This window comes from Mercurialis annua, linkage group LG2 (genome assembly GCF_937616625.2).
Source record: "Mercurialis annua linkage group LG2, ddMerAnnu1.2, whole genome shotgun sequence".
In the NCBI taxonomy this organism is placed as follows: domain Eukaryota; kingdom Viridiplantae; phylum Streptophyta; class Magnoliopsida; order Malpighiales; family Euphorbiaceae; genus Mercurialis; species Mercurialis annua.
Genome location: NC_065571.1, coordinates 14378227 through 14449902, shown reverse-complemented (window position 1 = coordinate 14449902; position 71676 = coordinate 14378227). Strand labels below are relative to the sequence as shown.

The 71676-nt window shown below is 34.9% G+C and overlaps 8 protein-coding genes and 2 non-coding genes across 11 annotated transcripts; 4 read left to right on the top strand and 6 right to left on the bottom strand.

Moving 5' to 3' along the window:
* Window positions 1-917: 917 nt before the first annotated feature.
* On the bottom strand, window positions 918-1901 carry LOC126668247 (uncharacterized). Its single transcript, XM_050361453.1, has 2 exons — window positions 1882-1901; window positions 918-1698 (listed from the first exon to the last, which is right to left on the bottom strand). Exons 1-2 carry the CDS (start codon window positions 1899-1901, stop codon window positions 918-920), a joined length of 801 nt encoding a protein of 266 aa, XP_050217410.1.
* Window positions 1902-1987: 86 nt separating this feature from the next.
* Window positions 1988-4995, bottom strand: LOC126668246 (uncharacterized). Its single transcript, XM_050361452.1, has 3 exons — window positions 3630-4995; window positions 2222-3420; window positions 1988-2173 (listed from the first exon to the last, which is right to left on the bottom strand). Exons 1-3 carry the CDS (start codon window positions 4993-4995, stop codon window positions 1988-1990), a joined length of 2751 nt encoding a protein of 916 aa, XP_050217409.1.
* A 2244-nt stretch (window positions 4996-7239) lies between these two features.
* On the bottom strand, window positions 7240-8247 carry LOC126667973 (uncharacterized). 2 transcript variants are annotated; one of them, XM_050361129.2, is made up of 2 exons: window positions 8046-8247; window positions 7240-7776 (listed from the first exon to the last, which is right to left on the bottom strand). In XM_050361129.2, exons 1-2 carry the CDS (start codon window positions 8166-8168, stop codon window positions 7417-7419), a joined length of 483 nt encoding a protein of 160 aa, XP_050217086.1. In that variant the 5' UTR covers window positions 8169-8247; the 3' UTR covers window positions 7240-7416. The 2 variants fall into 2 exon arrangements, with proteins under 2 accessions (XP_050217086.1, XP_050217087.1); XM_050361130.2 differs by having other exon boundaries at window positions 7240-7761; window positions 8046-8246.
* A 9468-nt stretch (window positions 8248-17715) lies between these two features.
* Window positions 17716-18261, bottom strand: LOC126668245 (uncharacterized). Its single transcript, XM_050361451.1, has one exon. It carries the CDS (start codon window positions 18259-18261, stop codon window positions 17716-17718), a length of 546 nt encoding a protein of 181 aa, XP_050217408.1.
* A 13771-nt stretch (window positions 18262-32032) lies between these two features.
* Window positions 32033-33387, top strand: LOC126668244 (uncharacterized). Its single transcript, XM_050361450.1, has 4 exons — window positions 32033-32216; window positions 32364-32535; window positions 32583-32926; window positions 32978-33387. The coding sequence occupies exons 1-4, from the start codon at window positions 32033-32035 to the stop codon at window positions 33385-33387; spliced, it is 1110 nt and encodes a 369-aa protein (XP_050217407.1).
* Window positions 33388-38020: 4633 nt separating this feature from the next.
* LOC126667968 (uncharacterized) lies at window positions 38021-44594 on the bottom strand. Its single transcript, XM_050361124.2, has 2 exons — window positions 40409-44594; window positions 38021-38586 (listed from the first exon to the last, which is right to left on the bottom strand). The coding sequence occupies exon 1, from the start codon at window positions 43446-43448 to the stop codon at window positions 40473-40475; it is 2976 nt and encodes a 991-aa protein (XP_050217081.1). The 5' UTR covers window positions 43449-44594; the 3' UTR covers window positions 38021-38586; window positions 40409-40472.
* Window positions 42697-42803, top strand: LOC126670809 (small nucleolar RNA R71). Its single transcript, XR_007638805.1, has one exon. It is a non-coding gene; the product is annotated as a small nucleolar RNA R71 (small nucleolar RNA).
* Window positions 44595-45040: 446 nt separating the features above from the next.
* Window positions 45041-50721, bottom strand: LOC126667969 (uncharacterized). Its single transcript, XM_050361125.2, has 2 exons — window positions 46984-50721; window positions 45041-45161 (listed from the first exon to the last, which is right to left on the bottom strand). The coding sequence occupies exon 1, from the start codon at window positions 50021-50023 to the stop codon at window positions 47048-47050; it is 2976 nt and encodes a 991-aa protein (XP_050217082.1). The 5' UTR covers window positions 50024-50721; the 3' UTR covers window positions 45041-45161; window positions 46984-47047.
* LOC126670808 (small nucleolar RNA R71) lies at window positions 49272-49378 on the top strand. Its single transcript, XR_007638804.1, has one exon. It is a non-coding gene; the product is annotated as a small nucleolar RNA R71 (small nucleolar RNA).
* Window positions 50722-68771: 18050 nt separating the features above from the next.
* LOC126668243 (uncharacterized) lies at window positions 68772-69833 on the top strand. The gene has a single exon (XM_050361449.1). It carries the CDS (start codon window positions 68772-68774, stop codon window positions 69831-69833), a length of 1062 nt encoding a protein of 353 aa, XP_050217406.1.
* The last annotated feature ends 1843 nt before the right edge of the window (window positions 69834-71676 follow it).

The window sequence follows — 71676 nt, the reverse complement described above, 5'->3', positions numbered from 1 at the left end:
TAAATTTATTTTAATATTCATTATGTTAATAAAAAATAAAAGATATAGATAAATTAAAATATAAAAATGAAAATTATAAAATTCAAATGAAAAAAATTAAATAAACAAGATAGAATAAAAAATAAAAAAATTACTAACATATCAAAATTTAAAAATATTTATAAACAACAAAATAAATGTAATAAATAAAAATATGAATTTGACAAAAATGGCATTTAAAAATATTTGAAAAAATAAAGAGATTAGTACATAAAAAAATTTTAATATTATAATGATTACAATACTATTTAGTGGATACATAATGTAATAAAAGATATAACAATATAAATAAAGACATAGTGTCAAATATAAGCATCTAAATGATCACCTGCATAAAAAAAAAACATGATTTTGAAGGAAAAAAAAAGAGTAAAAAAAAAGAGGTACGGTTGAAGTTGTAGCTTTTGGCAAAGTAATTTTCTAGAGATTGTACAATTTTGTTTTTAATAATTAAAACAAGGGTTAAATAGATATAAAATCATCACCTATATACGAAATTGCAAAAATAACACGACTTTTAAAACGTGGCAATTCAGGGCACCACCTTTCATTTTTTTTCAAAAACAACATGGGCACATTTTTAATGGCGTTTTTGCTGACGTGACATGACACGTGGCACTCTCATTTGGTGTCCAAGTCAGCAAAATTTTGTCTAAAAACGTGCTCATGTTATTTTTGAAAAAAAATGAAAGGTGATGTCCTGAATTGACACGTTTTAAAGGTCGTGTTATTTTTAAAAATTCGTGTAAAGGTGGTGATTTTATCTGTAATTAACCCTTAAAACAAATAAATGTTTGTAAAAAAATTTAAACCTACAACTTAGCAGTTTACTAGTTTTTTTTTTTATGGAACAAAAGCAACTAGCAAAGCCAGAAAAACTAAAACAAACTAGAACTTAAAGATAAGTTAACAGCATTTCCCTTCTGCAAATCAGAATTCCAAATATCTTGGAGCTCAACTGGCAGGTCGTCAATCCAAAATTTCTCCTCTTCGATAACAGCTGCAGCGGCTAAACCATGGGCCAGCTTATTAGCATCACGAGAGACCTTCCTCCATTGCAGCTGCACAAAACAAGAAGCAATGACCCTGATATTATCCAGGACATCACCAAGCTCAGAGATGATCTGAGTTTCATTCTGCAGAGCAGAAATGAGAGTTGCATTATCACTCTCCACAATTATTTTCGAAAAGGAACAATCCTTAGCTGCTTTGAGACCCCATAAAAGGGCTTCCGCCTCAGCCATAATAATCTCTGAACCTGTCTGTTTCTTCACACAACCTGCCATCATAACTTGACCAGCACTATCACGACTAACACATCCCATGCCCCAAAAACCATCTCTGAAATTACCTGCATCTGTATTCAGTTTTATCCAACCCTCCTCAGGTCTAGACCAGGTTTTCACCGTGATGTTTGACGATTTTTGACTAGCGCTATTGATCTGCTGAAAATCAAACAACGTGTTGCGGGCAAGCCTTAACACAATATCCCAAGGCATAGCATTACTGTTGAAACATAGCTGGTTGCGGGAGAACCATATCGCCCAACAGAGACGCCAGAAATATTCAATGTTATCATTATCAAAACGATTCCGGTACAAATTCGCCCAAGCAAGGAAACCCCCCTCTTGCAATTGATTAGTGTCAAGGCCTAACGGGCTAGCAAACCAAATTCCCCGCACACAATTACAATCTTTAAAAACGTGGTCTAGCGACATCTCCCAACTTTAACCGATGATGAATTGCGCTTTTCGTAGGAAGACTATACAACAAAACACGCCACACAAAATGCTTAATTTTAGGGGGAATATTTAATTTCCAATGTTATTCCAAGAGAAAGACATTCCTGTACCTGTAGCCATAGACGATTTAGGATTGCTAGACCCACTAATCTCTAGGTGATAAGCTCTCTTAACAGAATAAAACCCATTCGGAGAAAAATGCCAAATTAATTTGTCCCTGGTTGCTGATTGCCGGCAGTATAATTTTTGATGAATTCAGCATCAACAGGACAACAAGACTCCTCAACCATCTGCACGTTCCAACCATGCCCATGCAGATTAAATAACTCACTAACAGTCATCTCCATATTGACATCGGCATTCTTCGGATTGGCATAAAACAGACCCTCCCTCTGAAGCCAAGGATCTCAAAATACTCTAATCTGAGTACCATCACCAACTTTCCAGCGAACACCGCGCTTCAGCAGCGGGATGGCTCCGTGAATACTACGCCAAGTGTAACTCGCACCTGGTTTTAGTTTTGCTTCAAGAAAAGAGTGACGCGGGTAGTATCGAGCTTTAAGAACCTGAGCAACTAATGAATTCTCCTCATGAAGAAGCCGCCAACCTTGTTTAGCAAGCATGGCTGAATTAAAAGCGGCAATATTTTGAAAACCCAGACCACCACTTGACTTCGACCGACACAACTTTTCCCAACCAACCCAATGCATACCTCTTTCACTAGAACCATTTTTCCACCAAAATTTTGCCATTAAACTTTGAAACTCACTACAAATATTGAGCGGCATTTTGAAGACACTCATCGTATATGTCGGAATAGCTTGAATCACAGACTTGAGAAGAACTTCTTTCGCCGCTTTTGATAGAGTCTTTTCTTTCCAACTACTCAATTTCTTCCAAACACGCTCAAGGAAAATATTAAAAATCTCACGCTTAGAACGACCGACAAAAGTGGGAAGGCCAAGATATCTATCATGGTGAACAACACTCCGGACCCGTAACAGATTAGAGATTCCTCTCTTAGCCCTCATCGAAATATTCCGGCTAAACGAAATTGCTGTTTTATTAAAATTAATAACTTGTCCCGATGCGTCTTCATAACATTTGATAATACTTTGAATTTCCTTTGCTTCTTTCTCCGATGCTCTAGCAAATATAATTGAATCATCCGCGAAAAATAAATGTGATACAACCGGGGCTGACCGAGCAATCCGAATCCCATGAATTTTTCCTTCCGAGACCGCATTAGTAAACAAGCCTAAAAAAGCTTCTGCGCACATAATAAAAAGAAAAGGCGATAGAGGATCACCTTGTCTGAGGCCACGATGAGGCGAAAATTTGCTCTGGGGGACGCGGTTAATCATAATGGAGAAAGACACAGATGTTATACACTTCATGATTAAAGAGACAACTTGAGTCGGGAAACCCATTTTGTTCTTGACGGTTTCCAAAAAACACCATTCTACTCTATCATAGGCCTTGCTCATATCCAGCTTCATTGCCATGTACCCCTTTTTTCCTTTGTGAAAACTTTCGAACGCAACCAGGATGTTATCAGAGATTAGCCTGCCTTTACAAAAGCGCTTTGAGTTTGGGAAATAATCTCTGGAAGAACATTTTGCAGCCTGTTTGTAATCACCTTGGACACAATTTTATACAAAACATTGCACAGGCTAATGGGTCTAAAGTCTTTCATGGTTTCCGGATTTTTGACTTTAGGAATAAGCACGATATGGGTATGATTTAAATTTTCCGGGAAAGGAGCACCATGTAATATATTTAGAACAAAACGGCACACGTCTTCACCAACTACATGCCAAAACTTTTGATAAAACAACGGAGACATACCGTCTGGTCCCGGAGCCTTATGGGAATGCATTTGATTTATGGCTCTAACTACTTCTTCTCTCGTATACTGACTGCTCAGAAGATGAATACTATCTGTCGACAAAGTTTTGCTTATCCCCGCTAGAGCACCACCCATATTCGTCGGGTTTGATGAAGTAAAAAGTTGCTGAAAATAAGCTGTAGCTGCGCCATTAATTTCATTTTCTCCCTCGCACCAAATTCCATCTGAATTGAACAACCCATCAATGTGATTTCGACGTTTGCGTTGGCTAGCTTTTTGGTGAAAATAAGCAGTATTTTTGTCGCCATCTTTTAGCCATAAAGCCTTAGATCGCTGCATCCAAAGAGTTTCTTCACATCTGAGGAGCTCGTCAAGTTCACCTTCTACGCAACGAATCTGCTGATATTGGCTCCGATTAGCTGCATTTTGTTGAAGCCCAAGGAGTTGCTTCCTCTTCCTTTGAATTTTTTCTGACAGGTTCCCAACAACATCTTTGTTCCAAACCTGTAAATCATTCATATAAGAGCTGGTTCTATCGCACATCGGAAGCAAAGCCCCATTCGTAGTATTCCAAGAAGCTTTGATGACATTTTCGCAATCGTCCCTTCTGATCCACATTGATTCAAAACGAGCAACCTTCTTTCTCCTTCTATGAACGGCTCTCCGATTAGACGACTCAAGAAGAATTGGGGCATGGTCAGAGTTTTTCCGCAACAGCGTTAGAGCATAATAATTAGGAAAGAGGGTACTCCACTCCCCATTCCCCACTATACGATCAAGTCTTTCAAAAATCAGCTCTCTATCTCCATTCCCTCTACTCCACGTAAATTGGCTGCCCTTGAACCCCAAATCGCGAAGATTGCAATTTGCTAAAACTTCTCTGAAAGCCTGCATTTTCCGCTCCTCCCTATGCCTACCGCCCACTCTTTCTTTTTGCCAAAGAATCTCATTAAAATCTCCTCCAATTAGCCAGGCACCATGACTTTCTGACCCCAACTTTGCCAGAAGATCCCACGATTTGAATTTATCAGTTTCCGAAGGGAAACCATAAAAACCCGTAAACCTCCACACGTCATCTCCACGAGACAGTTTAACATCCAAGTCTATATGATTTGCAGACATAGACCTGAGATTAGCAGAGACACCTTCCTTCCATCCAACCACTAATCCACCACCATTACCCACACTATCAACGACTACAGTATCATAACCGAAAGTTTGAAAAATACAATCTATCTTAGCTTTTACTAACTTAGTTTCAGATAGAAAAACTAAGCTAGGGGAATACCGTTGTACTAGACAACGTAGATACCTGACTGTCCGAGGATTTCCCAAACCTCTACAGTTCCAGAATAAGTGATTCATTGCGACCGGCGGACTCGGTCAGATACCGAGTCGGCCGATAATAAAACGTTTATCACGTCGTTATTCTCTTTCTGTTTTTTCTGAACAGACCCCTGATCAATTTCCATTCTTACCACCTCATCTACTCCCATGATAGCTTCCTTTCTTTTCCCCCTACTTCCTGCTATCATCGGAGTCGGACTGTACAATTACACCCATGGGGTGTAATTTCCTCTAATATAAATCATTATTAGTAAAAAAAATGACTACAACGCCTGTAAAAATAAGTATAGTAGTTCGCTTCCTATGTCATTTTATATGGTTTTTGTTGGCTATTAAAATTTAAAAAATTTGCACAAAAAACTCTCTTTTTAAACTTATTTGTTTTCAATATCTCAATTTTAAAAATTTAGATATTGAAATTTTTTAATTGGTTTTAGTTGTACTCCCAGTTAGCAAAATAATTTATTTACATTTTTACTCTTCTTCTTTTAAGCACATGTATATCTCATTTTTTTCTCTCTTCTCTATTTTTCTCTTCTTTTTCTCTTTTTTCTTTTCCTCCTTCTTCTTCGTTTTTTTCTTTTATTTTCCTTTGCAACTTTTTCTCTTTACTCCTTTTTCTTCTTCTTTTTCTTCTTCTTTCTGTAATTTTTTTTTCTTCGTCTTTTTTTTTGCTAATTGTGAATGAGTTTAAGAGATAATATGATGGCTGGTAGATGAGAAATTTCTTCTTCTTCTTCTTCTTCTTTCTGTAATTTTTTTTCGTCGTCTTTTTTTTTTTGCTAATTGTGAATGAGTTTAAGGAATAATATGATGGCTGATAGATAAAAAATTTCTTCTCCTTTTTCTTCTTCTTCTTCTTCTTCTTCTTCTTCTTTCTTTCTATGTTGTTTTAAATTATTATAGTATCGTTTTCTGGAGTTTTTTTTCAACTTTTTTCGAAAAAATCGTCATTTTTTTCATTAATGATGTTTTGACTTGATTTTCAAACATTTTTAATTAATTTTAGAAATCATTTAAAACTGTTTTTTTCGAAATTGTTTTATACTGTTCGAAACCTATGTAAAATGTTTTATACTATGTGAAACTGTTTAAAACTGTTATTTTTAAACTGTTTGAAAGTATTTGTTAGAAATTGTTTTAGACTATTTGAGACCTTTGTAAACGGTTTGAACCTGTTATTTTTTTAGACTTTTATAAAGTGTTTTTTAGAAATTGTTTTAGACTGTTTGAGATTTTTCTAAACGGTTTGAAACTTTTTGATACTGTTTGAAACTGTTATTTTTTAGACTGTTTGAAAGTGTTTTTTTTTTTTTGAAACTGTTTTAAACTGTTTGAGATCTTTGTAAACGGTTTAAAACTGTTTTATATTGTTCGAAACCTTTGTAAACGGTTTGAAACTGTATTTTGAAACTGTTTGAAACCATTGTATAATTTTTTTAAATGATAATAAATATATCTTTTAAAAACCGTTTGAAACCGTTTGAAACTGCATTTGAAACTGTGTTTCAAACTGTTTGAAACCGTTTTTAACAGGTTTTTAATGAGAACAAATAAATTAAAAATTTATAGTTTTCTTTGTTTTTGAAAAATATCAAGGTTGTTAGATCTGAATTCAAAGTAAAATTTGAAGCAATTTGATTATGAATTCAAAATTCGAGCGAATCAGAAACTAAAATTGAAATTTGTAATATATTTAAAAAAGATTATAGTAAATTGCAGAAATCAAATTATTATAAAATGAAGATTTCGATTTAATTTGTTGAATTATTAGTTATTTTTCATTAAATAAGTTGAGAAGATGAAGAAGTAGAAGAAAAAGAAGATGTTTGCTGCTTATAAAACATGTAAAGTAAATATGGAGTACAAATAAAAGTGGCAGAGTAAACAAATAAATAGTTAACACGCTTAGGTAAAGAAATCAAGTTGGAACTTTTGAATTAAGGAATGCCAATATTGTTACAATTTAAGTATTCTCCTAATTTTCCCTTAAAATTTTCTTGTTTAACTAGTTCCATCATTTTAGACTCAGTTTATTGAAACTAAATTAGATAATAGTATCACTATTTTAATGTTTTAATTTAATTTTAAATTCATAATACAACTTTTGGTTTGTGACCAGGTTCCATAGCATATTTCTGGGGAACAAAAAACGAACTAAACATATCAAATTATCAGGCCAAGACAAGCATGCCATCAACCCACATCACACAATAGGTCTAATACACTACTAAACCTAACTTCTTTAGCAAGTAAAAAAACTTACAATCGGAAAGATTTATATTTATTTATTTTTCTCCAACTTAACATTTTGATAAGAAATTTTGAATCGGAAAGATATCATTAATTAAACCACAGCGACAGACCACATAGGTTTAATAGAATATTAAACCTAACTTCTTCAGCAAGTAAAAAAAATTGAACATCCAATATCATCATTCAACTAGCTTTCTTCAATACCTCATTAACATTCGTTTCCACATTTCTATATTCTACAGTATCAACAGGCCCTTCAAACTTGTGCATCTCATCAACAACCGCGTCCTCCTCGTTATTGTTACCGTTAACCGTCTCTCTAACCTTCCGGTTCGCTTCCTTTCCCGCTTGCCAAACACCATCCATTGCCTTTTTAGCTGTATCTCCAACAGCGTCTGCAATTTCTGTAGCTGTTCTAACCCCTTCTATTGCCCTATCAGCTACAAACTGTGTTGTAGAGTTTTCGTCGTCGTTGTCGATGACGGCAACTTGTTGCTTTTTGCGTGTTTCTGATACTGCATTGCTACCCTGAAAATTGCTACCCTGAAAATTAAAAAACAACATATCTATATTCCAACAAAATGTATTTTAAGAATATAAATATAGAATTTGGACAAAATAACATATTGAAAATATAAATTATAAGGTTAGAAGGGAATTTATAAACAGATGAAATACTTGAAATATTTGAACGATATCTAAATTTTATTATATAATTTAAATTGATGTTAAGATTTTAATAAAAATTCTATCTTTTAAAGTGTTTAAATTTTCATTTTCATTTTTACTTCAACCGAAAGGATTTAATATACCTGAGCATGTTGAAAAGCAGTAGAAAAGCATGGCTTAGAAAATCTGATGGCAGAATCAAAATAAGTTGAAGAAGCTCTTGAAATATTGATGCAGGCTTTCTTTGCCAAATAAATTGCTGCCATTTTTTTCTATGTTTCTTATCTCTTAATTAATTATGTTTGTGAAAATGTTGAAGAAATGATAGAATGGGTGGGATCAAATGCCATTACAAATCGGTGTGATTGTGGATATGAGTGTACTCGTTTTGAGGGCAAATTGACACGTTTTTGTTTTTTAAAGGAATTTTTGACATCTTTTTTGGCCTTTGACACGTTTTGCATATTGTGGTAATTGAGAATTCTAACCAAGACATCATTTTTGTAGTTTCTTTTTTTTATTATTTATTCATTGAATTTATATTTATCTTTAACTTTTCTTTTATAATTAGATGATTTATAAGTAATTTATAAAAAATTTGGTAACTAACATGAGGGTCTTATTATCTCTTAAAATTAAACCTTTAATTAGTAATGTATAATTTTAATTAAATAAAAAATAAACTCATTTATAAAAAGAAGAACAGTCATAATATATTTATATTTGGATTATGGATCATCTATATTTTCATAGTTCGGAAAGGGTATATAACTCATTTTGAAGTCTTTAATATTTTTTGTTTTTTATTTATTTGTTAATTGATCTACTTTATTTGTTTAATTACTCCTTGTACTTTTCATTTTTATTTAGAGGCCAAATTTTTTTTTAAAAAAATTCACCCAAACCTTTCAATTTATCCGTATCGTCCTGAAATGCAAGTTTTCGTTTCAATAATATCCAACCATACAATTTTACTGATATGGCATATGCTACATATCAACGCCATATAAGCAAAATCGCACAATTGGAAATAATTGAAAAGAAATAATGCGTTTCAGGACAATTTGGATAAAATTGAAAGTTTTGGTCGTTTGTGAAACTTTCATCAAACGATTTGACCTTTTTTAGTTATTTGGCCTTTTCTTTATTTGGTTCATGTACTTCTGTTTTCGCCTAGATTCTTTATATATTTATTATTTACTTAGTTTTTTTAAAATACATTTTGTTTACTTTGTCCCTTTTCTACTTTTTAATAACTAATTATTGTGAAATTTGGCTAATAATCAACTGTGACCCCTTTAATTTTCCCTTTCTATCAAAAAATCCCCTCTATTTTAAAAACCATCAGTAAATCCTCTATACTAATGACGACGCTCATTCACTGTCCTTGTAGACGAAAATACTCCTGGTGCCGTCATTTATTAATTCTCATACTTCTCGAAACATATATAATTTCATATAGCATGTGAAATATCAACAATAATATACCTTAAGTTAATATACAAACATGCCATTCAACCTAAAAACACATTTAACGCACATGCATGACAATGTCACCATCCTTTTATCATTTTCCAAAATCATTAGTTTGTGGAAACCTGTAAAATTATACTCCAAATCGAAAATCATTTAAAGATTTTGAGAAAAATATTAGTATCCTCAAAATCGGAGGAAATTCCACCATAAAATTTGTTTAAAAACCTCAAATTAGACCACTTGAACACTTAGAAGAAAATATGAATTCTTCTCTTAATTCATATTACATGTCATGATTTTCTCTATATTTGATAATTAAAGTATCTTGAAGTGTTTCTAGGGTTTGGCATGTGCTCACGGGGTTATAAAGAGAGAGAGGAGGAGGATTTTAGAGAGAGGAAGCTTCAAAAAAATCGTCTAAGAACATGTTTTGAGCAAGAAATAGTCTTATTTATAGACATCGGCGATACACGATCGTTTGGGCATATAGAGAATTGTATATGCCCTCTATACGACCATCTAGGGGGTCGTCTAGCCTGGTGTTACAATTTTTGACACACATACAATCGTCAAGTCACTCTAAACTATCGTCTACACCTTGAAACACCTTAAACTCTTAATTTTCTCGACTAAAATACATAGAATTTGTTACAAACCAAATCCAAACATCAAAATATCAAGGAACCTGTTCAAAACACTCGATAACATATCACAACTCACATCGCTAAGATTGCAATTTGACACGTACTACAAACATGTCAAAAACTACACGTTTCTTGTCACAGAACTAGACGAAACGCATGTCATGTGTCTGAAACATGTGTCACTATTGTATGAGGTATTACACAAACACTCCATCAGTGTTATCAAGAAATTTATCAAATAATTTGCTATATGTTTTATTTTAGTTTCTAATCAGCAAATGAGTGTTGTTTTCTTTAATGGTTCTCCAAATCTGAAAAGAGGATATCCTGAATATTTTGGGCTTCAATAAGGGTCCTTATCTATCAAGTATTTAGGTCGCCGTTTGATCTATAAAATACTTTCGAATGACCATTATAGCCATTGTAGCATCTTGATTCAGAGAATGAAAACTCCACTGGACTTCTAAGTTTCTTTCGTATGCTTGCATATTGCAACTAATTGTAATATCCCATAGGATTGACATCGTCTATTGAACCACATGTCAGGTTTTCAATCGCTGGAGTGGTAGCAAAGAAAAGATTTCTGGAAAGATTAAAGCAGATAAGACTCGAGTAGATCGATTTTAAGAATTCTAACATGAAAATTTTGATATTATAATTTAATTGAAGAATAAGGGGACTAAAGGGAACAGTAAGAAAAGTATTAAAATAAGATTTAAGTTCCAAATTAGTAAATAATAAATTAATCTCCGGAATAGTAATTAAAGGGTTATCGACGGAAAATATTAATTTTTGGACTAGTATTATTTATAGGATATAAATAAGGGTTAATTACATATAAAATCACCACCTTTACACGAAATTGCAAAAATAACACGACCTTTAAAACGTGGCAATTCAGGGCACCACCTTTCATTTCTTTTCAAAAATAACACGGGCGCATTTTTAGTGGCATTTTTGCTGACGTGGCGTGACACGTGGCACTCTCATTGGGTGTCCAAGTCACCAAAATTTTATCAAAAAACGTGCCCGTGTTGTTTTTGAAAAGAAATGAAAGGTGATGCCCTGAATTGACACGTTTTAAAGGTGGTGTTATTTTTGAAGATTCGTGTAAAGGTGGTGATTTTATATGTAATTAACCCTATAAATAATACGTGCGAATTTGAGTTAAAAACGAATAAGTAATCGTTGATTAAAAAGAAAAGTTAAAAGGAGAAATAGTTTAAAACAAAAAAACGAGGGACTAAAGAAGCGAATTACCCTAGCTATATAAGCAAAGGCCTTATGAACTCAATTCATTTTCAGATCAACAAGAAGCATCCAGAGGGAGAAGGAAAGAAGAAAAGTGGCGATCATCTAGGGTTTCACCGTTCGACGTCCGAATCACACGTTCTTTATATTGATCTTCTCATAATTCGATTCTCTATCATCTCTGAGCTTCTAAACAAGGTAAGGATTAAGTTTTTGGTTAGGGTTTGAGGAAGTCATAAGCTATTTTTTTAGTTGCATGTGTTGTAACAGATTTATTTAACCGAAACAATGTCGTTTTTGACGTTTTTGTTAAGCTTCGAATTGGTTTTTGTATGATAAGAATGGATTAGCATGTCGGAACTGATTTGAGGTGGTTTCGAGGTCAGAACAAGGACCGACCAGGCCTTGGATCGGTCTGGTCACACCATTGCTCGAAGAGCAGGAATAGCCTGCTCAGCGAGCAGGGGTGGCTTGCTCGGCAAGCAAGGCTTGCTTGCTCAATGAGAAAGCTGTGTCTTCCTCGACGAGCAAGACCAGTCTTTCTCGGCGAGTAGACCAATATGGGCAACCGGGGGGGATTAGATTTCGACGAGTCTATCTTTTTCAAAACCTAAACGAGTATGAAAAGAGTACGATACGTAAGGAACAAAACACAATTAAAGGAATAAAAGATTTTGGTTTAAGATAAACCATTAAATGATTAATAAATCAGTGTTATAGTATAAGAATGTATATGTTAAAAGTGAGTTAGCTCAAGTCTGTAACTTAGGGTTTTTTATTATCCGAAGTTCACGTTTAATTTCTAAACGTGTAATTGATTTAAATGTGAAACAGAAATATCAACAAACTTCGATACCGATATCTTTGGATTAGCGGGGTTTGACTTCTATATCGATGGGACATTTGCAATAACCCATAAATTTTTAGAGTATTAGATCGTGCTACGTGTCCTAACTTACGAAGTTTAGGTCAAGTAGGTTGGAAATAAAAATTGAGTTGAGAAATGTAGTCGGAATAAGTTTATTAAGTTGACCGCAGAATAATAATTTTATTTGGAAATTATTATTCGTTAGAGCGGGCATTAGCGGAACTAAGGAAAAGCTAAGAAAATTAAAACTAAATAAAGTGTAGGTCCCGAGCTAATAATTTTTATGTTGTCGTCCGTAAAATATTTCAATGAATTTATCGGTAATGTTTCGTGTTGTTTGGAGATCTTTTTTAAATTGGACGCGGACGTTAATTAAGGAATTGAGTTAAAGTACGAGATTGAGCTGCTTGAGCTTAAATGTACTTTAGCCAATATATATAACCATCATCTTTATCAACTTCATTTTGAAGTTACAGACATCAAACTTCTCCATTTTCACGCTAAACTTCGGCACTACCTAGCTTTCTCGTTTCTCGTCCAAATTTGACGATTCTCGTTGCAAAATGATCATAAATTGAAGAGTTATCAAGGTGAGCTAGTTGTTTTAAGGTTTTTTTGGTTAATTTTGATGGGTTTTTGATATAAACTTTACGGTTACTGCAAATCGTGTTGTAATCACGTATTCGATTCGTTTTAAGCGTTTTTACTACGTTTATGATTGCTCGGAGTGTCGTTTTGATGTTGGATAGGTGCGGAATAGTCGGAAACACGTCGGTATCACGTTAGGCCCCAAAAATTGCGTCCTCACAACGTGAGGGAGGCTTGGAAAGGCATGCCAAGCCTGTTCTGAAGCGGGAAAGCCATCCTGAGACCCGCACGATATATATTTGGCTTGATTTTGACCTACGGACTCCGAAAACGTGGAATTTGGACTTAGAACATAAAGAATATGATTAGGGTTTTGATATACGGAGTGGGACGTTTAGGTTTAAGGATCAAGTCGTAAACCTAATGCCGTATAGCGTTAGTATTAAAGATCGATAAGTAACGAAGGAATAAGTGAGATTAGACGTGACTAGAAATTGACGAGTTACATATAAGTTTATATCTCGAGTCTAGAATGTTTATAGAATTATATTCTTACTCGAGTTATGTTTGTCTGTTTCCTATATCTGGCGAGGCAACCAGCCACCGGACAAGGAGCTTGATGGGGGTCGTGTGATCAAAGTTTTTGGAATACATATCAGTGAGTTTATATGTGTTTACTTTTGATGTATTAAAAATGCATTGCTTTCTAAATGCAAAAAGTTTATATGAATTGCATAGCATGATTTCTTATTGAAATGCTTTGTATGAAATACACGCATCATTATCTTGAAACCAGTATAGATCCGATGAAATATGTTTTCCTATTTGGCGGCAATAGGAACTACGTGATCACTAGTTAAGTTCAATCTATATGCTTCTTCTTTTTCATGTTGGAGACATCTTTTGTGTGTTTCAATACAAGGTCATCTTGGTGGAACTATCTCGCGGCCTGTATCTAGCGAGTCGCCTTGGATGAACTATCCCGAGACTCATATCGATCGTTGGATTTGAGAGATGGTATGAGTCAACTTGGTTGAACTATCCCGGGACTGTACATGATGGTATGGTTGACTTGGTTGAACTATCCCGTAACCTACCATTAGGATTAAGTAATTATTTTGTCATAAAAGAGAATTCAACTCAGAAGATTCAAGGAGTCGAGTATTAGGGTTTCAATCGGAAGTTATATTCGGATGCATATGAATGAATGATTTATAGCATTGTTTTATTTTATAGAATACTCACTTGTAAACTATGCACTCACTCAGTTTTGACTGACCCTGTTGTTTTAATCACTTTCCGATATATAGTATTTTGACGTGACATACTTATATCCTTTCTTCAGAAGTCTGTGTTTAGAAGTATATACAAAGAAGGTTTCTATCGATAGCGCTGCAGTGGTCTAGTCCTAGATATTTATATGGTTTTGTCAAACGGTTTTATGTATCGTCTATACTCTAATATTTTATAAACTCGAATAGTTAATCTGTGTTTAAACCGTTTTCTTTTGATGTGCGAAACAGGGCAATGCTTGATGTGGCATCGTATCGTAAGACCCTAATTTCTACGTATAGTTTTTAGAATGTTAATAGATGCTTGCAATCGTATTGTTTTAAAAGCTTTTCGGAAAACGTGTTGCATGATTGCTATTTGATTTGATCTTGAAAAGTTTAGAGTGGTTTTAGGCTTACTACGGGTTTCGGAGCTACCATTCTCATTCCCTAGCGCCGGTCTCAGATCAAGAATTTGGGTCGTGACAACATTAGATTGGATAGCAGTTCAAGTGAGTTGCATGTTACTTTCATGTATTATTTCGTAAAAGTTATTTATTTGATATATTATCAAGGGTTAATTACATATAAAATCACCATCTTTATACGAAATTGCAAAAATAACACGACCTTTAAAACGTGGCAATTTAGGGCACCACCTTTCATTTCTTTTCAAAAACAAAATGGGAACATTTTTAGTGGCGTTTTTATGATGTGGCATGACATGTGGAACTCCCATCGAGTGTCCAAGTTAGCAAAATTTTATCTAAAAACGTGCTCATGTTGTTTTTGAAAAGAAATGAAAGGTGATGCCCTGAATTGACACGTTTTAAAGGTCGTGTTATTTTTGAAAATTCGTGTAAAGATGGTGATTTTATATGTAATTAACCCTATTATCAACTACATCGCATGATATATGATTTGATTATATAGTATATTGTTTTATCGAATGCTTTAAGTATAAGATTCTGGTGTGCGATGTGAAGGAACTAGGTACCTATTGGGTGTCAATAGGCTGTGTGATCACCAGTAATCGAGTCGGTCTAGCGTGTCTAAATTGTTAATAACATGATGAATATGTATGTTTTCAGAAATGAAAGTTGGACTATGAATGATAGATACGAGGTTGAACTCGGTTGAACTATCTCAGGACCCGTATCTAGTGGGTTGAACTCGGTCGAACTATCTTGGGACCCACAACTTGGGATTAAGTGGCTGGTAGCGGTTTAACTCGGTTGAACTATCCCGAGACAGAGCCATTGGATTGAATGATTGATTTGAATATCGTTGTACGTGATACTTGATTCGTGAGTTATGTTTGATTCCAGGCTTTATGTTTCGATCGGATCAAATGCTTGATGTATATTTATTTTTGTATACATGCTTTATTGAAATGTGATGTTATTTCTATAATACCGTTAGTAAACTGCAAACTCACTCAGCATAGTCTGACCCTGTTGTTGTTTAATATTTTCAGGTTCTTAGTGTTTGGACCTAGCTAGAGTCCACCTTTTTGGATCCGGAAGTTGCTAGTGCATGTATAGTTCCTGGCTTTCATAAAGCTGCAGTAGTAGTCCTCAATTGACAGAGTCATGGCCTGTGACAGTCATGTTATTTTAGTTACTTATATGATTGTTGTTTGTATATATCTTTTGGTAGGCTACGTCAGCAATTTTGTGTCACGGTGTTAGATGCCCGTGTTATGACAGACACACTAGTATATATATAGTATCGTGGGGCTAGTACGTACGTAGTACATAAGTTAGAAGCCCACATGTTTTATGTTGACTTTTCAATTATATATGTATGCATGACGTATGTGCGTTTCCGGTTGTGAGGTCATTACATGATATTTAAATACGAAAAAGTTCTAATTATTTTAGACTTGTTACGGGTTTTCGAGCTACCACTCCCATTCCCTAGCGCCGGTCGCGGCTCAATAATTTGGATTGTGACACTAATGAACTTTGTTCTGCTTGGCCTTTATATGTACTAGTGCTCGATCAATATAATCCATAAGTAATTTAAGGAGTGGGGGTATCTGCATTAAATTCATATGGCATTATTTAAATTTTTTATTTGATAGATTGCTTAGTATTAATATTAAAGATACTTAATACTGTTAAATACAATACAGTTTGTGATATGTGGATGAACAATCAATGGTGCTTATAAGACCATTGGACTTATGTTAGAAACAATTTCTCAGTTGATATGTTAAAAATTGATTTTGTTGTCTGAAAAGTCATTCAAATGGTAAGTTTTTAATTAGTATTATACGGAGATGTTTGATGCTTATTGAAAGAAAATTAAGTGCTCTGCTATGGTCTTAATTGGTTTTCACGGAACATCCTAAAACATACTTTCAAATGATGTATGGAGCTTTTCCAATTGTGCATCTGAAAGCACAAATCATTTGTTCTTTGATTGTAAGTATTGGCAATTTGTTGGCATGAACAAGACTGGTTTGCATTGGAGAAAAGAAATTATTCATTTCTGCATATGATCTAAAAGCAGAAATCATTTGGCTCGGTTGAGGAAGTCGATGTTTTGTGCATCCGTTTATCATATTTAAGGGGCGAAGAATTAATTAATTTTTAATCAAACAATCTTATTTTATAATCAGGTCTTCAACAAGATCAATTCAGATGCTCATACAAGAAAAAAGTAGTAGTTGTTCTGTTGTGCCTCTTTTTTCTACTGTAGGCAATGTTTTTCTTGTGGCCATTTCAGGCTTGTATAGGTGTGTTGTTTAGTGTTTTGAGGCATTTTTGTTGTATCTCTATTATTTAAGCAGTAAAACTACTGCTTCTTACTATTTTTTATATAGATTTAAGTAGTAATTTGACTTTTAAATTTATAAGCATTGGACAAATAGAATATGGATTAATTCTGTGTGCAAATTAGTCGTAAGGTTGGTGATTATGGTCAGCTAGCCCCATTTTGACAATTTACCCCGCAACTTGTAAATTAATTACTCCTTGAATTGGCAATTTATCCCTTCAGCTTGCAAGTTAATTTTTAAAATGGAGTTAGCTGACTATAACTACCAATTATATGACTGATTAGCAACAAAGTTAGTTTAAAAGTTTAAGGGCAAATCACTATTTAAGTATATATATATAATTTTGATTATGATATTAGTATGTCTTCTAATTTCTTTACATGACAATATTTGTTTGAGCTTAGATTATAAATGTAAAAATCAATTCTAAAATAATAGTAAAAAAAAGGGTCATTAGCCAAAATGGTACCCAACCTTCGCACCTTGTATCAAAATGGTATCCAACCTTCGCACCTTGTATCAAAATGGTATCCAACCTTTAATTTAAATTAAAATGGTACCCAACCTTCTAACATTTGTTTCAAAATGGTTTTTTTAACATTTTCCAGCCACTTTTGATGATGTGGCAACCAGAAAAATAACTTTTTTATTGATGTAAAATAATTTTTTTTTAAATTATATAAAATCTTATTTGTCATGAGATGTGGCAAAAATATAAAAAATTAGTTTTCCGGTTGCCACGTCATCAAAAGTGACCGGAAATTGTTTAAAAAACCATTTTGATACAAACGTTAGAAGATTGGGTACCATTTTGATACAAATTAAAGGTTGGGTACCATTTTGATATAAAGTGCGAAGGTTGGGTACCATTTTGGCTAATAACCCTAAAAAAAACATAAGAACAATTCATGGGTGACTGATGACTCATTATCATACAACCCATTGTCTTGACCGAAACGGTTCTTCATCAATAGTTTCCAACAACGGCTTTCTTGATCTCGAAATAGACATTCTACGCATAACCGCCGGCACAGAAGTTTCTTCCAATCCTTCCAAACTCAGCCTCGGCACCACCGCCACATCACCAACCGCCACCGTACCACCACCAGGCTGAACTTTAATCCCACCACCAGACCCCTTTTTCACAGTAGAATCAGCTATCATAAATAAAGAACCAAGATCACTCGCACAAACAACATAATTTTTTTTATGCATAGGAATCATCACATAAATATTTCCCTTAAGAAGATCATCGTCTGCATTCAGTGGACAAAATCTTTTACCAATTCTCATAATTTTGGAGTCTGTGATGAAATAATTTGGTGTCTCCATCATCAGCTCAGCTGCTTTTGTGGGTTGGTTGATTTTCTTGATTTCTCCGGTTGGAAATATAACCTTTGTTGTTGATGATGATGATTTTGAGTATTTGTTGTCTATTTGGCATGCTTGCTTGCATGATGAGGTGTAATTTCCCATGATAAAATCAAGAATGTATTAGATACAAATATAAATTCAAGAACAATAGTGTTATAGGTAGAGATGTTAAAAACAAGAAAATTAAGTTAAGAATTAAAATTATGCAAATGAGAGATGAGTGGAGTTGAAGGTGTTGATATATATATATATAGCAAAATTCTTTTTTATTTACACAAATTTCATCATTTTTTTAATTAGATTTAAAAAAAATTAAAATTGCAATAGATATTATTCAATCGCCAATTTGGTAAGCCCATCTGGCTTCCAAGACTTCGCCCTGACTAATCCGGATTCGACCCGCGTCGCGCACCTAGTATGGTGGGTAGGTCTAACCAGTGGGAATTTTTTGCATTCACAAGACTTGAATCCGAGATCTTGTTTTAGAGATATCAAGCCGCTTATCACTTGAACCAAACCCCATTGATATTCAATCGTCAATTTAAATCTACCTTTCGGCACATAGCACTCATTTTAAATCAAAATAACCTTCCTAATATGACAGTAAAAATTAATTGTGTAAAATAATTATCTATAGAATAAAAAAATTATAAAAATAAAATTGGAAAATAAATATAAGTTGGATTTTGCATATATATATTCTAATTAATTCGCAAAATTGGTGAAATAAAATATTCAAATTACATTCTAGAAATATATTTAAAAAAATGATTAAATTTATGTATATACAAACTTATTTACCATATATATATATATATATATATATATATATATATATATATATATATATATATATATGATTTTAAGGCTAGTTAGCAACGTTGATGAATAAAAAAATATATATATAAATAAAAAAGATGGGTTTCATTAAATTAAATTTTAAAGTTGAAAATGGGTCGGAGGTCATTTTGTTTTGGTTGGTGAGGATAACTTATGTTTCAAATCTAATAAAAATTGTTCAACTGACACTTATATTTTATAATCATGATTATGACAGGTTGTTAGTTATCCTAAAATAAAAGTTCATTTTTTTAATGAAATTATTTTCTTTCCTTCATGTAAATTGTAAATTTATGGAAGTTACATATATCTTAACAAAAAAAACTATTGTGGAAAGTTTAATATGGCTTATTTATTTTTCTTAACATATAAAATATAAAAAATTGAAAACATCAAATAAAAAATATTGAAATATGGCAGGAGATATGTACATTTATTTAGGACTATATTGGCTGGAAGGAAAACAAAATATCTTAGAATCGTAATCATAAGTTTGAGGAGGAAAGTAAAATATATTTTTTATAAAATGAAATATTTATAATATAATTTTCTTTTTATGTTGACTGACTAATTTACTTATTTCCGTATAGAGGCCTAGCTCTTCTATATATGTTGCTGCTTTGATTTAGTAAGGTTTTTGGTAAGTATAGTTAATTATAAGTCTTCAAAGGTAACCAACTAATTTGCTAAACACGTATAAAAAGATAGTAGATACAAAAATCTAAATCTTCTTAGTTTTTGCAAGGAAATTCTTGTCCAGATCCGGTTCATGAATTTTTCATGCACCTATCCAATGAAGTGTAAAAAAATCCAACATATTTTTCTCTCTCTTCTTATTATTTTTTTTCTCATTTCTCTAACACCTCATTGAATATGTTTATGAATTTTTCATGAACCGGATCTAGGTAAGTATTTTCCGTTTTTGCAACTTTAATTTAAATTTTACATTTTAGTTATGGTAACTTAATTTTAACATTAATTCTAATCTTATTTTTAAAGATTAATTGATTATGACATTATGTAATATTAATAATTACGTTTTAGAAATAATACGCGTAGAAGATTAAAAAAAAAAAATTTAAATTTTATAAAATATATCTTAATTTATCAGTATTATTATATGAAAATGAACTAGTATTAAAATTTCGGAAAAATAAAATTTGTAAAAAAATAACTTAATTTTTAATCTATTTGATCTATCGCAAACAATTAATCATGCATTTAGATGATTTTTACACCGGTTAGAAATATACTTTAATAAGCTAATTTAAATTGAACTCAGCAGCTATGTAATTATCATGTTGATGTCTTAACTGAGTTTAGAAAAAAATTAATCCATTCTAAGGTCTTTTAGTTTTCCATTTTTTAATTATTTGGTCTCAGAACTTCAGTTTCATCTTTTCAGGTCCCTGCAATTCGATTGTTTGCTTTCTCCGGTCCTTAAATGGATATTCATTCCGTTCGTTCGTTAATTACAATGTTGGGAGATAAATAAATCCTACAAATTTTACATAAATTATTAGTCCATCTATGTTTAGTAACCCGTTATGAGTGGAAGCGGGGGTTTCAGGGTCCCGTACGCCCAGACTTATGACAAGACTTTATTTTGGTCAAGTTTTGGAAAAGGTGTGGAGTCGCCACCAAACTCAGTTAGAAAATGCCTTTTACATCGACTCGATAACCTTACTTGCTTATGAGTAAGGTTACCGTACACCAACCAAACACTAGGATTTGTGGACCTCCCCAATACTCGTATAACTTGACTTATTAACCTCTATTTTACTTTACTTACTAGATATATCTATATCACTTCGACATATATTGCAATTCACATGATATATTGCTGGAAATGTAAACACTTATAAACGTGGTAAAAACGTTTGACAGACATATGACTTAATATGCACTAGTAAGTAGCAATTACTCCTAGCATCCATCTAAATCTTGCGGTTTCTAACAAGTAATAAGCATTGGCTGATTTGGATATTTTTCATGCACAAAGTCAAAATCGAAAGTTTAAATTTGATTATTTTTATTAGGTGATTCTTGAAATCATATACAACCTCTAATTACATTTTACATGCAACCCTAAGATGTCTAGGTGATTGGCTGGAATTGACTTGATTGCTAATTAACGTGGTTAGTCCTTTAACCTGTTAATACTGGATTGACATGCTTTTTGAAAGTTGTAGAGATTGCAAACAAGCTCACGGGCAGTTGATATGCATACAAGGTGAGAAATACTTTTAAACCTCGTTGACTTTTTAGTGTCTGGCACTCGCGTGTATTTGACTGTCAGTGTGGTCAGAACTTGTTCTTGGGCGGAACAATGGAGTTGTCCGTCTTGTCGATACGGTTCCAATGGTTTGAACTAGGGCTGTACAGAAAAAATTCAAATCAATCAAATCAAACCAATTCAACCAAATCAAACTAAATATTACGGTTTGAAAGGTTGTTGGTTTAATTTTGGTTTAAAAAATAGAAAAACGTAATTATTGGTTTGATTTGCGGTTTTAAAAATTATAAACCGACATAAACCAAACCAAACCAATATATACACATACATACATACTTTTGTTAAATTATAAATATTATAACTTAAAAATAAAATTTCTATCGCTATTTTTGAAAATTGAACTTGATAAAATAATATATTTAAATATCATATGATAAAATAACTATTTATATATTTATTATCGATTAATAAATGTTACATCTCTATACTATTAAGATATCATATTAATAAAATATAAAATTTATAATATAAAAAATTTATAAAATATTTTTTTATTGTTTGTCATCATTATAATTTGTTACATAAATATAATTTATTTTTATGATAAATAAACAATTTTAAATTATTAATTTTTTTTATCTTAGATGATAAAAATAATAATTGTTTGTTAATGGTTTAAACTGGTTTTAAAGAAAAAAATTATAAAATCAAACCAAACCAATTTTGCTAGTTTATGATCTGTTTGATTTGATTTTATTTTGAAAATTTATCAAACCAGTATAGTTGGTTTGATCTAAAATATTAATGATAAACCAGTCAAATCAAACCATGTACACCCCTAGTTTGAACCGAGGTCAATTCAAAGTTTGGTGGACCCAAAAATCGGTCTGGAAGTGCCTGGGTTCGTTAGTTCGCGGACTCATGGGCCCGGCTTATATCTTGGATTACAAGTTTAGGCTCCAAGGCTTGAATTACATTAGTTGTAGCCCATTACAATGCAGAAAAGCAAAGTACATCAAAAACCCTCAATCTGGCTCAAACATGGCCTGAACTTAAACGACCCCAAAAACACGAAAACTAGTCTGAGTTGGATTCTGGAAAATCTGGGAGTCGAATCTAGGAAGCAAGAAAGGATGATCCGGGGCGCAAACTACAGTGGTGGAACTTTTGGCGGCGCCGTTTGTAGTGGTGGGGGCGTTGGTTCTGTCAGAGGCAGCAACTTCATTTTTTGGTCGTTTTGCTCGACAATTTTTCATGCAAACACGCTCAAACAGACATTAAACCCACGAAAACAAAATATAAACATTTTGGAATGGATCTAAGATGATTAAATAAGCATTAAACACCCTAAATCATGCTTCCTAAGGCAGTTTTAATGAAAAAAACGACAAACACGCCAAGAACACAAAAAGATGCAGTTTTTCTAACATGCTCCCTAAGTGCAGAGAATCAACATATTCAAATTTAATTGAATAAAAGCAATAAGACGGACCTAAAACATACTTTCTACTCCAGTTTCATGGCAATTTATAGGAAAAAATATTATGACACCAGCTATGGAAAAAATATTATGACACCCGGACGAATTTCTCTAAAAATCACTATAGGACGCTTCAGTCCCTTATCACTTTTTACCTATTCGAAAAATAGGTGTTTACAGTTTGCCCTATCTTTAACAAGAATTGACAAAGCATGTCAATTCTTGTTAAAGAAGTAACTCGGTGTTAGACAAGCGATAAGGATATTGTCCACGTAGGTACTCACTTGCCGTTGGTTTGTTAATGCCCTAACCTGAGCATTACTCGTCGTGGTGCATGCTTCTAACTTCATGCTCCCTAATTCTGGTCTACTCCGCATCTGGCCTGGAGTAAGTCTTCTGAGCTGTCCAGAAGGTCGTCCATTGAGTTTGAACTGCCTGTTGTGTGCCCCGTGGAATGGCGTTATAAACTCCCAGCCGTCTTGAGAGTGATCCAATGGCTTGGACCCTGGTAATTATTTTATCTGGTACTTCTTAGGTTTGTAGAAGGGACAACATCCCCATGACCGTCCCAAGGGCCACCCTATTGCGTAGCTTCCTGGTAATTATCCTATTCAAGCCTCTTAGATTTGTAGAGGGAACATCATCCCCTTGGCTGACCCAAGGGCCATCCTATTGTGTAGGTGCCTGGATTTTGTAGTTATTCCACAACTAGCGGAAGTGTTTGAAGTTTATTTGAACTATTGCAGACAATATATGGGTGTCTTCTTGACACTAGATTCTCCTTTGTCCAGCGTCTGGCGTGTAGGGTTAGACCGTTGTTATGATATTCTGGGAGTTGCAATTCATTATATTGTTGGCCGTTTTAATCCCATCTTCTGGTTCTAGAATGATCCTCTAGGGAAATTTTGTAATATGTAATTTGGGGTAACAATGTTTCTAATTCGGTCCTCTAGAGAAATTTGCTTAGTTGATCCTCTGGGAATTATTTATCGCCTAATCCTTTAGGAAAGTACCGTGCTCTGCATTCCATCCTCTCCGGCGGCTATATTTCTTATCCAATCCTTGGAGCGGTTGTGTTTCGAATCTGATTGTCTTGGGAAAATCTGTTCCTCTGGGGTAATTCTGATCCTCTGGGGCGACTATGTTTCCAATCTGATCCTCTGGGGAAAATTCTGAGCGGTTGTGTTTCTAATATAATCCTCTAGGGAAATATGAGTAGTCTGACCTGATCCTCTGTAGTAATTATGATCCTCTGGGGTAAATTTGATCATCTAGGGCGACTGTGTCTCCAATCTTATCCTCTAGGAAAATTCTGAGCGGCTGTGTTTCCAATCTGATCCTTTGATGGAATCTGAGTAGTCTGAGCTGATCCTCTACGGTAATTCTGATCCTATGGGGTAATTATATCTCTAATTCGGTCCTCTATGGAAAATCTTGTATTTCTGGTCTTCGGGGATATTTTCAGATAATCCTCTGAGGTATCTTTTGATAATCATCTAGAGTATTATAGTTAGGAAGCTCGAGGCTTTGACAGTTTGGAGGTAATATTTCTAGTATGCCTATTTTTAGGCATAAGGGTAATTCAAGGCTAAGATTGTCCTTTATGGGCTTGCCTATATACACTTGGTAAGGAGCCTTTCCTTACTTTCTCTCTCATTTCTTCTTTCTAACTTTTCAATTCTCTCAATTTTGCAAATACTGTCTGGTTCGCAGTATGGCACCCCTCTGATAGTTTTCAGAGATGTGTAGAGATCCCGATCGACAAGCTATCAGGGATTCGACTCTTTTAGAGGCGGGCCAGGAGGTCCCACTTTTTTAGGCATGGAGAGGCATATTTGCTCTGGATTTCAGCCTAGGGTACATTTTTTCTGAGCTTTTTCTGATTTAACAAATATTGCAACTGTTCGTATGTTCAAAAAATGTCCAAAATTTGCTCAAACATTTGTTGGGTTCACAAAAAAAGGTCACGGGAAAGGGGAAATCAGTGGCGTCGGCGCTAGTTAGAATGGCGGCGCTGGTGCTAGTTGGAGTGGCGCCGACGCCAATGTGTACTAGCGCCGCCGCCAGTACTTTTGGCGCCCTGGTGGTGGCGCCAGTACTCCTTGTGGACCCTGCTCTGGGTGAATCGTTTCGCTGTTCTTGTATTCTTTATGGAAAATCTAATTCCGCTATTTTTTTCTTTGTGTTTTTACAGTGGAGACCCATTATGTACTTCTATTAACTTTGTGGATGCTCGAAGCTGGTATGACGTTCTGCTTGAGGTTGTCCTGTTCCGGGTAGATGAAGTAGGCTTTGGTCGCTTGGTTGGCTCTCTGGTTACTGCGACGAGGATCTGCGACAACACTTCATTGCTTGCTCTAATGGAGCGATGGATGTATACTACCCACACTTTCCATCTACCAGTGGTGGAGCTGATTATTACTCCTTTGGATTTTTTGCTGATCACAAGGGTGCCTTTTGGCGGTCAGCCGGTACTTTTTAACAGTGGTATTTTCCGTTATTGTTGGAGAGCGGCGTACATCACAGGGTTACTTGGTTTTTTTCCGGAGGTAAAGCGTAGGACCCTTAGGTACACCGCGTTGTGGGATCACTATGTGAACTATGTTCCTAGGAATAGGGACATGATAGAGATGGTTGCCCGAGCTTTTATCTTTTATCTTCTGGGGACGACAGAGTTTTTAAACTCCAGTTCTACGTTACCCTTGTGTGTGCTTCTTGCTCTAGAGGATTTCGCAACCTATGATTGGGGGTCCGCTGCTCTTGTGAATTTGTATCTCAGTATGGACCAAGTTGTCCGAGGAGGATCTTGTATCTCTGGGATGTGGCCCGTTGTGCATGTGAGTCCAATTTCTCGTTCTTTTAGCTTTACATTATGTATTTCCATCCGTGTTGTTTAACCGGTCTATGTTGTTTCTTTTTACAGGTCTGCGCCGTCTAGCTGGGAATTTTGACTAGATTCGGCGACCCTCCCGCGTTTGACATCCCTCTTCTGAGGTCCTGGGACTTTTCTCGGACTTTACTGCAACGTTGGTTAGTCGAGTGCAGGAACTAGTTGAACGTACTAATGGAAATTGATGTAAGTATTCATTCTATTATCAATTGGACAGCTCCTTTGAACTGTATTGCCTTCTTATAGCGAATTCTCTATCTGCAAATCTATTTCTCGTGGAATACCCATCCTAAGGCGCGTTGACCTAACTGACTGCAGGGCGCCATTGAGATATCGGGTATGCATTATTTGATGCATGGCCTGAATCTCCAGTCCCGGTTCTTAGGCGAGCGAGTTCTCTAATGGTGAGTTTGACCTAGATCTAGTATGGTTACTAGAGATCCACCCTTGTTGATGTTGTACTATAGGGATGTCGTGGCTCTTGCCCTTCGCTCGAACCTTAGAGGTTGTCTGGAAATTAAGTTTGTATCTGCTCCCCGACCAAGCTACTTGGACGATCTAGTGTTACCCTGTCTTCTGGGTAGGTTGCCTCTAGTTGGTGTGCCAGGGCCTTAGGTTCCTGATACTTCCGATGCTTCTGATGATCGAGCTCAGCGCACGCCTAGAAGGCCTCATGTATGTACCACTTTTACGGCTCTTTTGTACTTCCGAAGTTGATTACTACTATCTTTCTAACTTTATGTCTCGTTAGTTCTTAGTGAGGCGACATGCGCGAAGCCCGTGCCTTTTGCGCTAGGATAGATGTGCCTGGATCTTCTGACTAGGTCCCGGTTGGCGAAAAAGGTTTTGGGATGGTTTCTGGCTCACTGCACAAGATGCCGGAGAGATCGGCTCGCTACAGCGGCCTGTACAGATCTATGCATGATTCCATTCATGTTGCTTACGTGATGCACTCTTTTGTGCCTGCTGACTGTTCCCATGTAAGTATTGTTCAATGTGCTTGTGCTTCTGTTTTTACCGGAACTTCTTGTCAGCTTATTTGAGTGTTTATCCCATTTTATAAGTTCAAGTGTCTGAGGCTATACAGTTGGCCGATGCGGCCTATTACTGGAGGGATCAGCTCTGCACTGTATCTACACAGACGAGGATAAAAATTCCAGGATGCAATATGATTTATTCAATATGTATGCATCTATGAAATTTTAGCTCTAACTTCTCTCTAGTTTCTTCAGTACTGCATCGATGTTCTGGGTGAGAGATTGCGATGGGCGGAGCTGGGTCCTGTCAACAGTGGTAGTGTTCCCCCTGTATTTCTCGGCAGGAGAGGAGGTCACGGACTTGGAGGTTTAGGCGGACACGGGGACCACGCTTCTTCTTCTGGTCGGGTGCATACTGAGCGCTATAAAGACAGCATGCTCTTTGGGAGCGCGGATGGCGATACTGAGATGTTGTCATAGGAGTAAGGCTCCGACAAATAGATTGTATCTTCTTGTATTGTACTTGTTTGGCATTCTAGATGTTGTACTGTCTTGACAATGATCTTGTATTTGTGTATTTAGAATTGTTTTCTTACAATTTTGAGTTAATGATTTTTCCTTCGTGGAAGAATTTACAAATTTATTTTGTTGTTTCTATCACTATTTTTGTTGTTGTTTTATGTTCTTCTAGGAAGGATTTTATTTATGATTCTTTGTCACAAAATAAAAGATTATGAGAGAGAGTTTTGTATGAAGGAAGTAACAAAACATAATTATACAGTTGAAGTTATTGTTGTTTCAAACAACCGTTCTAAGAGAAAGTTCAATTGTAATTTGAACTTATACAAAATATTGCCATATAATAATCACTTTTTAGAAATGACATTGGGCAGTTGATACACTGCGGTAAACCATGTCACAGGTACATAAGTGCCAGAACAAGCTTAGCTCTAGATCATAGGTTAACCTGACTGAACAACTATTCACACCTAAGATTTTTTAGATCAACCCTATTGGTAGATAAGACGGATTGTAAGTAGACACTAGTTCTTCTCGTCATTTCTACTATGATGGTGTTATTTTCAAAACATACACTACTGCTAAAGACAAGGAAATATTATTGGCTAATTTCTAGACAGCTATATTTGCTGAAATTGGCAATATGAAATGATATTTACTTCAGAAAAGAATTTGATATAAATTAATGTGATGCACACTCATATGATGATCAAATATTTGGTCTCTAGTTTTCTCCAAAATAAAACTTGATTTATGCAAACTATCCGAGATGATATTCATACTATTACTAAGGATGGTTTGTCCATTGAAGAGGGTTTTTCGACTGATTGTTTGTTTAAATTAAAAATTTATGTAAATAAAGATTTACCTTATGCTTACATATTATTCTATTTTAATTTTTGGCATGTTAAACTTTGTCGTGTTAATAAAAAAGTAATTAATTGTACTATGAGTAGTTTAGAATTAATATCTAATGTCTTTAAATGACTTTAAAAAATGTGAATTTTGTAATCAAGCTAAAATAACTAAAATATCATATAAATATGTTGTTAGAGAATCTGAACCGTTTAATTTACTTTAATTAATATATGTGAACTTGATGGAACATTACCTAAAAATTATAAACGTTGTTTTACCACTTTTATAGATGACTGCTGTGATTTTACCTATGTGTATTTGATGAAGAATAAAAGTGATGCACTTGATATGCTTAGCTAAAATTGATACTCAATTTGATAAAAAGATTGAAAGATTTTGAAGTGATAGAGAAACTGAATATCAACCGAGCATGTTTATTTAATTTTATAGTTTACATGGCATTGTACATGAAAGGACTACACCTTAGTCACCTAAAATGAATGATAATGTTGAATGACAAAAATACAACTTTTACTAAATCTTTAGTTTATGTTTGATTGATTATGGTGCTACTGGTTGAAATTTTATCGATTGTATACTATATGCTTAATAGAGTTTTCAAATCTAATAATAAGACTTCTCCTTATGTGATTTTGAAGAATATACAACCAAACTTGTCTTAGTTCAGAACTTGGGGTTGTTCAACTTATGTTCGGATTTTTGATCCCAAATAATAAAATTGGTAAGTCAAATTTATGAATGTGTTTCCATTGGTTATCCATTCAATTGCAAAGCTTATAGATTATATGACTTGACTGAATATGTGATTATGAATTTGTTAATGCTGGATTTTATGAACAAAAAATTTCTTATAAATTGATAAAAAATGGGGAAGAATCATCTAGTAATATTCATGTAGTCAAGAGTAATAAAGTTATTGATGATATAGAAACATAGATTAGAAGAAGTAAAAGAAATACAATTTTGAAAGACTATGGTTCTTATTACTTTGAAAGAGGATCGTGCTAGCCTCTTAGAAGCTCTTACTTTTCTAGTTGTTAATCTCTACCAAGAAGTTATAAATAATGAGATGGACTTTCTTGAGTCTAATAAGACATGCCATCTGATTGACCCCCCCCCCCCCCCCCCCCCCTTAGATGCAAAAATATTGGTTGTACATGAATATTGAAAAATAAATTGAAACTTGACAGAACTATTGAAAATATAAAGTTCATCTTGTTGCAAACAGTTATAGACAATGTGAAGACAATGATTATTTTGATATATGTTCACCTCTTACTAGAATAACATCTATTAAAGTGCTAATTTTAATAGTTTAACCACATAATTTGGTTTAACACCAAATGGATGTTAAAACTGCTTTTCTGAACGGTGAATTAGATGAGAAAATTTATATTGACCAACCTGAGGGTTACGTTATACACGGTGAGGAACAGAAAGTGTTATAGTTACACAATTCTTTATATGGTCTTAAACAGGTGCCTAAGAAATGGCATAAAAAATTGATAACCTAGTCATTTCACATGGTTTTACAATAAATGGAGTTGATATGTTAAAAATGACTTATACCTCAGCAACTTGCACTAATGAATGAGTTTCATGTCAGCACCGTATATGAATTTGAAAAAAAAAAATGAAAGTTGGTGTATGTTAATTAGAAATTTTAAAAAACATGATTAAATTGTAAAAATATGTAAAATTGGTGAATTTTTATGACATTATCCCTTTTTAATTATAAATATGTACTAAATTTGGTTCAATTTCAATTTACTTTAGGTGTTTTTGGTTTTCGTTTTAGTCCAATATCTTTATAAATATATTTATTTTTGATATTTTGAAAAATTATTTTACCGTGCAAATACTCTTATAATTTCTGTTTTCAAGTAGTTAGTAAAAATTCCTATTTTAATTTATTACAATTTTTTTAAATAATGACAACAAGATATTTGTGAAAAGAATCCTACCTTTCACGCTTGAAGCAATTTAGACATTTTTTAAAATTTGGTACTAAAAAGTTTAACTTTTCATTTGTTGGAATTTTACAGTCCAATGCCATTATGCAATGTTTTTTTAATCATTAAAATTATTAGAAATAGGAAAATTTGATGAAAAAAAGCATTTGTACCAAAAATATTAAATAAAAAACGAATGATTGAACCTTTTTACAAAATTTAAAAATTCTGCTTGAATCACTAGAGTATTATAATCTTTTAAATAATAATATAGCAAACACAATAATTATTGTACATCTGTGGCAGATCTTTTAAAAATTGGGACCGTTTCTCAGCCGGTAAAATAAAGAAGGAGATCGCTCTTAAGAAGTATAAGCTGAGATCTTTACTGTGTTCTTTTGATCCAAACATTAGTTTTGAGATTGTCAAAAGTGTTGAGAGGGAACTGGATTCTTTACTTCATCGGGAGGAAGTGAGGTGGAAACAAAGAGCTAGAAGTGAGTGGCTAGCTCATGGAGATAGAAATACCAGATATTCCCATCTTAAAGCTTCGAAGAGAAGGGCTAGAAACAGTATTAAAGGTCTCCAAAATGATCTGGGTATATGGAAAGAGGAAACAGTTGAGATGGAAAAGATTTTCCAAAGCTATTTCATTTCCTTGTTTGAATCGACGAATCCCAGCAGCCTTAATATCGAGGAGGTTACTAAACATTTGCAAGCAGACGTTAGACAGTATGAATAATATGCTGTGTGGGAGGTTTGTCGATAAAGTTTTGAAGGGTATGGCGCCCACAAAGGCTCCAGGCAAGGATTGTTTTCCAACTCTATTTTATTAGAAGTATTGGACTGTTGTTGGTGGAGATGTTACAAAGGTATGCCTTCTGGCTTAGAATAATGGGATTGATCTGAATTGTATTAATGAGACTATTATATCTCTTATCCCTAAAATTACTGAAGCAAAACGTATGACTGGCTGTAGACCTATTAGTTTGTGCAATGTAATTTACAAAATTATTTCTAAAGCTTTTGCTAATAGGCTTAGATTGGTGTTAGACAAGGTTATTGATGTTGCACAAAGTGCCTTTGTTCCTGCTAGGCAAATCGTTGACAATGCTTTGATTGGGTTTGAATGCAGTCATGTCATTAAAAGGTCTAATAAGAAGCAGAATGGTCCTATGGCTTTGAAACTAGATATGTCTAACGCATATGATCGAGTTGAATGGAAATTTGTGGAGGAGATAATGAGAAATATGGGTTTCAGGGATGCCTGGATTGCTAAAAGCATGAATTTAACTCTGTGAATTTTTCTTTCCTATTAAATGGTAGTGTGAAGGGGAATTTTAAATCCAGAGGGGTTTAAGACAAGGGGATCGTTTGTCCTCTTACTTGTTTTTGATTTGTGCTCAAGGGTTATCTTGTCTGATCAATTCGGGTGTGGAAAGGAATTTGATTTCTAAGATCAAGTTCGGGCAGGAGTGTTATGTGTCACACCTTTTCTTTGCTGATGATAGTCTTTCATTTTCTAAGGCTAATGTGAAAGAATGTAACCTAATAAAAGATTTATTTCAAATTTATGGAAGGGCCTCGGGGCAAGTGATAAATTTAGAGAAGTATGCTTTGTCTTTTGGGAAAGGGACTAGCTCTAAAGTCATAGAGGAGATTAAGCTGATTTTTAATGTTCCAGAGGTTAAATGTCCTGAGAAATATCTCGGGCTTCCATCCTCTGTCGGGAGAAGTACGGGAAACCGTTTCAAATATATCAAGGATATGATCTTACAGAAGCTTAAAGGGTGGAAGAGTACTCTATTTTCAGGAGGTAAGAAAGTTCTCCTTAAAGTTGTAGTACAATCTATACAAACTTATATCATGAATTATTTTAGATTTCCCAAAAGTCTTATTGTAGAATTTGAGAAGTTGTGCAATAGATTTTGGTGGGGGAGTAATGATAACGTAAATAAAATTCATTGGGCCAAGTGGAATCGATTATGTGCCTCTAAGTGCTATAGACAGTTAGGCTTTCGGGATTTGGAGTGTTTTAACAAGAGTCTTCTTGCAAATTAGGGGTGGAGAATTATCTCTCATCCACAAGGCTTACTGGTTATGGTGCTTAAGTGCAAGTATTTTAAAAATAGTTCCTTCTTGGAAGCTAAATGCCCAAGGACTGCTTCCTTTACTTGGAAGAGTATTATGTGGGGAAGAGAATTACTGAATGAAGGGTTGAGGGGGAGAATTGGCACATGCGAGAGGGTGAAAATTTATAGGGATAGATGGATCCCTATTGAAAGTACCTTTAGAATTCAGAGCAGACATGTTTTTTAATGACACTACCACTGTGATATCTATCTTTACTTCGCAAGGCAGCTAGAATGTTGGTCTAATCAACGCCTCTTTCTCTCAAAATGAGGCGGCTAGTATTTGGGCATTCCCTTAGCTAGAACAAGACAAGTTGACACCCAGAGATGGCATTACGGTGCCAAGGGATCTTACATAGTGAGGAGCTGTTATCATCTGGCGATGAATTTAAGATATGAAGCTTCTGGGTCTGATTCCTCTAATTGCATGCGATGGTGGAATTCTTCTAGAAGGTTCATTTACCCTCTAAGGTAAAGATTTTCCTTTGAAAATGTTTTCATAATTGGGTTCCAATTAGATTGAACTTGCAGAATAGAGGGATGTGTGTTGATGTCTCGTGCCCGTCTTGCGGTTTTAATGTAGATTCTGCTATTCATGTGTTGTGGTTTTGCAAAGAAGCCAAAGTAGTGTGGAAATCTTGGAATGGCGCTAGGATGTTGAAACCTGAGGTCAATAGGAAGCTACAAGACCTATTAATTCATGCGTTTAAGGAATTAAATAGAGAAGATTTTGCTGTTTTTTTTATCTTAATCTGGCTTATTTGGCACATTAGGACCGTGAGGTTGTTTGGGGGAGATGAAAAGCCGAAGGATCAGCTGGTTCAATGGGCTCAGTCGTATTTTGAGGAGTACAAAGAGGCAGGTGATAGCAAAAATAGAATGTTATAAGTGTTGCATTGGATGCCATATTCAGATAAAAGATGGGTTCCACCAAAGCAATGGGTCTTCTCTGTTAATGTGGATGCAGATTTTACAGAGAATGGCTTTAGAACTGGGGTGGTGATCAGGGACTGGCGCGTCGTGGTGTTAGCATCGGAGTGCAGGAAATACGCAGGCCAGATACAGGTGTGCATAGGGGAAGCTTTTGCTGTCAGAGATGGTGTTACCTTAGCTATCGAGACAAATCTTACTCCTTTTGTTATCAATTATGATCCAAAATTCGTAGAGGATAGTTTCAATAACAACAAGTTGCTTAGTAATGACGTTGGCCTTATCGCTCAAGATTGTTTTGAGATCCTCCGTAGCAGCATTTGTATGGGTTTTGTTTATGTTTCTAGACAAACTAATAACAGCTCATATGTTAGCAAAGGAAGTTCATTCTGAGAATAGTAGTTTGTCTAGATGGTTGGGAAATGTTCCATACTCGATATGTTTTGGCTGAACAACCAGCTTTGATTTAATAATATCCGGTTTTTCCTATAAAAAAAATATTGTACATCTGGTTAACATTGATATGCTTTAGAAAAAGGCTTAATATCTTAAAAACCCTGACCCTTCATTCCCTTTTCAATCCTACCCTGACGTTGCAAATCTGTTAATTTTACCTTATTTTGCATTTTTTCATTTCAATTGTACCCTAAAGCATAAAATTGATCTTTTTTTATTTGGCAAAAATTAGCTAAATTGACCCTTTTTGCATTAGATTAAGTTTTTATATTAAATTCACCATTTTTAAAAAAGTTTATTGAACTTTTGTCAAATAAATAAAGATCAATTTTATGCTTCAGAGTACAATTGAAATGAAAATATACAAAATGGGGTAAAATTGACAATTTTTTAACGTCAGGGTAGGATTGAAAAGGGGATGAAAGGTCGGGATTTTTTAAGGCATCAAATCTTAGAAAACTGACCCAAATTGAAAATTACTTTAGATTGTCCTTACAACAACAAATATATCTCATATTGTGTTTTCATGATAATTAAATTCCATCTCCACTATTAGATTGTCATGTAGTATTTGTTTTTGTTGAAATCGTCATGTAGTATTAATTTGTGATACATTTATATATAACTAGTTTCGCATTACGTGCTATGCACGTGACTCGTAACGTAACTCGTCAATGAACATATTAATAATTTTATTATAATTATATCAATTTTTATTTATAATTAATATTAAATTAGTTAAGGATTTTTATAAAAGTACATATAATATATTCGGCTATTAATTTTTTTTTTCATACTGAAAATTCTTCTTTTAATTTTATAATAACCATAATTAAATAATTAACTTAATTTTATTAATAATATCTTTAGAAATAATAAAATAGAAATTTAAATAATAATATATTGATCAAATACAATATTTTAATTTTGTAGTTCAATCAAACTAAAAGATAGGTATTCCTACTAATTTGGAGATAATTTAGTTATTTTTTATATATTAAAACTAAATTGGAGATAATTTAGCTACCTATTCTAATTAGGACTTTAATTACAATAGTGATTAATTAAATAATTAATTAGTTAATGACTATAAAACCTTTATTTAATAGTAAACTGAAAAGGATTATTCCGTAAATTTGTCTGTCCCCCCCCATCCGTGCTTTTATATATAGTACTAGCATTTCGCCACGTGCTACGCACGTGAGCGATATTTATATGACCCGTTATATATATACATTAAATATTATTAAAATTATTAAAATATATTACTATACTTTATAGTGAATTATTATAAATTATGAAAATTGAAATTATAGTACGTGATGATATTTACATGACCCGTTATATGTAGTAAATATTAATTATATTTAATATATTACTATAGTTTATAGTAATTATTATAAATTATTGAAATCATAGCATGTGATAATATTTACATGACCCGTTATATAGTAAATATTAATATTAATAATTATATTATTTAAATTAAAAACTATCTTTTATTTTAATTAAGATTAAAATTGTAAAATGTTAGTGATATTTATACAACTTTTTGTATAAATTAAATATTAAATCTTGATTATATATACTTGCATAACATGAAAATATTAAATCTAGAGTATATACATCCTCGGGTTTGAATGTTTTACATTATGATGTACGAATTCAATTACGATTTAATTATTAGAAAAAATGGATAGCAATCAATTATGATTCTATCAAGAAAAGAGAAAGCAATCCTAAACCAATTGAAGCAATCCTAGCCCAGTTCTGATTCCATTAGTTGTTTTAAGTCATAAAAAAAGAATTAGTTGTTTTAGTAAAATTAAACTTCTATTTAATTACTATTAATTTCTTTATTTTTTATAAATTATGCCCTTAATGAAGTCTATTACCGCGATATTACCAATTAACGAAAATTAACTAAAACAACGATATACTCATTTAATGATAGATCAACCATTGACATATATTAAGTAGTTGCGTGAGTGTAAATTTTTCTCAATTTCGTACATATACATGTTTATAAATACCTTTATCTTGGTATTGACTATTGATTACTAATTCTAATAATCTAAAAAAAAATTGAAAAAAAATTAACAAAAAAAATCTAAAAATCAATAAATTAAAAATACATACAATGTGAATCAACAAATTCCTTTCATTGGAATAAAAGGCTTCTCATGATCCAATGTATCTCATATAAATTGATGACAATAATAATTCGAACCAAAATTTCATCTATAAAAATAATAATTTGAGTCCTATGATTTTCTTTTTTATTGATAAATAAACTCAAAACCTTGCACAGCAAGGAGGAACTGATAAAAAAAACAAATTAACCAAAACTATTCCAAATCTATGTCTTCTTTCCAAATATCCTTCCAATTTTCTAGGACCTCTTCTAACTAAACTTTCTCTTTAAAAAAAAAATGCTGCAGCTGCTATGTGGTGAGCGAGTTTGTTGGCTTGTCTTGCCTTAAAAGACCAACTAATGCCTTGGAAGCTTTTGGCTAAATTCCTACGTTAACTATATATGTTATAGATTAGACTTAGAATCCTATTATAAGAGCTTTTGTTAAAGTATTTTTGTATTTATAAACTAATGAAAGGCATATATTCGGATGCTTCTATTGTAGTAGTCCATTTGCATTTAACTTCTACTATTTACATGAATTAAATTAATTTTTTATTATTTTATCTTTTTTACTTATACCCTTAATGAAGCCTATTCGCGTAATTTTGCCTGTCCCCCCCCCCCCTTCCCACATATAAGATAGTCATAGATAGATATATTAATATCTAATTCCTGCTCAACTCCCACTTATTCAGGCAGTGGCGTATTGTATATTCAGTTGGCACCGTACTTCATCATGGTACCACGTACTTATTTATATATCGTTGCAAATTCTGTTCCGTTACGGAGATAGAAGTATTATTATTATTTATTATTATATTTTGAAGCTAATGGTCTTAAAAACCTTCCCTCTTCTAGCCTTCTTTAGTTTGCACCCTGACATTATAAAATCACCGATTACATCCAAATTCACATTTTTCGTTTTCAATTCCACTCTAACCTAAAACCTGACAGCCATGTCAGCAAATTTTACTTACTAATTGTCTGACTTATCATTTAAAACATAAAAATAATAATTAAGTTTTTATTTAAAAATCTGGGGACTTTGATTGCCCTTTTTACATTAATTTCATAACTCCAAATACTAAAAACTAAAACAAATTAAATCCAACTAAAATTATTTTTTCGTATACGAATTTAGTCACACACATCTATTTAAGCAGAGGTAAATTTAATAATTATCGACATCACTTTTCGAAGTATAATCATCGTCACTGTCACTGTCACTGGTGTTCTTCTGCTATAAATAAGGTAAATGATAGTTATTTTTATGATTTAAATTCAAAACAGCACTTTGCTAATAATGAGGATTACGAGTCTCTACAATTTTATTGGACTCCCTATAATTATTTTAGTAATGTCAGAGCGGGGCCGTTGGTGTGGCGCCGGCGGAATGTAAACAGCGTCGTACGATGAAGGCGTCGTATGATTTAATAAGCATAATTTGCTTACATGTTCGCTGTTGAGGATAAACCCAACTTGTAATAGAGTGGACCTAAGTCCGAGTTATCGTACCCACAAGGAGTGAATTCAAGAGTGATTATCGATGAGAGTGATTTTAGTTGCTATTCAATTCGTTTAGCAAACATGAATATGGTTTTCAAAGTATCAAAAGTCTAAAGGTAAACAACTACTAAACTTGCAATTAAACAAGATTGAACAATAAGGATTCAACTAAGGGTAAAAACGCTTGGAGGTTGCTAGTCATGCCAAAGTCATATCTAGGTAGTTCGGGTCAAGGTGATAGGAGCTTAGGTCGGGTCAAGCTATTCTACGGAACCAATTCCGCTCTCTCGAGCCGGAAGTGAATGAGTCAAAACTTGATTAACAATTCCAAAATCTAATCCACTCTCGTGCTCATAGATTTTGATAGAGTTAATCGAGCCGACTAATCAAGCAAACTCCACAACCAAGATAGCCCTAGATCATGCTAATGCATCTAGGTCTAAAGCATGTACTCCCCTAGGTATAGTCTAATTAGTTAACTCTCGTCCTCCTAATTAAACCACATAGCAAAGAATAAGAGGCCAACCTATTCTAAGCATTAAGCTCAAGAAGCACAACAACCAACATCACCCATAAACCCTAACCCTAATCACCTATTTAATCAAGCATGGCAATCATAACAACCCCCAAACAAGGGGTTTAGCTACTAATCATCATCATGGCAAAACTAATTAAGAAATAATGAAGATTAGGCATAGAGTAAAGATTAAGTACCTTGGAGTGATAAATGAACCTTAAACACATGAACAAGATAATGAAGCTTCGATTAAAAGACTAATACTTGTATTTAATAAGTTTCCCAATATAGCAAAATCTGGAATTAGTTTGAAGAACACCAAGAACTATGAAGATCCTTTACTACTTTTAGTAAGAACAATAAGAACAATGATTTAAAGCTAGAGAGAAAGTGTTGCTACAATGATGAGATGTCTAACAATTCTCTACAAAATCATGACATAACCTAAAATAGAGATAAAAGGGTTTTTATATGTTTACAAAAGAGGAAAGAAAAACATTCACTCAAGGAGTGTTTGGCCCAAAGAAGCAAAGAGAATCAAGCCTTTTTGTGTTTGAAATCAGAAATTCCCCTTTTTCCAAGCCTAAGCTCGAACCAAGACACTTAGAATGGAGGAGTGTCTCGGTTCGAGACACTATAATCTGCCTCCAGGCACATTTGTCTCGAATCGAGACACATATCACACTTTGGTGTCTTGGTTCGAGACACCCTTTGCTCTGCAGAACCGCGATCTTCGTAACTTCATAACTTGGTGTAGAAATGTCCGATTGAGTCGATTCTTGAACCGTTGGAAAGCTTAGGACGTCTACTTTAACTTTCATGAAGAACACAAATTCATTTGAGGCTTCTAGCCGGTTCCAATTTTCCAATTAGTGCAGCGGGGTCGGATTTTCAGACTTGCAAATGAGCTTTCGCCTCTTTTCCGTCGACTTTTCCATCTTTTGTACCAAAATGCTTCCGCAATGCTCCCAAGTACCTGAAATACTAAAACATATAATAAGGCACTCGGAATACCATAAAACCATGATAAATCGTAATAAAAGCATGCAGAAACGGCACTCTAAATAGGAGTAAAATACTCCTATCAAACCTCCTCACACTAAACCTTGCTTGTCCTCAAGCAAGAAATGAATCTTACTCGGAGACGCATGCTAGCTAATAACTTCAAACCCGCATATATATCATACACAATGTTCCAACTAATGAATTACCAAATGAATGATTCCCGACCTAACAACTAAAAGTGATGAAAACAAGTGAGAAATGCAATGTCAATGACATAAATTGATAGCACCAAGGTTACAATCACGGAAACATGCTTATTGACCCATTCTATATTACAAACTTGCTATCTTATGCGGGACGTGTATACAAATCGGATTCAAGCTACGTTGGGCACAACACGGCATAAATGTTCTACTACAAGCAATGGCGTATTCCTCACTAGATTTCACTCGCTCAAGATAACAAAGGGTATACAAAGAACACATGTAATAGTCACCATAGGCTTGCTCAAAGTCCGGACTTCACTACTTAGTTCGGTTTTCGGCAACTATCAAATGGACTTTCAAGGGTTATAATGGGGCTAAGGTTAGGGGTAGGTAAAAAAATAGATTTTTGCTAAAAACTTGACTTGAATAACAATTGCACTCTTTTACTTGGTCTAGCTTGGAAATTTTCATACAAGTGAACTTTTTAACAAATGAGAACTTTTCATGCCTTTGTTTATTCTTTCTTTCTTTTTTTTCTTCAATTTTTCTTTTGTTTTCTTTTTCATGTTTTTTTTCTTTCTTTCTCTAAGGCATTAACTTATATTTTTAGCACTTAGTTCACTTTTTTCAATAGTTCATCAAGCTAGAGTTTCCTTATGTTTTATATGAGTTATTTCAAGTCAAGTTAGGGTGTTTTAGAGGTAAAATTTTGAAAAAGGTTGATTTGTGTGAAAATTGTGGTTTAAACAAAAAATTTGGTTAAGGCTCAAATTGTGTTATCTAGGGGAAGAGGGGTAGGCTTTTTGAGTGGGTTGGAGAAGTGTGTAATCCTAATTGCCATTATCACCTAATTGCCAAAAACTCAACAATACAATCTTGCCCGGACATAGGAGCAAATTCTAGGACTAAACATGCAAAACACAACAACAAAATAGGCTCGAAAAAAACTCAAGACTTGGGTGTGTTTTAACCAATGCTAAAACTGCAACAATCATGCCACATATGCCCAATTTCCTAAAATTCAACAATTTTACTACATACACATCATGTATCCGCATCAAGCTCGTTGGTCATGCATTTAGGGTCAATTGTTGCTAACAAGTGATTTTACCCTAATCTTATCAACTTATGTCATATAATTGACATTTCACTAAGCAATCATCAACAACAATTGTTAGAACAAGAAAAACCATTCAATAATTCATTAACTAGAACATGACAATTGATATAATGCAAGTACTTGATCAACTTAGCTAACATGATACAAAATTAAGCTAAGGGTCTTGCTCAAAGATTCGACCAAAATTCTCCTAAATAAAACATCAAAAACACACAAACAACTAAAATTAACAACGAAAAAGAAAAAACATCAAAAACAAACAATCCTACGCAACTACAATCAATTTTCCAACCCTCCTCACACATTTCGATGCAATGTCCTCAATGCTAAGAAATTAGACAAATAAAAATTGAATTGGAGTTGAGTTTAGAAAATCAAATCTTGTGTGTTCAATCGAACACACAAAAACATAAATGAAACACTAAAAATAAGTAACAAAATATAAATGACAAGAAAAGAAATCGAACCTCTTGGGAATGCCTCCCAAGTGCGCTTGTTTTAAGTCGAAAGCTCGACTATCGATCCTCAAAATCATGGAGGATCAAAAAGAGCGACTTGCTCGCGACTTTCATCGATCAACACTCTAGGATATGGTTTGCACCATTCTCCAAGCACCTTAAAAACATCTCCATTGGCCCCCTCCAACTCAATCAAATCATTATCCAATTTGCGCCGTGTTTTAAACGGCCCGCTCCACTTAGAAATCAACTTCCCCGCTTGTGAATGTGCTTGAGAGGTTCGAACTTGGACGTACTCACCAAGAGTAGCAACTTCCGTGCATATTTGTCTCTTGCTTGTGGTTGCTATCCCGTTGAGCTTCAACTTCCATGATGCCCAACGTCTTGGTTTTCCCTTGCGTGGCTTGACATGAGGTGTTGTCTTGATTTTTGCACACACAACCTCGGGTTCTTTCATAGGAACCTCCTTCATAGGCACATGCAATGTGGGCTCAATAGTATCAATCTTCATGCATTTCTCCTCCTCACACTTGCTTTTGCCATGCTTGATGTCAAACACCATGCTCTCATCATTCATTCTTAATGTTATCTTCCCCCCATTAACATCAACCAATGCTCTCCCCGTATTCAAAAAAGGACGCCCGGGAATCATGGGGCAATCTTTGTCGACCGCATAATCAAGCACAACAAAGTCCACCGGAAAGATGAACTTGCCCACTTTTACTAGCACGTCTTCCGCAACCCCGTGCGGTCTCTTGAGCGAATGGTCGGCCAATTGGAGCATCATGGAAGTTTGTTTTATCGGTTGGTTTCCACATATTTTCCTGAAAAGACACAACGGCATTAGATTTATACTTGCACCTAAATCGCAAAGACAATTAAGAGAAGTAGAAGTGCCAATTAAGCAAGGAATCGTGAAACTCCCTGTATCTTGTAGCTTGGTCGGTAGATTGCTTTGGATAATAGAACTACAACTTTCCGTTAGAGGAATTGTTCCGCCTTGTTCCCAACTTCGCTTGTTCATAATTATGTCTTTCAAGAACTTAGCGTATTGGGGCATCTCTCGCAAGGCATCCCCTAGGCTCATGCTTATTTGAAGTTTCTTGAATATTTCAAGAAACTTATGAAACTTTTCATTATCCGGAGCCTTTCTCAACCGGCTTGGGAATGGTACTTTAGGCACAAAAGGTGGTGGTGGTGGTGGCCTCACATATGGTTCTTCAACATCAATATCAATAGCCACCTCCTCACACGACTTTGGTAGCTCTTGACTAGAGCTTGCAACATCTATTATCACTTGAGGCTCAACCTCCACAATCATTGGCCTCTTGCCATTAGCTTTTTCAAGATCCTTATCATGTTCAACATCAAGGACTCTACCGCTTCGAAGTTCCACAACTTTGATGGCTTTCACATGCTCTCTAGGATTGTTTTCCGTAGTAGAGGGAAATCCCCCTTGAGGTCTACCTTGAAGCGAAAGTGCCATTTGCGAGATTTGGGTCTCTAAGTGATGGATGGTGGAAGCTTGGTTCTTCTCCCTTTGCCTATTTTCATTGTGAAGTTGCCTATTTTCAACCTCCATCTTTTCAAATTTCTCCATCAATTTGGTAAGCATGTTTCCCTCATCCGTGTTCCTTGGTTGTTGGAAACCGGGAGGGTTTTGTGGTCTACCACCATAATTGTTCCCTTGGTGTTGGTTGTTGTGGTATTGACCTTGTGGTTGTTGTTGATATTGAGGTCTATTTCCTCCTTGAAAACTAGGACCCGCTTGGTTGGAGGCTTGAGCATTGCCTTGACCTTCTTGGTTTCTCCATCCAAAGTTAGGATGATTCCTCCATCCGGGGTTGTAGGTATTAGAGTACGGGTCATTAGCTTGCCCTTGGCCTCCAACATAGTTCACTTGCTCACTCCAAGCTTTCCCCGTGGCATAACACTCCCCACTACTATGGTTGTAGTCCCCACAATGCTCACATCCCACTTGAACATAGGCGACCGGTGCGTTTCTTGGAGCAACTTGTTTCTTGAGGGCATCCACTTGTGCTTGTAGAGAAGCATTAGTTGCTTTTATGGACTCCATTTCCCTCACTTGATCAAGAGTCATTACCGACTTTTGAGTAGATGGCGCTCTTCTATCAATAGGGCCCCAAGTGCTACTAACTATCGCCAACTTTTCCACCAATTCTAGCGCCTCTTCATACGTCTTTTGCATTAGTGATCCGCCCGAAGCCGCATCAATTGTTGCTCTAGTTGTAATAGTCGTCCCATCATAGAAGATTTGGATCACATGCTCTTTATTGAGCCGATGATGGGGGACACTCCTTTGTAAATCCTTGAAACGCTCCCATGCCTCATAAAGTGACTCCCCTTCAAATTGAATAAACTCAAGAATATCCTTGGTCAACTTTGTAGTCTTGCCATGAGGGAAATATTTGTTGAGAAACGCTTGAGCCAACTCCCTCCAATTGTGGATGGATTCGTTGGGTAGAGAGTGAAGCCATAAGCTAGCCTTATCCCTTAAAGAAAAGGGGAACATTCTCAACTTGATTTGATCCGCGGTTATCCCATGAAGCTTGAACGTATTGAGTACACCCAAGAATTTGGCGATGTGCGCATTGGGATCCTCTTGACTCAACCCGTAAAACGCACAACGGTTCTCTAAAAGTTGTATCGTACTTGGCTTGATCTCAAAGGTTGCCGCTTGAACCGGCATTGCAAAGCATCCAAACGTGGCATTATCCACATTCGGCAAAAAGAACTCGCCCAAAGTTTGTCTTGGTTGATTGTGCACTTGTGGATGCAAGTGGGGTCGATCATCCCTTGGGCGTTCTTGATGCCTTTGGCGATTCACATTCTCAAGTGGGGGAGGAGGCGGATAATGTTGTTCCGCTCCTTCCACTTGAGGATTGAACCGCTCACCTTCCTCATAATCTTCATTCTCATTTTCCATGATATCGGGTCTATGATTTTCCCGCCTCACACTTCTTTCAAAGCCCCCGAGATTGTCTTGAAACGGTTCTAGTGGAAGATTAGCCCTTCGTGTATTGTGCATACACTATAGTTGATATCCTACACAAACAACAACAAGCAAACCACGCGTAACCCGAAAAAAAGCAAAAACAAACAATTGTAACAAAACAGAAAATAAAACTAACTCGACCGAAATACAACTAATTTCAATCAATCAATAAACACTCGTCACTCCCCGGCAACGGCGCCAAAAACTTGTTGAGGATAAACCCAACTTGTAATAGAGTGGACCTAAGTCCGAGTTATCGTACCCACAAGGAGTGAATTCAAGAGTGATTATCGATGAGAGTGATTTTAGTTGCTATTCAATTCGTTTAGCAAACATGAATATGGTTTTCAAAGTATCAAAAGTCTAAAGGTAAACAACTACTAAACTTGCAATTAAACAAGATTGAACAATAAGGATTCAACTAAGGGTAAAAACGCTTGGAGGTTGCTAGTCATGCCAAAGTCATATCTAGGTAGTTCGGGTCAAGGTGATAGGAGCTTAGGTCGGGTCAAGCTATTCTACGGAACCAATTCCGCTCTCTCGAGCCGGAAGTGAATGAGTCAAAACTTGATTAACAATTCCAAAATCTAATCCACTCTCGTGCTCATAGATTTTGATAGAGTTAATCGAGCCGACTAATCAAGCAAACTCCACAACCAAGATAGCCCTAGATCATGCTAATGCATCTAGGTCTAAAGCATGTACTCCCCTAGGTATAGTCTAATTAGTTAACTCTCGTCCTCCTAATTAAACCACATAGCAAAGAATAAGAGGCCAACCTATTCTAAGCATTAAGCTCAAGAAGCACAACAACCAACATCACCCATAAACCCTAACCCTAATCACCTATTTAATCAAGCATGGCAATCATAACAACCCCCAAACAAGGGGTTTAGCTACTAATCATCATCATGGCAAAACTAATTAAGAAATAATGAAGATTAGGCATAGAGTAAAGATTAAGTACCTTGGAGTGATAAATGAACCTTAAACACATGAACAAGATAATGAAGCTTCGATTAAAAGACTAATACTTGTATTTAATAAGTTTCCCAATATAGCAAAATCTGGAATTAGTTTGAAGAACACCAAGAACTATGAAGATCCTTTACTACTTTTAGTAAGAACAATAAGAACAATGATTTAAAGCTAGAGAGAAAGTGTTGCTACAATGATGAGATGTCTAACAATTCTCTACAAAATCATGACATAACCTAAAATAGAGATAAAAGGGTTTTTATATGTTTACAAAAGAGGAAAGAAAAACATTCACTCAAGGAGTGTTTGGCCCAAAGAAGCAAAGAGAATCAAGCCTTTTTGTGTTTGAAATCAGAAATTCCCCTTTTTCCAAGCCTAAGCTCGAACCAAGACACTTAGAATGGAGGAGTGTCTCGGTTCGAGACACTATAATCTGCCTCCAGGCACATTTGTCTCGAATCGAGACACATATCACACTTTGGTGTCTTGGTTCGAGACACCCTTTGCTCTGCAGAACCGCGATCTTCGTAACTTCATAACTTGATGTAGAAATGTCCGATTGAGTCGATTCTTGAACCGTTGGAAAGCTTAGGACGTCTACTTTAACTTTCATGAAGAACACAAATTCATTTGAGGCTTCTAGCTGGTTCCACTTTTCCAATTAGTGCAGCGGGGTCGGATTTTCAGACTTGCAAATGAGCTTTCGCCTCTTTTCCGTCGACTTTTCCATCTTTTGTACCAAAATGCTTCCGCAATGCTCCCAAGTACCTGAAATACTAAAAAATATAATAAGGCACTCGGAATACCATAAAACCATGATAAATCGTAATAAAAGCATGCAGAAACGGCACTCTAAATAGGAGTAAAATACTCCTATCAAACCTCCTCACACTAAACCTTGCTTGTCCTCAAGCAAGAAATGAATCTTACTCGGAGACGCATGCTAGCTAATAACTTCAAACCCGCATATATATCATACACAATGTTCCAACTAATGAATTACCAAATGAATGATTCCCGACCTAACAACTAAAAGTGATGAAAACAAGTGAGAAATGCAATGTCAATGACATAAATTGATAGCACCAAGGTTACAATCACGGAAACATGCTTATTGACCCATTCTATATTACAAACTTGCTATCTTATGCGGGACGTGTATACAAATCGGATTCAAGCTACGTTGGGCACAACACGGCATAAATGTTCTACTACAAGCAATGGCGTATTCCTCACTAGATTTCACTCGCTCAAGATAACAAAGGGTATACAAAGAACACATGTAATAGTCACCATAGGCTTGCTCAAAGTCCGGACTTCACTACTTAGTTCGGTTTTCGGCAACTATCAAATGGACTTTCAAGGGTTATAATGGGGCTAAGGTTAGGGGTAGGTAAAAAAATAGATTTTTGCTAAAAACTTGACTTGAATAACAATTGCACTCTTTTACTTGGTCTAGCTTGGAAATTTTCATACAAGTGAACTTTTTAACAAATGAGAACTTTTCATGCCTTTGTTTATTCTTTCTTTCTTTTTTTTCTTCAATTTTTCTTTTGTTTTCTTTTTCATGTTTTTTTTCTTTCTTTCTCTAAGGCATTAACTTATATTTTTAGCACTTAGTTCACTTTTTTCAATAGTTCATCAAGCTAGAGTTTCCTTATGTTTTATATGAGTTATTTCAAGTCAAGTTAGGGTGTTTTAGAGGTAAAATTTTGAAAAAGGTTGATTTGTGTGAAAATTGTGGTTTAAACAAAAAATTTGGTTAAGGCTCAAATTGTGTTATCTAGGGGAAGAGGGGTAGGCTTTTTGAGTGGGTTGGAGAAGTGTGTAATCCTAATTGCCATTATCACCTAATTGCCAAAAACTCAACAATACAATCTTGCCCGGACATAGGAGCAAATTCTAGGACTAAACATGCAAAACACAACAACAAAATAGGCTCGAAAAAAACTCAAGACTTGGGTGTGTTTTAACCAATGCTAAAACTGCAACAATCATGCCACATATGCCCAATTTCCTAAAATTCAACAATTTTACTACATACACATCATGTATCCGCATCAAGCTCGTTGGTCATGCATTTAGGGTCAATTGTTGCTAACAAGTGATTTTACCCTAATCTTATCAACTTATGTCATATAATTGACATTTCACTAAGCAATCATCAACAACAATTGTTAGAACAAGAAAAACCATTCAATAATTCATTAACTAGAACATGACAATTGATATAATGCAAGTACTTGATCAACTTAGCTAACATGATACAAAATTAAGCTAAGGGTCTTGCTCAAAGATTCGACCAAAATTCTCCTAAATAAAACATCAAAAACACACAAACAACTAAAATTAACAACGAAAAAGAAAAAACATCAAAAACAAACAATCCTACGCAACTACAATCAATTTTCCAACCCTCCTCACACATTTCGATGCAATGTCCTCAATGCTAAGAAATTAGACAAATAAAAATTGAATTGGAGTTGAGTTTAGAAAATCAAATCTTGTGTGTTCAATCGAACACACAAAAACATAAATGAAACACTAAAAATAAGTAACAAAATATAAATGACAAGAAAAGAAATCGAACCTCTTGGGAATGCCTCCCAAGTGCGCTTGTTTTAAGTCGAAAGCTCGACTATCGATCCTCAAAATCATGGAGGATCAAAAAGAGCGACTTGCTCGCGACTTTCATCGATCAACACTCTAGGATATGGTTTGCACCATTCTCCAAGCACCTTAAAAACATCTCCATTGGCCCCCTCCAACTCAATCAAATCATTATCCAATTTGCGCCGTGTTTTAAACGGCCCGCTCCACTTAGAAATCAACTTCCCCGCTTGTGAATGTGCTTGAGAGGTTCGAACTTGGACGTACTCACCAAGAGTAGCAACTTCCGTGCATATTTGTCTCTTGCTTGTGGTTGCTATCCCGTTGAGCTTCAACTTCCATGATGCCCAACGTCTTGGTTTTCCCTTGCGTGGCTTGACATGAGGTGTTGTCTTGATTTTTGCACACACAACCTCGGGTTCTTTCATAGGAACCTCCTTCATAGGCACATGCAATGTGGGCTCAATAGTATCAATCTTCATGCATTTCTCCTCCTCACACTTGCTTTTGCCATGCTTGATGTCAAACACCATGCTCTCATCATTCATTCTTAATGTTATCTTCCCCCCATTAACATCAACCAATGCTCTCCCCGTATTCAAAAAAGGACGCCCGGGAATCATGGGGCAATCTTTGTCGACCGCATAATCAAGCACAACAAAGTCCACCGGAAAGATGAACTTGCCCACTTTTACTAGCACGTCTTCCGCAACCCCGTGCGGTCTCTTGAGCGAATGGTCGGCCAATTGGAGCATCATGGAAGTTTGTTTTATCGGTTGGTTTCCACATATTTTCCTGAAAAGACACAACGGCATTAGATTTATACTTGCACCTAAATCGCAAAGACAATTAAGAGAAGTAGAAGTGCCAATTAAGCAAGGAATCGTGAAACTCCCTGTATCTTGTAGCTTGGTCGGTAGATTGCTTTGGATAATAGAACTACAACTTTCCGTTAGAGGAATTGTTCCGCCTTGTTCCCAACTTCGCTTGTTCATAATTATGTCTTTCAAGAACTTAGCGTATTGGGGCATCTCTCGCAAGGCATCCCCTAGGCTCATGCTTATTTGAAGTTTCTTGAATATTTCAAGAAACTTATGAAACTTTTCATTATCCGGAGCCTTTCTCAACCGGCTTGGGAATGGTACTTTAGGCACAAAAGGTGGTGGTGGTGGTGGCCTCACATATGGTTCTTCAACATCAATATCAATAGCCACCTCCTCACACGACTTTGGTAGCTCTTGACTAGAGCTTGCAACATCTATTACCACTTGAGGCTTAACCTCCACAATCATTGGCCTCTTGCCATTAGCTTTTTCAAGATCCTTATCATGTTCAACATCAAGGACTCTACCGCTTCGAAGTTCCACAACTTTGATGGCTTTCACATGCTCTCTAGGATTGTTTTCCGTAGTAGAGGGAAATCCCCCTTGAGGTCTACCTTGAAGCGAAAGTGCCATTTGCGAGATTTGGGTCTCTAAGTGATGGATGGTGGAAGCTTGGTTCTTCTCCCTTTGCCTATTTTCATTGTGAAGTTGCCTATTTTCAACCTCCATCTTTTCAAATTTCTCCATCAATTTGGTAAGCATGTTTCCCTCATCCGTGTTCCTTGGTTGTTGGAAACCGGGAGGGTTTTGTGGTCTACCACCATAATTGTTCCCTTGGTGTTGGTTGTTGTGGTATTGACCTTGTGGTTGTTGTTGATATTGAGGTCTATTTCCTCCTTGAAAACTAGGACCCGCTTGGTTGGAGGCTTGAGCATTGCCTTGACCTTCTTGGTTTCTCCATCCAAAGTTAGGATGATTCCTCCATCCGGGGTTGTAGGTATTAGAGTACGGGTCATTAGCTTGCCCTTGGCCTCCAACATAGTTCACTTGCTCACTCCAAGCTTTCCCCGTGGCATAACACTCCCCACTACTATGGTTGTAGTCCCCACAATGCTCACATCCCACTTGAACATAGGCGACCGGTGCGTTTCTTGGAGCAACTTGTTTCTTGAGGGCATCCACTTGTGCTTGTAGAGAAGCATTAGTTGCTTTTATGGCCTCCATTTCCCTCACTTGATCAAGAGTCATTACCGACTTTTGAGTAGATGGCGCTCTTCTATCAATAGGGCCCCAAGTGCTACTAACTATCGCCAACTTTTCCACCAATTCTAGCGCCTCTTCATACGTCTTTTGCATTAGTGATCCGCTCGAAGCCGCATCAATTGTTGCTCTAGTTGTAATAGTCGTCCCATCATAGAAGATTTGGATCACATGCTCTTTATTGAGCCGATGATGGGGGACACTCCTTTGTAAATCCTTGAAACGCTCCCATGCCTCATAAAGTGACTCCCCTTCAAATTGAATAAACTCAAGAATATCCTTGGTCAACTTTGTAGTCTTGCCATGAGGGAAATATTTGTTGAGAAACGCTTGAGCCAACTCCCTCCAATTGTGGATGGATTCGTTGGGTAGAGAGTGAAGCCATAAGCTAGCCTTATCCCTTAAAGAAAAGGGGAACATTCTCAACTTGATTTGATCCGCGGTTATCCCATGAAGCTTGAACGTATTGAGTACACCCAAGAATTTGGCGATGTGCGCATTGGGATCCTCTTGACTCAACCCGTAAAACGCACAACGGTTCTCTAAAAGTTGTATCGTACTTGGCTTGATCTCAAAGGTTGCCGCTTGAACCGGCATTGCAAAGCATCCAAACGTGGCATTATCCACATTCGGCAAAAAGAACTCGCCCAAAGTTTGTCTTGGTTGATTGTGCACTTGTGGATGCAAGTGGGGTCGATCATCCCTTGGGCGTTCTTGATGCCTTTGGCGATTCACATTCTCAAGTGGGGGAGGAGGCGGATAATGTTGTTCCGCTCCTTCCACTTGAGGATTGAACCGCTCACCTTCCTCATAATCTTCATTCTCATTTTCCATGATATCGGGTCTATGATTTTCCCGCCTCACACTTCTTTCAAAGCCCCCGAGATTGTCTTGAAACGGTTCTAGTGGAAGATTAGCCCTTCGTGTATTGTGCATACACTATAGTTGATATCCTACACAAACAACAACAAGCAAACCACGCGTAACCCGAAAAAAAGCAAAAACAAACAATTGTAACAAAACAGAAAATAAAACTAACTCGACCGAAATACAACTAATTTCAATCAATCAATAAACACTCGTCACTCCCCGGCAACGGCGCCAAAAACTTGTTGAGGATAAACCCAACTTGTAATAGAGTGGACCTAAGTCCGAGTTATCGTACCCACAAGGAGTGAATTCAAGAGTGATTATCGATGAGAGTGATTTTAGTTGCTATTCAATTCGTTTAGCAAACATGAATATGGTTTTCAAAGTATCAAAAGTCTAAAGGTAAACAACTACTAAACTTGCAATTAAACAAGATTGAACAATAAGGATTCAACTAAGGGTAAAAACGCTTGGAGGTTGCTAGTCATGCCAAAGTCATATCTAGGTAGTTCGGGTCAAGGTGATAGGAGCTTAGGTCGGGTCAAGCTATTCTACGGAACCAATTCCGCTCTCTCGAGCCGGAAGTGAATGAGTCAAAACTTGATTAACAATTCCAAAATCTAATCCACTCTCGTGCTCATAGATTTTGATAGAGTTAATCGAGCCGACTAATCAAGCAAACTCCACAACCAAGATAGCCCTAGATCATGCTAATGCATCTAGGTCTAAAGCATGTACTCCCCTAGGTATAGTCTAATTAGTTAACTCTCATCCTCCTAATTAAACCACATAGCAAAGAATAAGAGGCCAACCTATTCTAAGCATTAAGCTCAAGAAGCACAACAACCAACATCACCCATAAACCCTAACCCTAATCACCTATTTAATCAAGCATGGCAATCATAACAACCCCCAAACAAGGGGTTTAGCTACTAATCATCATCATGGCAAAACTAATTAAGAAATAATGAAGATTAGGCATAGAGTAAAGATTAAGTACCTTGGAGTGATAAATGAACCTTAAACACATGAACAAGATAATGAAGCTTCGATTAAAAGACTAATACTTGTATTTAATAAGTTTCCCAATATAGCAAAATCTGGAATTAGTTTGAAGAACACCAAGAACTATGAAGATCCTTTACTACTTTTAGTAAGAACAATAAGAACAATGATTTAAAGCTAGAGAGAAAGTGTTGCTACAATGATGAGATGTCTAACAATTCTCTACAAAATCATGACATAACCTAAAATAGAGATAAAAGGGTTTTTATATGTTTACAAAAGAGGAAAGAAAAACATTCACTCAAGGAGTGTTTGGCCCAAAGAAGCAAAGAGAATCAAGCCTTTTTGTGTTTGAAATCAGAAATTCCCCTTTTTCCAAGCCTAAGCTCGAACCAAGACACTTAGAATGGAGGAGTGTCTCGGTTCGAGACACTATAATCTGCCTCCAGGCACATTTGTCTCGAATCGAGACACATATCACACTTTGGTGTCTTGGTTCGAGACACCCTTTGCTCTGCAGAACCGCGATCTTCGTAACTTCATAACTTGGTGTAGAAATGTCCGATTGAGTCGATTCTTGAACCGTTGGAAAGCTTAGGACGTCTACTTTAACTTTCATGAAGAACACAAATTCATTTGAGGCTTCTAGCTGGTTCCAATTTTCCAATTAGTGCAGCGGGGTCGGATTTTCAGACTTGCAAATGAGCTTTCGCCTCTTTTCCGTCGACTTTTCCATCTTTTGTACCAAAATGCTTCCGCAATGCTCCCAAGTACCTGAAATACTAAAACATATAATAAGGCACTCGGAATACCATAAAACCATGATAAATCGTAATAAAAGCATGCAGAAACGGCACTCTAAATAGGAGTAAAATACTCCTATCATTCGCTACTGTGTCAATTTTTTTAGGTTAGGATGGAATTGATGAAGAAAGTTATGGATTTATGTGTAATCGTCGATTTAACAGTATCATGATGCAATTGAAAAGGGAATAAAAGGTGGAGGTTTTCTTAAGACCATTGACCTATTATGAGCAAAGGGTCATTGTGCTTTCTTGATTTATGTTACAGAGTCAAATAATTTAGTTTTAAATATTTTAATCAATTAAAAACAATACTCTCTTATATTAATTCAATTAAAGACAAAATTATATAATATAAACAAGTTCTAAGTACTAAAATTATAAAAATTTAATGTTTAAATATACTATATAATATTTAATTGATCCTAAAAATAATTTTTTTAATTTTATTCATTAAAATAGTTAAAAGTGATTTGACTTTGAATCACAAGTTCAGAAATCAAGCTGACCATTTACTCTTATTATTATTATTATTTCATATTTTCTAGTAGATGTATTTTATGTGAGATATTATTTCACATCGACTGTCATTTTATAAAATTATTGCAAAATAAATAATAAATTTTAGCGTATTTTATAATACAAATATTAAAATATAATTAATCACAATTGAATTATTTAAATTGTAATTCGGAACATCAAGTAATTTCTAATTAAAAAAATTGATGTGAACATCATGATATTGTATATTAATAATTTGTGTCTATCATTATAAAAAATTTAAAGTTCGTGATGTGAATACAAATCACACTAAAAGTCCTCATATAATTTGCATTTGACCAATGGGAGTCCTAAATATATAATTTTTAAATTTTAAATTATTATATGAAGTTTTTAATATATTTATTATTGTGAGCGAGGGAAGAGCCTAGCAGAGGAGCCCGGTTCGTTCATACTTATGGAAATTTTTGTGTTTTTAATTTTAAAAAGGTATAATTATTTAAAAACTCTCAACTTATAATTTTTTTTTTTTGCATTTATACCGTGATCTAGGCAAAAGTTAATTTTTACCTATTTTGGCTCTACCCGAAAACATTAAATTGAACTCTTTTCATTTAGAAAAAAATTAAAATAGTCCTTCATCTTTTAACCTATATTCTAATTAGACTTTAATGTTATTAATAGTACAACAATACATTCTTCTTCAAAAAATTAAACTAATAATAATTTTTTAATTTATATTAGTTATTAATTATTTTTTTTGATTTTTTTGAATCAAAAATCGATCATATATTAATCAAATCAGAAGCGATAACAGTGTAAATAATGATATTTATGTGTTTAGAAACTTATTAGGGTCTGCGCTGAGTCATAAAGTAATTTTCTAGTGATTCGCATGCAGAATTCAATATAAAACGGTGTGGATCAGTCAATTCTTGATAATTAAAAGCGTAATAGCTTGATTTGATTGATAAAAAATGGAGGAAAGTGGCTTGAAATTAGTGGTGGCTGGAAATATAGGGTTTGAATATCAATAATATTTTAATAATTTAATTTTGATAATAATTTTCCACTTCCTTAATTACTATACATAAGGTGGTATTTATAGTGTTTAGGGTTAGCTAGTATTAAGGTTAGGTATAGTTAGGGTTTAGGTTGACTTATGAGTCTAATTTGATTTAATTATTAATTAATTTTGAAGTTATTAGTACATGCTATGACAAAAGTGGCAAAGGTTTTGTTGATGTGTCAAAAAGGCTTTGATAGCTTTTAAGGACGGGTTTTAGATAATTTAGTTTGCCAAATTTACAAATTTTCTAATAATCTTCTAAGACATTGTAATTAATCAAAATTCTTAAACTTTTATCATAATCCATTTGGATTTTATAGGTTATTTACAACAAATACGCTTGAGTCCTTCAAGTTTTCCGCTATATGTCGATCTATTCCTGTCACGATCCAATTTCATGGATCACAACCAGCGCTAGGGTATGGGTATGGTTGTACCACAACACATAGCAAGCCTTGCGGAAAAACAACTAATCATATAAACCTGTAGAAAAATTCAATGCTCGGGGGCAACCGAGACTCCAACCTAAACTAACAGTTTAAATATAATTACTTTCATTAAATAATGATTCACAAGAGTTGAACAATTATAATGCCAAAGCATTAAATAAAGTCTGTCAGACCAATCCGACAAACAAACTAGAATAATAAGGACTTCTAATTTACTACTATGGTCTAAGAGTTCGAAAACAGTGACTAATTTAAATAACATAAAACCTCCGAGGAATCAAAATGATCGGAGTGGACCAACTTTCAAATCATAAACCTGGAAAATTCGGGGTTCAGATATACTGAGATGACTTCACAATACTGTTTACATTTATTAAGTTTAAAACTCTTAAATCTAATATAATATGATTATGAATAACAATATTGAAATGATCTCAGCATAAGTATGACATAGCATACTGATAAACCCAGAGTGGACGGAAACAAATCCTCGTCGTATACCAGCGTAAGCAAGACAATAGTCTCCCGATCCCAAAATACTTACCGGTGCACACAGTCTCGATACAAGCCTATCGAGCACCTTGTTTCAATCCAGATCCATAATCGCTAAAAACAGTTCAAAAACATTTATAACACTAAAATAAGCAGTAAATAGCACAACAAACTTAATGCTTACTTATCCACGTGAATCTTGGCAAACAGCTAACCCTGTGTAGACTCCGAAGCACGAGCAGTCGACGGGTCTAAAACAATATATAAGTTAGAATCCATTTAACACCTAACTCTAAAAATATTAGACACCACATAGTACTAGCACAATACCAAATCGCGCGCAAGCATAGCCAAAGAAAAAAACAATTAATTATATAATGACCCGAGTCAAAATACGAACCACCTTGAGTATACACAATACCCAAAATTAACAAGTCAAATCTATTAAATTCCCGGTTTAAAATCCGTTCCGGAAAATATTACTTAAATAATATTTAAATAATAACTTAAATCCATTCCCTTAAATATTGGGTTAGCTGAGTTACCAATAACTACCAAGCTACCTCACATGTCGGGTGACCCAAGTCTAACCCGGCCCAAAATATTTTATCAAAAATATAAATCAGAGTTTATAATTCCTAAAACTAATTTTGATAAAATAATTATAATTATATCCAATTATAAACCATAATTTATAATTGTAGAAATAACTTTAATAAAATAATAAAGCAATATTTAAAACGGAACTCAATAACTTATACTCAAGTAACCAAGGTTACAACCAATTTACTTAATTAAAATAAATTAAGAAAAACGTTCAAAATCTCAAACGTCAACTTGACACGCCCAGTCAGTATTTAAAATAAAACATAATTACCCCAGTAATAAATAAAATTCCAACAAAACTCATCGCTAGAATAATTTAATAAACAATTAAAAGATAAATTATAAATTTAGTCACATTGGCATGCTAAGGCAAAATCTCAAATTATAGATTAGATATAAATATCAAATTCTTATTTATAATAGTCAAAATAAATAATTTAATTTTAATTGTTTCAAATTATAGATTAGATGTAAATATCAAATTCTTAGAAAAATAAATGGCAGAAGCATTTCATAAAACAGAAAACAATAACACACGAAAACAACGAAACGGCGGCGGTTGTAGCGGATTGATTTACGTACCGATTGATGAAAAAAAAGATGAGAATTGTAGAGGCGTGTGTCTACTATCTCTGGGGCGAAACGGATATAATTCGGATCCAAAATGACGGAGAACGTATCGAAAAATGAAGGTATTGATTATAAACTCAAAACTGAAATAACTATCAAACGGTAAAACGGCGACGGCTATAACGGAAAGAATGACGTACCGTTTTACAAAAGAAAAGCTCGGACTTGAAGAGGGCTGAGTCTACAATCGCTGGAACGAAACGTAACTGAATTTGGTTCTAAAACGAAGGAGAACAAGTTGATAAACGGAAGTGTCGATTTTTAACAAAACTGGAATATATGACAGTTTGTTAATCTCGATTCCATAGAACTTTTGAGGATTATTTTAGCAACGTTTTTCAGAAATTTGAAGAGAGTTGTGACGGCTAGGATTTAGAGAATACGTAGGGGAAGATTTGGGTTAAAAATGATGATTATAAGATGGGAAACTAACCCAAAATAACGGCTGTAACTCACAGCCATGCTGGTCTCGTACAAGACCAGTAACGGGATATAGGTCTCGTTCGAGACCTTGAAGTCTCGAACGAACCTGTGGAACGAGACCAGTCGGGGAAACGAGTCTCGTTTGAGACTTCTCAAACGAGGCTCAACCGAATGGTTGAAGCAAGTGTTCGGTTTAACCACAACTTGGTTGAATCAAAATTCAAACCAAACCAAACACGAATGATCCACGAATCGAACCATGAATTGAAAACGACCCCAAAAGCCATCGAAAACTCATCGTAAAATTAAAAAAAAATACGGGTTATTACAATTCTACTTGAATTCCAACAAGCACATCACTGGCTCGTCACCCAGACGGGTGTCTCTGAAAATCATCGTTGGACGCTTTAGTCCTTTAATACTTTTCTACTTGTCTAAACAAAAGGTGTCTACAGTTTTCCCCCTCTTTGATATGAATCGACAAAGTAGGTCAATTCTTGTCAAAGAACAAAACTCATTATTCGACAAACAACAAAGATAATGTCCACCTTTGGAGCTATTCACTCGTTGGTGGGTTGGTAATTTCCTAACCGGAGCATTACTGGTTAAGGTGCGCAGTACTGATTCCATGCCCTCTGTTTCTGGTCTACTCTGCGAGTGTTACACCTTAGAGTAGTACTTCTCAACCATCCTGAAGGTCATTTGTTGGATCTTAACTGCCCAAAATTTGCCCCCTAAAATGGAACTATATCCCAGGCCTTCCCAAGGATAATACTTCTCAGTCGTCCTGAAGGAAGTTTGCTGAATTTGAACTGTTCGAAATATTTCCTATGCAACGGAGCTACATCCTTTGCCATCCTGCGGATGGTCCAATGGCTTAAACCCTGTCTAGTAACTATCCTTTCCAGCACTTCCTAGGTTTTTAGAGGGGACAACACCCTCTCGGCTTTCCCAAGAGCATCCAATCGATTGAATGCCTGGTAATTGTCATGTCTAATGCCTCCTAGATTTTTAGAGGGGAAAGCATCCCTTGGACGTCCCAAGGGGCCATTCAATTAATTGAATGCTCAGGTTCTATAATTAACCCACAATTAACAAAACTGTCTGAATATTATTTGAATTGTTGCAGACAATATCTCTGAAAATCATCGTTGGACGCTTTAGTTCTTTAATACTTTTCTACTTGTCTAAACAAAAGGTGTCTACAGTTTTCTCCCTCTTTGATATGAATCGACAAAGTAGGTCAATTCTTGTCAAAGAACAAAACTCATTATTCGACAAACAACAAAGATAATGTCCACCTTTGGAGCTATTCACTCGTTGGTGGGTTGGTAATTTCCTAACCGGAGCATTACTGGTTAAGGTGCGCAGTACTGATTCCATGCCCTCTGTTTCTGGTCTACTCTGCGAGTGTTACACCTTAGAGTAGTACTTCTCAACCATCCTGAAGGTCATTTGTTGGATCTTAACTGCCCAAAATTTGCCCCCTAAAATGGAACTATATCCCAGGCCTTCCCAAGGATAATACTTCTCAGTCGTCCTGAAGGAAGTTTGCTGAATTTGAACTGTTCGAAATATTTCCTATGCAACGGAGCTACATCCTTTGCCATCCTGCGGATGGTCCAATGGCTTAAACCCTGTCTAGTAACTATCCTTTCCAGCACTTCCTAGGTTTTTAGAGGGGACAACACCCTCTCGGCTTTCCCAAGAGCATCCAATCGATTGAATGCCTGGTAATTGTCATGTCTAATGCCTCCTAGATTTTTAGAGGGGAAAGCATTCCTTGGACGTCCCAAGGGCCATTCAATTAATTGAATGCTCAGGTTCTATAATTAACCCACAATTAACAAAACTGTCTGAATATTATTTGAATTGTTGCAGACAATATCTCTGACGTCATCTTGATAATAAAATTCTTCCACTGTCTAGAGTCTTGTATTTATGGTTAGATTGTTATTATGCTACTTTTCTATGCCGCATTTTGAAATTCTTAAATACCTCGATGTTTCTCTACCATTGGATAATTGAAGTCGGTTCTGTAAGATATGTCCTCTAGGGATCAAAATCTAGTCCTCTTGGGTTAAAAATCTATTTTGGAAACTTGTGATCGGGTGGATCCTAAAGGGTATTTTTCTTGCGAAATCTAGGCGTAAACTTAGAAATTTAGGTTATTTTTCTCTTTTGAAGGCCTAGAGACATAATTATTTTGGAAAGTTTATTTCCTTATTTCCTTATTCAGTTTTCACTTTCTCTTCCCAATTTTCTTTCCTCCAAACTTTGGAAGTATCCTTTTTTTTCCTTTAATTTTGCACCATGCCGCAATGATGGGCATTCAGAGAACCGTGCTTGGATCTTGATAGATATCTTGTACAAGATAATCTTTCTTTTGAAACAGAAAAGGAGGTTCCGCTTCTCTTTCACTTGGAGCGGCATATTTGCACCCAATTTTAACTCGAGCTGAGTTTTTCTGCATTTCTCCCATGGGTAAATTTTTTAATTGCTTCAATGTTCAAAATCCCGCTAAAAACAGCGCAAAAATAGATCTGAAGTAAGTAAAACGTTCGTCCAGAAGGGATGGCCTGACTGGTTCCATTGTCATGGCGCCAATTTGGCAAAAATGATTTTTTTAAAGAAAAGCCTTCGGGTCTATTTGGCGGGCTATTTTTAATTGGTATTAACGAACTTGGTGTTCTTGTCATCTCAGGATAAGAACGCATTCCGTACGTCTGGCAATTTTCATAAGGCTTAGAACTGGTTTAAGTCTTTGTCATCTAATTCGGGACCAGATTGATGGTACCGATTTTAGCCGTTTTGTCCGTGCTTTGGTTACCGTGACATGGAAGTGTGACATGTTCTCGTTGCACACTTTGATAGAGCGATCCTAATTATCGGGTTTGGTTCTTGGATGAGCAAGTACGCCATTGGTGGGTTGGGCCTCGTCTGTCACGATCCAATTTCATGGATCGCGACCGGCGCTAAGGTATGGGTATTGTCGTACCAAAACCCGTAGCAAGCCTTGCGGATAATCAACAAACACATAAGCCTGCATAAAAACCACTGCTCCAACCTAAATATAGCAGTTTATATAACAGTTCTAATATGATTACTTGATAATGGTCCGAATCTACGAAACATGCCTCATATATATTTAACCTATATAGAACGTGTCAAAGTTATACTAACAAAACAGTCGTACCAATACGAAAATCCAAAGTATAGTAATCGAACACTAAACTAGTTCTACTGCGGTCTAAGAAGTAAAACAGTTGACTAGCTTTATTAACATAAAAATCTCCGAGAAAGGTGACGAATCGGAGATGACCAACGCTCTTAAATCATAAACCTGGAAAATTGGGAAAACAACGGGGTCAAATATATTGAGATGAGTTTATAATGCTATTTACATTTATTAAGTTTAAAACCCTTAAAACAAATCCTTTTATAATATTATACTTAAGATTATGGAAATATCAGTATTAAAATGATCCCAGCGTAAGTATGACGTATCATACCGAACCCAGACTGGACGGGAACAAATCCTCGTCATATACCAGCGTAAGCAAGACATTAGTCTGCCGATCCCAGAGTACTTACCGGTGCACACAGTCTCGATACAAGCCTATCGAGTAGCTCATTCCAATCCAGATCCACAATCGCTTAAAAAAGTTCGAAAACAGTTTATATACTAAAATAATTGTGGTGCTTAATAAAGTGGTAAATAACACTACAAACTCACTGCTTACTTATCCACGTGAATCTTGGTAAATAACTAACCTTGCGTAGACTCCGAAGCACGAGCAATCGACGAGTCTAAAACAATGTATAAGTTAAAATCCAATCAACCCCTAACTCTAAGAATACTAGACACCACATAGGACTAGCATCTTGAACACAACCAAAGTACAATCCAAGTAAGGTAAACATCCATATATCAAAAAAACCAAAGAATTCATACCATTCACTTTAATCAATTTAGGCAAGTTAGCTTAGATGAGTTCTTATCCTTAAAATAAAACCAAAGTCCTTTTCATAACATAAATAGTTCTTTTAAACCAAAGAGTTTTCCAAAGCAGTGTGTTAGCCTTAACTGCAGTATAGCTCAACACAACATGTCGGGCGACACAAGTCTAACCCGACCCAAACATATACCAATGTATAAACCAAATTAAAACCAAAGTCCTTAAAATTAACCAAAGTCATTTGAAATAAGAACTCAATCCGTAGCTTAACAATACCACCACAATATGAAGCAAAAACCATATAGCTTGCCAACACTTGCCAAGTAACACCCAAAGTGTACACTGCTCAATAAGCCACCTTAAATGAAATTAATATGATTTAAATGCCATTTCAAACTTAACTGAAATCTGAAATACAACTTAGATATCCATAAAACCTTTGGAAAAATCCATTACACTTATATACCATGTCAACCATTGATTATTCAAACAACCCAAGATAAACTAACATCTTGTATGTGTCCACAATAGTTTTATAAAACATAATTCCAGCCCTTAACATATTGATTAAAAAACACACTAAGTAGGCAAGATAACCTTAGCTGAAAACATCGATTAAACAGCCAATCAAAAGAACACCCAAAGTACTCATATAAACTCTTTAAAACAATCTTTTGGAAGTATTTCCAGCCATGCATATACATTCTTAAAACAGCGAATTATTTAAAGAAAACCACAATTTTGCTTAGCATTCATAACTAGCCAAAGATCTCAAGCCACCCAATGTATAGTTGTCTAACTAGCAACCTATTACCAATCTCATTAAGATTTCCATATTTACATTAATGTCCAAAATCAGAATTTAGAACCAAAGAGCATAGCCATTTGATAAACTTTTCAATTAAAACGAGCAATCCAATCCACCCAGATTATAATTTACATTCATAAGCCAATTACAATACCAAATCCATATTTCCAGATTTAACATTAAAAGCAAAACAGAAAATAAATCACAACACCCTATAAATAGATGTAACACAACAATCTAACAATACAACACATAGAACTATCATAAAACCAATGTAAAAGGTGATTCATACCTCTTGAATGATCAAAAGAAGAAAACCCAGAAATCATATAATCCAACTCAGCCTACAACAATATACAACGAGGTCTGGAGGGTTTAGAATAGCTAGAATTGGAGAACTAGAGATAAAACCAAAAAGGAATGATACAAACACTTACCAAGGATTAAAATTGAGAAGAAAGTTGATAGGAATGAGTTAGAATATGACTCCAGCCGTTTTAGGGTTTTAAAAGTCGTAGGAAAATAGTTTAGGTCGAATAAGGGGTCTTTAGATAGTTCGCACCCGCAAACTTCAACAACATTAGTTAGCAACCGCTAACTCAACAAAAACACGATCCAACCAACCAGATTTTAGTGGATCCTCTGAGGAACAAAATATCCGAATGGCGACCCGATCCGACGGTGCAATGGGGAGATATGGATATTTTACTAAAGCATGTCATATCAGGAAAACACATAAACACTTATTCGATAAGGCTCAGAACCTAATCAATACAACACAACAAAGGTTATGCAAACCAAAACATGGTATCAAGGAAGCAAACCACCAAGGACCAAACCAAAACACATCGAAAAATCATCAGAACAAGCCAAAAAAATACGGGGTATTACAGAACGGGAGTGGTTGCCCTAGAATACGTAGCAGCCAAAGAAAAGATAAAACACATAATAAACATACACTCATAATTAACTTTGTGCCTTTACATATACTTTTACCATGTTGCATTGATCAATGATTAGTATGGAAAAATACATTTAATAACACAAACATGTTTTGATCAAAATGTTCTTTGAACACTTTTTTTTGAAATCCGCCCTCAGACCTTGAATTTGAAATATGGACCTCCTTTATATGGTAGGAACTTCCTCCATATCTTAAACATGAGGTTGAGTTTGATATAGATAGTAATAAGGATTACTATACTTTTGGTGTATGAACTTTTAAAAAAAATAACAAGTTAGTTTTTAAACAAAAATTTATCACAAATCGGTGTGTGAACTTGTCAGAAAATTATAAATTGGTGTTTTTAGCAGGTCAGCAACAAATTACAGGTTACCCTAATGTATTGAATTGATATTATTTCATTGGAAAAAAGTTCAAAATAATCCTTTATTTTTATCCTATATACAAATTAGATATTTATGTTATTAATTGTAAAAAACTCATTTTCATCACAAAATTAAACAATTAAATATATTTTTTATTTAATTTATATTAATTACTAAAATTAAAAATATTCACTACGACCCAACATCGTCTACCATTTCACGGATCCACCATTATCCGATTTACGGATACTCCGCAAAAAATAAATAAATAATTATTTTTTTCAATTTATAATAAAAATATTAAACGCCGAATTACGGATGGGTCCGAAATTTAGACCCACTAGACCCACCGGAGAAGGAGCTCTCAGCAGAGCTCCTTCTCCGGTGGTGAGAAGGAGCAGCTCCTTCTCATTTTGAGAAGAAGCTGCTCGCTCCTTCCCGTTTTGAGAAGGAGCAGCTGCTCTTGAGAAGGAGCGGCGCTCTTGCTCCTTCTCAAAGAAGAAGTAGGCTGCTCCTTCTCCGGCGGGTCTTCGTGGTTCCGAAACCGTAACTCCGTATTTTAATTTTTGTATTTAAAAAAAAGTCAACAAAAATTAATAAATAATTGATTTTTTATTAAATTGATTTTTTATTAAAGGTTTATTTGAACATTTTTAAAGATGAAGGACTAAAACTGAAATAACTAAAAAATTTGAAAACTGGTTAATGTCAGAAACTGGCAAATACACTGCTTCGTAATTATTCAACAAGTTGCAACACCAGTTTGATACAAAATAAAGGTCAAACACCATATTGTCATTTTGTAAAAAGTTGAAACACTAAAAGTATAGTAATCCCATAGTAATATGCATTAACTACAATATGATTATCAATTTAAAAATCAGAAAGTTTAACCTTTTCATTTTGATTATCTATTTTCATCTTCTATTCCAATACATACATTTCTTTCCATATAATTTTTAGATAGTTTGAGATTTTTTAAAATCTTCATTTTCCAGTACATTAGACAAGGACTGTTTTTCATATCCATGAAATCCTCTTAGTCATTTTTGGAGTGGTTTGGCCGCAATTTTTCATATAACTAATAGTCATATACTATGCTTTAATTTATAAAAAAAATAAGCAACAATCGCATAACCGCTTTTCTAGTATAAAAAATTTATCGAAAATCTGCCATTTTTTCAAGTAGTTTATCTCTATTAGGTATTTAGCCCAAACACACTCATCCCTTTATTTGCAAATTTACTCCCTCTGCTTGATTTTGTTATGTAGGTCCAATGATGGTCTGCGTGCATTTGCATCATTTTCCTCTTTTCTTGTATCATTTGTCACATCGTTGGAAGTTGATTTTCTTGAATAACTTGTAGGCTTTGACAATTTTCTGTTTTGGAATTCCAGTTTTGTACTGTTAAATCCACCATAATTCCCAAATTCACAAACCAACGTGCATTGTTTCGCACATGATATAGGATTGGAAGACCTTATGTGGCTCAGACATTGAGAATGACAGTATCGGTAACAAGAATTATCAATATGAAAATGACTAAATTGCCATGGCCACTCCCAAGATTCTCCAACTTCTATACATACAAACATCACAAACAAAGTGATTATAATTTTGCTTGCAATAGTTACCTCCATTTATTATTAACGTATATATCGAGTGTTATATTTTGTATGGTAGATGTTATCTTTCTTACTTTTTGTATTTTGAATAGGATGAGAAAATATTTAAAAATTATTTTGAATATATGAGTTATACATATTTTATTCTTAAATAGTTAACGAGATAGTAACATTTTGTTATGATTTTGTTGGCTATTTGCTATATTTGTGGCATTCAGGCAATTTAGGAAGAAATAATAGATGTATTTAAGTTATTTAATGATATGAAGCGTTACGTATTAAGATAAGCTTATCTTGTTGTCAAATTTTTAACCAAAAAAAAAAATCTAAAATCTTTAACAAAATACACTATTCATTAGTTAGGTTGTTATTATTTTTCACTTATTACAGAATTATTTGTTGACTTACTGTTCTAAAAATAAAAATAATAATGTCAATTTAGTTAGTTTTTTTTCCAAAAATAGTTATCTTTTTAATGTGATTTTTTTTTATGTTTTTTCATACTTGTCGTTTATTTATCTCATATATATAACATTTAATTAATTATTACATAAATTAAGATAACTTACCGGTGATAAAACTAGTTAATGAAGTTCTTTCATGAATAAATTGAAAAATTAACTTTTTAAAATGTGGTAAAATTATATTTTGATGGAAATAACGCGGTTTAAAGTAAAGAGAATCATAAGTATTAATAATAGGGTTAATTGCAAATTGAATCACGAATTTTAAAACTGGCAATGTTAGTAACCAACTTTCTTTTTGGCAAATTAGTACACCGATCTAATAAAACACCGACGTGGATATGTAATGTACTGCCACATGTTGTTGCATGATTGGTCGGTGTATCAATTTGTCAAAAAATGAAAGTTTGTTACTGACATTGTCAAATTTGAAAGTTCGTGTTGTAATTGCAAATTAGGGTAAAGTTTGTGATTTAATTTGTAATTAACCCTTAATAATAAAGAAATAATTTCATAAAATCACTAATTTTTTTTTAATTTTTTTAAAGAAAGTTTCGATGAGACAATAAATATTTAACTTTATAAACATTTTAAAACTAAAGTTAATTAAAAACAACCTTCTTATAATTACAAATTAGCCTCGAATAATAATGAACCATCATAAAAGATATGTGATAAATAATTATCCAATTTAAAAGATATTTTTATTAACTTAAAGTTTAATTATGTAAAGTTGTATTGTTTCACAACTCTATTATTTTGATATAAAAATTTACATTTATATTTTCATCTTCATATTTTTCTCTCAATTATTTTTGTATGTAGTTCAATTTTTTCCTCAACGGTTTTCATCAATCTCTCTCTTCTATCGACTGTTCTCCTTCACCAATATACACAAGAATAGATTATCAATGGAAAAAATGGCTCTCTTGAAACTATTAGTTCAAATAACATTAATTCACAATGAGAATTCAAAATAAAGAAATCCGAAGACTATCGCAAATCTGACTATCGACTGGCTTGAATCAATATTTCTAGTGTACCTCTTTCCTTGTGGGATGACGATTTCTTTTTATTCGTTGGGAATTTGATTAGTGAATCAGTAACTGTCCATGAGGAAATTGCTATGAAAGACCGTCTCGATGTGGGAGCAGTTTTGGTTTCGCTTAAAGGTCCTCGTATCAATCAAAATCTGCATATTAACTTTCATGACAAGACGTGTTTTATACATGCTTTTGAAACAGATAGAACTATTTCTTTTTCATCGGATTTGGAGATTTCGGAATCGGGTTCTGATGAGGCACATAAGGAAAACCTCAATGCAGCCAATTTGATAAATGCTATTTCAGCTTCTTGCGAATCTCCCTCTTCCTCTTCCTCGATCTCTCTCTCTTCTTTAAACAGCAAGCAAATCCCTTCTCCGTTAAGGGATAACCTTTATGACAGCAACAAGATTCTTTCATCAGAAAAGAATACCTGCAGCGAAGGCTATCTTAACTGCATTAACATATCTCAAATTCAAGAGGTTAACAATTCAAGTGAGGTATGTGTTAAGATATTACGTGTTTCAAATTCTACTTCTTCAGCTGTTCCAGATTCTTTACAACTTCTCAGCAGTATTACTCCTTCTGAGACCCCCACTCCTACTCCAAATTCTATTTGGATCACTTCTCCAAAGAAAACTTCAGGAAGACCTTTTAAAAAGGTAGATATCATGGGTAATATTGAATCCCTGTCAAGCTCGATTATTGGTACTGACAATGATATCTCAGACACCAATTTTCAGTGCATGAATAATGTTTTTTTAAAGTCGCAGCAGCAGGGAACAGTAAACGAACCTGATGAGGCAACTTTAACTTTGAATGTAGGGAAGGAAATCGAGTTATTTTCTGAAACAGGAAAAGACTCTATCATTAAGCCGTTAGCTGCTAACATCACAATAAGGAATGAGAATGTCTCGAGTTGAATTTCTTGTTCTACTCCAAGGTTTTATTGTTGATTAAATGTCATTGCCTTTTAAGTTTATATCCTGGAATTGTAGAGGGGGTATTCTGAGCTCCCGTAAACAATCCGACATCCAAAACATAATATTATTGTCCTGGGTTTAGTAGAAACGAAGAAAGAAGTGATTGATGAATTCCTTGTCCGCAAACTATGGCCAAAATCAGACTGCAATTTTTCTTTCATCCCCTCGTTGGGATCATCAGGAGGACTTCTTTTGATTTGGAACTCTTCCTTGTTGACTATTACCTCCTTATCTCAAGATAACCGCTGGTTGTGCATGGATTTTTTATGGTCTGGATCCCCTATAAGACATGTTCTATTTACGCAAGCAATTTATCCGAAGAGCGTATTATTTTTTGGCAAGAACTTAAATCTTTATTGTTGTTTCAAGGTTTGATTATTTTCAGTGGAGATTTCAATAAGATTACCAACCCGTCAGAGAGATCTAATTGTTCAGGTTACTCTCCGTCAATGCTTGCTTTTTTAATGACTTTATTAATGACTCTGAATTGTTGGATGTGCCTCTCCAAGGTCGTTCATTCACTTGGTACAACTCGATTTCAAGATCGCGGATTGATAGATGCATAATTTCAAGTAACTCAGCAACTATTTGGCCTTTCTTATCTATCTTAGCTTTGGCAAGATTACACTCAGACCATACTCCTATTCTTTTTCAGTCAGCTAACAACATCGACTGGGGGCCGAAGCAGTTTCGTTATCTTGACGCTTGGTGGGAACATGTTGATTTTGAAAGCTTTATTACTACTTCCTGGCACTCTTTCTCAGGCCCTGGAATCAACTACTCCCTGGTTCAAAAGCTTAGAAAGTTACGGCAGCTGATCAAAAACTGGAATGCAGACATTTTCGGCAATTAAAATAAATGTCTTTCTCAGTTATCTGATGCTATCGACACTCTGGAAATAGCCAACGACACTAGAGAATTAACCTTGGTGGAGGTTGACCAATTTGCAAGCTGAAAAACGATTAGACTCAATTTGGGCTCAGAAATCTCGCTTAAATTGGTATATGAAGGGGGAAAGAAACACTAGATTTTATCATAGTGTAGCTTCAGTCCATTTTAGAAACAATCGTATAGCTGAAATTCAGTCTGATGGTGATACGTTTACTGATCCAGAAGACATTAAACGTAACATTAGAGGATTTTTCTCAACACTTTACACTAAGCAACAAACCTGTTGCTACGACCTATCCAATCTTGAATTCAGCTATGTAACTTCGCAGCAATCAGATCATCTTATCAGACCTTTCACAGAGGAAGAAATATACGGTGCACTTTCTGCTTGTGGTCCTTTAAAAGAACCGGGGCCCGATGGTTTCAATTTCTTTTTTTATCGTAAAGCTTGGGCTCATCTTAAGTCAGACATTACGGCAGTGTTCAACTCTTTCCACAGCTCCTCATATTTACCTCAAAGGATTAATACGTCTTTCGTCGTTCTAATTTCGAAAGTGCCAGGATCTTCTAATTTGAAGGACTATCGCCCTATAAGTCTCGTTAACGGTATTTACAAGCTCTTAACAAAGACTCTCTCACTTCGTTTAGCTCTTATTTTGCCTAAGCTTATATATGAAAATCAAAATGCTTTTATCAAAGGTCGAAGCATTTTAGATTGTTCTTTTATTGCTAATGAGATTCTACATTGGGCTAATAGAAGGAAGGAGAAATTATTGATATTAAAATTGGACTTCCATAAAGCTTTTGACTCGATTGATTGGGATTATTTGATTGGTATTTTACGCTGTATGCATTTCCCTTCTATTTGGAATGATTGGATTCTTAGCTGTCTTACTTCGGGTTCTAGATCAGTTCTGGTAAATGAAAGCCCGACAGAACCGTTTCCTCTTCAAAGAGGCGTACGATAAGGAGACCCAATATCGCCTTTTCTATTTGTCCTGGCTTTAGAAGGTCTTCATATCATCATCAAGAAAGCTATCTCTTTAAGGCTGATTGAAGGGTACAGTTATGATCCCAATTTGCCTGCCATCTCGTAACTTCAGTTTACAGACGATACATTGCTTGTTATGCCATTTTCTGAGACAATATCAGGAATATGACACGAATTCTTCGATGTTTTGAGATCGTATTAGGGCTGCAAATTAATTTCCATAAAAGTTCTCTTTTTGGAATTAATGTTAATAACCATGATCTTCAATGGGCAGCAGCAATTGTGGGCTGTAAAACATGTACCTTCCCTTCCAAATATCTTGGTCTTCCTTTAGTGAGCAGATCGATTAACTCGGGTTCTTGGAATCCTATCATTTCTCGATTCAATCAGAAGCTCTCTCTCTGGAAAGGATCACTTCTATCTCCTGCAGGAAGATTAATTATGATTAAATCTGTCATGCAGAGTTTACCTGTTTATTACATGTCTTTGTTTAAAATGCCTGTGTCTATTGAAAATAAACTTGAGAGTTACATGAAACGGTTCTTATGGAAAGGTGATTCTACATCGAGAGCTCTTTGTAAAGTTTCGTGGGAAACTATTTGTTCTGATTTTAAAGACGGTGGTTTCGGCATTTATAAGCTTCGCATTCGTAATCAGAGTTTACTGTATAAATGAGTTTGGAAATTGCGATTTCAGAACTCGAATTCCTTGTCGTCGAGGATTAATGTTCACATGCTCTAATATGTATAATTGGAACTCTTTAACTTCCAACGATGCATCTCAACTTTCATATGTTTGGAAGGGTATTCGGAGAAGCTGTTGTACTGATTATTCACAATGGTCGCTGTTCTTGTCGAATATTAAGTTTAAGGTAAATAATGGTCTCTCAATCTCGTTTTGGTCTGATCGCTGGGTTGATAATGGTATTATGAAGGATCTTTTCCCTCGCCCCTTTAATCTATCAAGACAAAAAGAAGCTTCTATCTCTACTATATTTAACAGTGAATGGAGTTGGCGTCGCAGGTTACGATTGAATGAAAAAAGAGAGCTCGATTCTATGCTTTCCCACATGCGTTTGATTATTTCATCTCCAGAACAAGATTTGGTTTGCTGGATTAAACATGGTGGTGTGTATTCAGCTGGAAGTTTTTGCAAATTAACTAGGACTGCTGCGAATTTGCAGCTTCCATTATCTGCTACTAGGATTAACAGGTCGGTTTCTTCAACTTTGTTTAATTCAAATACAGCAGGAATATTACAAAGGAACCTTCCTTCACCTGTCACGTCTTCATTCTGCACAGCCTGGTCCTCCTTCTCTCCTCCACAGATTTGTTGCTTTATCTGGTTAGCATTACATGAATGTGTCTCCTCATTGATCTATCTTAATAACAGGAACATCGTCTCGGATGCAAACACACTTTGCTCGCTGTGTAAGAAACCGGAAACTCAGAATCATATCCTTATGCATTGTCCCTTTGCCTCATCAGTTTGGAATAATATTTTGAGGAAGGTTGGTATTTCTTCTGTTATGCCAAATAAGATTGATGAATTCCTTCTCCAATGGAACTCTCTCATTCCTAGATGTTCGAATCCAAAACTTTGGCATTCACTTTGGGACATTACCATTTGGGAGTTATGGAAAAGCAGAAACCGAAGAATTTTTGAACAAAAATCAACAGGCATTGAAGATCTAGTGTTTAGAAACTTCATCTCAGCTTGTTTTTACTTTAGTTGTAATGTAACTAGCTTCCCATACTCGGGAATGGATTTCTTTAGGAATCCGGATTGTATTCTTTTCCATTGATTGTTTTTCCTCTCTCGAGTCGTAGCCTCTAGTGTGCCTCATGCCACTTTTTGTGCGAAAATTCTTGTAGTTGGAAGCGTTTGCCATTTCTCGTGACCTTTTATTAAATTTTACATTCATAAAAAAATAAAAATAAACTCAATACATCTTTTTTATTTGTAATCAACAATAATTTTGTGGGTTACTTATATAAAATCACCACCTTACACTAATTTTCTCCTGGCCATTAAAATTTGACAATATCATTTGCAACTTCTTTTTACAATTATATCATTATTTAATATTTTGACGATTTACAGTTGACGCAATGATCCGGGGACAACACGGTACAACAAGTCATATGTCGTGAGGATTGTGTTGATAGTTTAATGCATAATTTGATGTTTTGTGTTTTGTTTCTTCAAAAAGATATGGCCCTAGATTAAGTTTTGAAATCATTAATAAACTTAGCAACATTATAAATTATTTATGGGATCTAACGTGTTGCGTCACATTGTTCTCAAACATTGCATATCTTTTTTAACAATGACATTATTGAAAAAAATAAAAGGCGATGAATTATACTGCCAACTTTTACAAATCTTGATAGAATTAAAAAGTAGTATAAAGGTGATTAGGGTTATTGTTTGATCTGTGCCTACGGGTTCTTTTAAAACTACAAATTTGTGCCTGTTTTTATATTAATTCTGTTTTTTTGCTTGGGACCACGCAATCCGCAATTTAAAATCACGGATTGCGTGGTGATCCGCGATTTTAAATCACGGATCACGTTAACTACTCCTTTGTGGAGTAATTAACGAGATTAATGCAATCTGTGATTTAAAATCACGGATTGCATCTCTCCATAATGATTGGGGAGACAGATTCATGATTGGGCATCAATTTGCCCAATCATTGCTGCTCATATATTCTTTATTGTTAAAATTTAAATAATTTATGAAAACTGTTTTTTAGTCAGCGTTTTATTATATTTTCCGCTTTTACGATATGCAAAAATTACAAATTGCATAAACAAACTGATGAACGGTATAATAATAATAATAATAATAATAATAATATAGAGTGAAGTTGGATTACAAAGTTTACAGTGTCTTAATAAAAAAACAACAAAATCATAAATAATCTCGATATCTAGTGTTCTTCTCCAGTGGAGTCCTCAAATCGTGCCCCTGATCCTGTCGCGGCACCGCATACTCTCAATCAGATCGTAGTACTATATATCACTCGGTCTGTTAGCTGGCGGGCCCTCTCTCTCGTGATCGTCGTCCTGGGATGGCTCCTGATCATCTGCAGCCGGTGCAGTAGTGTGCCTCTTGTGACTTTGGAAGGAGGCTAAAGGACGGACCCGTGAACTGAATACCACGGGCTGTAACTCTTCGAAAGAGCCCTCCACGAGAACTAGACTGTTCAACCATGCCTCTGATACCGAAAAATACATATGCGACTGATCGTCAAAATAAACATACATCACACTTATTTTAGTTTATAACATTTTTTAAAATTCCATAGTTTTTACAATTTTTTTTGATAAAAATCAACATATTTAATATTTCTCTAAATTACAATTTGTTAATAAACTACAATGACACCTATTATTTATACTAACAGTAAACTAATTTAAAAATATGACATTCATAAATTATACTAACACCTAGAATTTTTTTAAACATACAAATATTTAATAAATAATTCAAATTCTAACATTTAAAGGTATATTAACTTATTATTTTTTCTAATTTAATATAAAAATGAAAAATGAAAAATAAAACTCACCTCTTGTAGTCCTCAAATAGTGCTAAACATAAATAATCCACTCCGAAAATAAATGCTGAATAATACCGCT

Excerpts from the sequence above, each read along its gene's own strand:
- LOC126668247 (XM_050361453.1), bottom strand. The coding sequence starts at position 1,901 with ATGGCTACAGGTACAGGAAT. Across the intron at positions 1,699-1,881 it reads ATGGCTACAGGTACAGGAAT|CCCGTTAGGCCTTGACACTA; the intron begins GTCTTTCTCTTG and ends TTGGTTTGCTAG.
- LOC126668246 (XM_050361452.1), bottom strand. The coding sequence starts at position 4,995 with ATGAATCACTTATTCTGGAACTGTAGAGGTTTGGGAAATCCTCGGACA. Across the intron at positions 3,421-3,629 it reads TAAGGCTCCGGGACCAGACG|GTGATTACAAACAGGCTGCA; the intron begins GTATGTCTCCGT and ends ATTGTGTCCAAG. Across the intron at positions 2,174-2,221 it reads AGCGCGGTGTTCGCTGGAAA|AGGGAGGGTCTGTTTTATGC; the intron begins GTTGGTGATGGT and ends CCTTGGCTTCAG.
- LOC126667973 (XM_050361129.2), bottom strand. The coding sequence starts at position 8,168 with ATGGCAGCAATTTATTTGGCAAAGAAAGCCTGCATCAATATTTCAAGA. Across the intron at positions 7,777-8,045 it reads CTGCTTTTCAACATGCTCAG|GGTAGCAATTTTCAGGGTAG; the intron begins GTATATTAAATC and ends TTTAATTTTCAG.
- LOC126668245 (XM_050361451.1), bottom strand. The coding sequence starts at position 18,261 with ATGGGAAATTACACCTCATCATGCAAGCAAGCATGCCAAATAGACAAC.
- LOC126668244 (XM_050361450.1), top strand. The coding sequence starts at position 32,033 with ATGGTGCTTAAGTGCAAGTATTTTAAAAATAGTTCCTTCTTGGAAGCT. Across the intron at positions 32,217-32,363 it reads TAGATGGATCCCTATTGAAA|CTAGAACAAGACAAGTTGAC; the intron begins GTACCTTTAGAA and ends GCATTCCCTTAG. Across the intron at positions 32,536-32,582 it reads AGGTTCATTTACCCTCTAAG|ATTGAACTTGCAGAATAGAG; the intron begins GTAAAGATTTTC and ends GGTTCCAATTAG.
- LOC126667968 (XM_050361124.2), bottom strand. The coding sequence starts at position 43,448 with ATGCACAATACACGAAGGGCTAATCTTCCACTAGAACCGTTTCAAGAC.
- LOC126667969 (XM_050361125.2), bottom strand. The coding sequence starts at position 50,023 with ATGCACAATACACGAAGGGCTAATCTTCCACTAGAACCGTTTCAAGAC.
- LOC126668243 (XM_050361449.1), top strand. The coding sequence starts at position 68,772 with ATGTATAATTGGAACTCTTTAACTTCCAACGATGCATCTCAACTTTCA.